Genomic DNA, 72,089 nt, shown 5'->3' with positions numbered 1-72,089 from the left:
TTTAGCCAATCTGTCCCATAGGTAAGAAAACTCATCTAATATAGAATCAGGCCTCAAGAAGCTTCCTTAGGTATCAAACCTCTCCATTTGATCAAATATTCAATGATAGAATGAGAACAAAGCTTCTTCTCACACTGAACTATGATAGCCTCTAGGATGTGCTAAATAAGACCTTCTTTATCAATAGGTGGCACCTCATCAACTGTATCAACAAGATCACCATAGAAAATCCTGAGCTGACTAACATGGAATACATTATGAATCTTAATGGAAGAGCATAGCTCCAATCTATATTCCAAGTCTCCAATGCACTTCAAGATCCTATAGGATCCATAAAATCTGAGAACAAGCTTGTTATTGGATCCATTCTTCAAGGTAGAATACCGAGACTTGGGCACCTTCAACAAAACTAATTCTCCTTCTTGGAACTCTAAGGGTCACCTCTTCTCATCTACATACATCTTCATTTGGTCTTGGGATTTCCTAAGATTCATCTTACATTGCTGAAGAAGGGTTTGCATTATTTTTTATTCTTCTTTCCCATGAGGATTGATTCTTTTATTGAAGATGACTATGGGTAAGGGCACCTTATAACCATACATAGCCTCAAAGAGTGAAACTCCAATGCTAGCATGAGTAGAGTTATTGTAGGAAAATTCAGCCAAGTGTAACCAAGTATCCCATGATTTTGGACATCATAACAGAAATGGTGAAGATAAGTCTCCAACCACTCATTTACCCTTTTTTTATATCCATCAATTTATGGATGATAGGTTGTAAAGGGAGCCAATTTAGTGCCCATGGATGTGAATACCGCCTATGAAAAGTTACTTCATGAACTTTGAATCTCTATCATGAACAATCACATGTGGTAATCCATGTAATCTAAAGATCTGCTCCATAGACTGACTGGCCACTTAAGCAGTAAATTGGGTCTTGGTTGGAATGAAATGGGCTACCTTGGTGAGTCTATCCACCACTACATATATACTATTCCACTCCTTTTTGGTAGTAGGCAAGCCAGTAATGAAGTCCATGGTAATGTGTGTCCATTTTCCTGTAGGAATAGGTAATGGCGACAACAAACCACCTAGCTTATGGGTGTTGTCCTTATTTTGCTGACAAGGCATGGATTTCATGACAAAATCTTTGACATTTTTCCACAGTCCCTTCCAATAAAAGCTTTTCTTGATCCTATCATAGGTTTTGAAAACTCCAAGGTGTCTAGCTAAGGCAAAGAATGCAACTCCTCCATAATTTTTTGTATAAAAGAAGAAACGGAAGGAATGACAATCTTTCAATTTAACTAGATTATGCCATTTTTAAGTTGATAATATATGAGTTATCTTCCATGAGACCTTACTTTAATTTTTGAAAAATAAGGCTGAGCTCTTCATCCAAAAGGTAGGCTTCCTATAATTCTTCAATCCAGACACTATGTAGCTCAATCATAGCTAAAACTTTACAAGCCCACATATGAGTTCGAGAATTATCCAGTACATTTTCTTTGGTCCTCATATCAGGTCGTTTTTGTTGTTTTTTACAATTTTTTATCATTTTGAACTCTAAACCATCTACCATACAAATAATGGTGCCATTTCTTTGTTGCATGTAAGATAGCCAATATCTCTTTGTCATAGACATTCATAGTCATTTTCTTATCTATAAGTCCACATTGGTCATAATTTGACAGCCCGTTTGTTCCCATTGGAGACGAAAGTTGTACCATTTATGTAGAAAAGAAGAGTCAGAGGTAGCTAGTTTTTTTAGCTCTTCTAGCTTCTGGCTTGTTGCAAAGACTTTGTTCCCTGCTATAGGATGTGATTAGCCATTGTTTGTGAGCTTGATCTCAAGAGATCTTAGTGGCAATTGATTCCTCAACTACCATGGGAATCTTAACAAACATGACTTCAAATTCCCAGATGCATGGCAAGGAGCGTACATCTGCTGTTAACTGTTTGTTTAAGATCCCTAAGTCTAGCCATTCATAGCTCCTAGCTAACATGGTGAAGGTGGCATCCAATCATCTAATGCATGTGACTAAGTCATCTCCTGTATTAGTGGATAGGTTCAAGGCCAAGGTAAGGATAGATCTATGCTTGTAGGAGGGTCTAAGTCCTGTGGGAGGTTGGGGTTTGGTTGGAATGGATAACTTAGGAACGGATGCTAGCTTTGTGGATTGGTCAATCGAGCATTTAGTGGCCACTTGTGCAATGGGTTGGTCTTTGGGCTTAGGTGATGTGCTGTTTTCCGCTCGTGGAGCCATTGGGACATTGGGAGTGTTAGGTTGAGTTGGTCTAGGGATAGTTGGTTGTGGTTTTGGTTGATAGACTCATTGAGGTTCTATGGGTTTGATGCTTTTAGAATCAACTGGTTTCTCAGTCCTCGCTGGCTTACTATTTTGTGAAGATGGACTAGAGGGTCTGGATGGAGGAACATGCATGTGCTACTCATAGTCTTGGGCAACCAAATCCAATTGTTGCCATTGTAGTAGCCTTGGGTGCACAACAAGTCTTTGGACACCCATCTTGCGACTTGATTGTTTGTCTATTTCTATAACACCAACTTTGTCTCCTAAGCCTAGGGCATGAGGTTTTGGGGCTACAAATTTGTGCAGTTTAGCTCCTAGGGGGTTGCAATTGTTGTTTTGGCAACCATTTAAGCTATTGCTCATTGGTTGTGGGTGTGGCTCCTTTGGATTGCAACTAGTTCACCTTGGAAAGGTTGGACAAGTCATGATTCCCCTCCTTAGACCTTGTACTTGGTTCCTCTACAGATGGTAGTACAAGATATAATGGAGTTGCGCTACTACCTTGCTGAAAGCTGTCACTATTTGAACATTATCAATGGTAAGGTGAATGCACTATGATTCATAGTCGACATGGCAGTGTGCTTGTTTTTTGAATGCTAGCAATGATTCCTTACTGGTGGCCTTGGTGTTAGGCATCACATAGAAGATCATAGGTAGGCTTTCAGTCTTGATAGAGACTACTATTTTGCACTTTTCCAATAGTGAGTAGTCCCTCAAATGGCTTGAGTTTAGCATTAGTAGGCTATAGTTGGGGCTAGTACGGTGATGATTTTTTATGGATGATCAAGAATATGGACAATAAATGGGCAATCACTTCATTAATAAAGTGTGCACCTTGATCACTAACTAGATCGATTAGACAATCAAATCACAATATCACCTACTCCCAAAGGAACTTAGCTGTGGTTCTTCTTAGAGGCCCAAGCTTTGGCCCATTTTGTGAGATAATCCATCGCTACAATGATGTAGTTTGCTTTGTGAGTATTGCATTGCGAGGCTAATTGCCTAATAAAGTCTATCCCCCACTTTTCAAAGGGCCGTCGTGTGATTACCGAGGTAAACTCCATCTTGTCCTTAAGGGATGGGTGCTTTGGTCCTTTGACATTCGTCGCAATGCTTCATGAACTTAGTAGTATCGGAATAAGGTGAGCCACCATAGCTAAGATTGTAGCACCTTGCATGCTGTAGTGTCTTTGCTAAAGTGTCCTCCAAAAATTCCACCATGTGCCTTAGCAAGCGTAGGATGCACCATCCTATCCTAGTCTATAGAGCTAGCTAGTAATTAATTGATAGGGTTGAATCTTAAGGATAAGGTGCTTTAGCCTAGCCTTCTCTATAGGTCTCTTGGGCTATCCATGCTCTAGGACTTGGACTATGTCATCTTCCCAATACTACATTAGATCCGCCCTGAAAAGGTCACTCTCAACATTGGATATGCTAAGCATGTATACATTAGGCAAGTCGTCTATGATGCCTTGTCTAACATCCTCTCCCATGGGTGTGTGGGACATGTGTTCTACCATGTAATGTTGCTTACCCTTGCGTACAACCATAGAAAAGTTGAAATCTAGAAGCAGAAGTAACCATCTAGCTATGTGTCCTATAGCACAAGCTTTGTTCACTTGATAGTCAATGAAGAAGGAAAAGGGCATAGCCAAAAGATAATGATGAATCTTCTTTATAGCGAATACCATGGCGAGGCCTTCCCTCTCCATTGTGGAGTAATTCATCTTCATATCCATGAGTTTTTTGCTAGCAAAGATCATAAGATAATCAATATTATATTCACCAGGTTAGCACAAAATAGCTCCCATAACGAACTTTGAGGCATCAATGTGCACGTGGAATATTATGTTCTAATTTGGGGCTCCAAAATCAGTGTGGTCATGAGAGCCTTTTTTAGATCCTCATAGGTGTGTTGGCATTCCTCGATCCACTTGAATATGATTAGGAATTTGTAAAGGGGTCTAGTGATCAATGCATAGTTCAAAATGAATCGTTGATAGTACCCTGTGTGTCCTAGGAAGCACTAAACTCCCTTATAGTTTGTGAAAGGTAAATTGACAATGACTCCATTTTTGGAGAAGTTGTTGGCAATGCCATTCTTAAACACCATGTGCCCCAAGATACATCTGTGTTTCACCTAGAACTAGTACTTCAAGGGGTTCAAGGAGATATTATACAACCTACACTACTCAAACACCGCATGAATTTTATCTAGGTGTTCCCTCCAATTGGAGTGAACACATAGATCATCAACAAACACCTCCAATTCTTGCCTGAGCATGTCTCTGAAGTTGGTGCACATGAGACACTAAAAGGTAATTAGTGCATTCGATATCCCAAATGGCATGACTATGTAGGCAAACACACCCCATTCCATTGCAAACACTATCTTATACCTATCTTCAAGATGTACTTGTCTTGGCCTCTTCCTCACTTTCCTCATGTGTAGAGTAGCAGTCTTCATAATCTTCATCCAAATTTCTACCTTTTGACTACTCATGGTCTCCTAGGTTTCTATTCTCAACCCTCTTCTCATCCTCCGTGATCAATGCCCAATTATACATTAGGTTCAAGTCATGCACTTCGGTCCACTGCCACTTCGGCTTATCCATGAGATCCTTGAGGGGTTTGAGATTGGCAGCTCAGTTACTTGTTAGCCCTCCTGTCAAGTATTCAAGGATCTCTTGAAGCTTGAGTTTGTTAGGCGGAATGTGGAAAGGGATAGGTGTCAATTGTCTATAGAGCTCCTAGTCATCGTGCAAAGTGGTATTAATGGAAAGGTCTTACCCTTTGGAAAAGCTGAGAGATTGTGGCTTCATGGGACTCGGTGGGGTTGTCCTTGCAACTTACTTATAATAATGTTCATCATCCGAGAAAGGCATGTCAATGGTCTTTCTACCCACTGCTTGAGCACTTGCCATAAGGTTGGATTTTGCCTAAGTAGTTTCCTCAAAGGCAAAGTCACAGGGGATGATATCAATGTTGTGAGCAAGTTGCCAATTGCTTGCTTTTCATTTGGCTCTACACTCTTTTTCCAATGATCTTGGCTAATCTACCTACCCTGAGGCATCTAGACTCTGTTTATGCGGTGCTACGTGGGGGTGCAAATGCATCTCTTGATTTGAATTGAGTAGGTGAGACCAGTGTGCTCACAGTAGAGAGCTCATCAATCTCATATTCAATAATTGGTTATGTATCCTTTAGTTGTTCTTGGGCTTCTCTCACCCACTCCTTGACCTTATCAACCACTTTTAATTGGTGCCTCGGATTGGGATATTCTCCAATCTTGGCACTTCCCTTTTCTGCTATCTTAGAAGTAGATGTCTCTACTTCTATGTCTATAACTTGCTTCCCCTCTGGTAATGTGGTGGCACTATCCATCTTAAGCATAATCTTTGTCTCATCCCCCTTTTTCCTTCTTCTATGACTTTTCTTCCCTATTGAAGCTGCGTTAAGGTTGCTAGGTCTGGGTAATGAAATATCAAACTGCTTTGCTTGTGCTCAGGTCATGGCATTCAACGGAATTGGTGTAGCTTTTCCATCAAGTTTTTCAACTCTGAATAGTCCCAATGGTACTGATGGCATGATAGCTGCATTAATGGAAGGTTTTCACTTAGGACACTCGGCATACAAGTGTGTGATCCCACACTCAGGGCATCTCAGGCTAGGCCTTGTATTGATTGGCTAGCTCCCTTTTGGGGTGATCCCAAGTCCATCATGCGATGGGTTCTTGGTTCTACCCTCCTAGACCTCTATCTCTTTCCCATCCCGATGCCATCACCAAAACTAGTTTGAAATTCATTAAGATGAGGTTACCATATTTGTCGTATGAGATGTAAGGGTTCATGTATACTTCGTCCTCATTTTTCTCCTCTATGTAATGTAACCAAGCATCTCTTGATAGATGGGCCATGATGGGTCCAGGAGGTCTAGGTATCCATGTGGGGTTGATGTCCATCTTAAGGATAGCTGGCTTTGAATCATTGGGTGCTGGGAGAGCTAGTGGAGCCCCCCCTTCTAGAAGGTTGTGATCTATTCCCTAGGTAGTAAGACTAATTGTATGACTGTGAATATGGAAATTGCCTTGGTAATCTGCAATGCAATACATCTATTGAGATTTAGGCAATCACACCTAGTATAGCCTCTTTGAGAAGCAGTCTAGGTAAAGGATATGCAAGCTATCCAGAATCCCATATGCACAAATTAGGAAAATACCACCTATCCTCAAGTTATAAAGCATTGTACTTGTCTCTCATTTTCAATGCAATTTTAATAAAGCATAATTCATCTTAGTCTAGAGTAGGCTAGGGTTAAGTATAAAAGGTGGAGATGTAATATGTGAGGGATCTTTTTGCCATTTTCAACAATACATGTTTTGAGGCTCCTTCCTCCCACCAACTAAGAGGGTGCATGCTCTTAGATATGGGGTGCATACCATGTCCCACCTTGACATGAGATGAAAATTCATGTTGCAGCTTACATATTTGATTCTCAACCTTCCAAGGCAATATTACTTCAAGCTTAGCTACCTTGGCTATGGCTATTTTACAAACATGGTGTATTTCTTTTATTTCTTTGTAAGAATGGTATATTTCATGAATATCCAATTAATTGATTTGCTGTGAGAACTGGTTTATTACAATGGTATCAAAGCCTTGCTTTGATCCAAGGCAGGCTTTAATTCCATCATTTTCATGATTATGATCTGGCTAAGGAGGTCATTTTCATGGAAGATCTGATTACAAGCATCAATTCTGTGTAACTGGAGTTGAAGACACAATTATGTGGTTTGGTTTCTTCTTGATGGTAACTAGACAGGTTGTACTACTTCAAACTGTGTTAAAGATGGTGGATCTTGGCAATATCTAGTGGGCAATGGCGGGCTCCCAGCCAATTTTAGCACATCGTGGCTCAATTTTGGCCCAAAAGTAAAGAGAGATGGACAAAATGTAGGCAATTTGGGTTGAGATTGAGTTTGGTGAGGGTTGCTTTTGAGAGGGAAGGGTTTACTTTTTAGACACAGTATTTCTCTCTCCTATTTCAACTCCCTTCATACTCCATAGCCAATATCTTGCTCAAATCTTCCAACCATGACTCTTCCACCCACAATGGACACCGTAACTTGATTCTTTGAGTTGTAAGCTTTGTATGGAGTAGTCGTATGACTTGCTTGGGGCATTTTTTATTTCAAAGCATTTGTGTTGTGTGTGCTGCTAAAACATACTCCATTACTACGTTTTTTTAAAAAATTCAAGGTCATATGCTCATGGCAAGAGTAGCAAGCTTCACATAGAGCAAGTCAGGTCACTGAGGCTCTTACCGCTCTAATCAATCTATGGCAATCGACCTACAGCAAGCCTTCTACACTGTTGCTAGGCCAAAGGCGGATGAGATGGAAGTTAGTCAAGAGTTACACGCTGACTAAGATTTGAAGCTCAAACAGGCAACAACACCCTCCCACAATGGAACGGAGGCATTCAAGGACTTCTTTTCGATTGAATGCTTACGAAGAGCATAAGGATTAAGGATGGAGCTCAAACAGGCAATGGATCCCTCCTAGGATGGAATGGAAGCATGAGCGAATGCTTAGAGTAAAGGAAGAGCAAAACTGCTTCATCGCATCTACTTGCTAAAGGTGTCTAATGAATATGGTTCTATTGAAGTCTCCTTAATGCAGTCCAAAATCTTTAGAAGGATTGGAGACTCCAAAAATGCTTCATCGCATCTTCTCGTTGAAGGTGTTCCAATGAATATGGTTCTATTGAAGGATCCTTAATGCACTCCAGATTCTTTAGAAGGATCAAAGACTCCAACTTGTTAGGCATTTTTTTGAAGGTAATCTCTGGCAACTTCAGCATTAAGAGTAGAAACCATTAGAGAGGACACTTTGAAGTCCAATGTTGATTGAGCCTACTCACCAACAAGGTCCTTCCATTCTCTAGTTGACAAAGTTGATGCACAAAATAGACTGCTTGCATTCGTGTTTCTTTTGAGCATTTTGGATCAGCAAACTTCATGAAAATTGCCTCAGATTCTTTTGGTTTCAAAAGGCCAATCAATCTAGTAATTTCCATAAATTGGGTCCTCCATTAGACGAAATCAATACCATCTTCATGTTTGCATTTTTACCTCCTCAGGAAGCTTCTCTTATTTCCCTATTCGCGAAGGTCTTGCTAAGCTTTATGTGCATGAAGAACAGTGGTAAAAAACATCATAGATGTTGAGTGGAATTGATATGTAATCTGACATAAAGATGATGCATGATACATACAAGCTCTCCAAATATGTGAAGATTGGCTTCATTCCTAGTAAACAACAACGAAGATGAGGGCCTGATTCTTCAATACAAGGTGGATGAAAAAGAATTGCAACAGGCACTTACAGCAGTAGTAACCTGCATCGTTCTTGCTGTGAGCTGCACCGTTCTTGAGCAACGGTGACAGAATTCAAGAGGAAATACAAAAAAAGGACATTACAGCACCAACAGAGCTGAATCAGGGATTGAAGTCCTTGAAACATGATTGGAATATTGCTATGCATCTTGCATTTCCTCCTGTTTCTCTTTGATCAGCAAAGCTTTGGTTGAGATCGAGTAGCTGCCTTATTGTACTGTTGTGGTGCCATTGGCAAAGATAGGGCAAAGGTTAGGGTTGTTGAAGAAGTTGCTGCGCAGATTCATCTACAACAGTCAAAGAAATAGAGAAGAAGTTGCTGAAGATGAGACAAGGGGTTACAAATTTCAGGTTCTTCCTTTGAGCCAGGCTCACTCCTAGGATCTACTACAGCAGTTCTCGCAAGAGAAGGACACACATGAAGGGTAGAAGCCTCATTATTTCCTTGCTAGTGAGGTAGTGGATGATGCTTCTGTTGAGCAGGGGAATACATGGTTTTCTGTCTACCCACAACTTGTTCTCTAACTTGGGCTACTAAGGTTGTATCAAGATCAGCTCCATAAAAAAATTACACAGCACAGTCGTGCAAGTAAGAGATAGAGTAGTGATTTGAATCCTCCTTTGACCATCCATGGTTGTATACAACAAAGCACACTGAAAGCAACATTCAAAATTATCCTAAAATTTATCTCATGTTTGAAAGTAAGCATGATTGCCTTATCAAAGTCAACGGTAGGTAGATCCACATCTATTGGAGTCAGTTTACAGAAATTTCTAGAATACTCTTGTGCTTAAAGGCCTGCAGTTAACCAGTTTACTAGATGAAAAATCAGTATTCCATGTTGCACAGTCCTACCTCATAACTGAATTTGAGACATCGTTTTCTTGCTCATGGCTCTCACCGTATGGATCTACCACACCTTCATAAAAGACATCACCCAAACCTTCATATTCACATCCTGAAGTTTGACTATTATCATCAGCTTTACTATCGCTATTTAACTCCTCTACCTCAGCTGTTGTTTGTGGCCAGCTTAATGAAATTTTGGAGAAGATCAATAATCCGGTCTTTGCTGAGGACATCTTCTTCAGTAGACTGCAGCTTGGAATTCTGTGGAATGAAGGCACTATGTCAGTATGTTTTGATGATCTTGAGTTTTTAAAACTAGTCAAAGTATTCGAGGGTGCATTTGCAGGCTGATTGCTGGTTTGAGTACCACCATTGACCTTGATAGTATTTACACTAACTGAGGCAACACCCACTAAGCTAGGGGCAGACACAAGCCGACCCTTCATTGTACGACCTGACTGGATAGGATTGGAATGCAAAGGGATGAGAAGTACCAAAAACACTCAAACAGGGCAAAACAGGTTGTTGTCTATTGTGAACAGGCCTAGAGAATCATTTCCAGAATGGGGTGTAGGTACAAAATAATGCAAACCATGATTCCTAATTGAAGGTAGACATTGTGGGCTTTGAGTGAAGCTATCAAAAACCTCATTTTGATCAGAATTTCTCAAGTTATGGTCAAAACAATGCAACTAGGTACTTGGGACAGGGTGCTGTCTACTTTGGACAATTTTGGAAATTCTTAAACAGAGAGAGGAATTGCTATTCCTAAATTCAAACCAAGATTTCTACTTGATGTTAGACATCCTAAGATCTAGGTCAAGCTATCATACACCTTATTTAAACTCATATTTTTCAAGATAGAGTTGATTTTGTACCAAGAGGTCACTATGGACAACATGTACCATAGGAGTGACAAACATGAAAATTTTGATGGTTGCATGGAAAATCATACATGTCTTGGGTCTTATGGACAACATGGTGCTTGTACCTTATGTAGCAATGTTGGGCACCATTAAAATCATGAATGTGCAGACTTTAATGCAAGCAGAAGTAATGTCTATGGACAACATATGTTTGGATCAGTTGCTTCTCCAATGAATGGTTATGGATTCGATTATGGTGGCATGGTTAGACATGAATATGCAGCACAAGATGGAATGTATGGCATAGTTCTTATAAGCAGCATTCTTTTTATGGTTATGATCATGATGATTATGCAAATTCAGACCCTAATTCTTTTGGGTAGCAACAGCATGTTAATCATAGTCATGTTTATGATCAACCATTTGGGAAAAGCCTCCATTCAAATCAATATTGCCTTCATCCAATACGTGGGAAGCAGCTGCAATCAAATGCTCCTACCAAAATTCAGGTCCCTATGCATAGACAAGAAGTATATGAGCATGCCTATGTTATGGATACTTCTTCTTCTCAGCCACAAGTGTTTTATCATCAGCCACAAAGGATTGGAAATGCTTATGTGTAGCCTTATGCAGTAATCCATGGACAACAAGCTCATGGTTATGGTTATCATTTGATAGATGGGTAAAATGTCCGTCAATTTTCTTTCAGTGGTGTACATGGCATCTACTTGTCAAGTTGTATCTTGGACAGAATAACTTCCAAGGGCCTATGTTATAAATGCAATGAGAAGAACACTCTTGGGCATGACAACATATGCAAGGCAAAGAATATTAATGTATCAATTGTGCTTGAGTTCCATACTTCTCATGGCATTAGAAGAAAGCTTATTCCTCATCAACAGCTGATGGAAATGCAAAGGCAGTTGATATGCTCTAAGTGTAATGAGCATTGGTCACCTCATCATGAGGGTTATTGTAGGAATAAACATTTTGCTGCAGCCCTTGTCTTGGAAGACCCAATGGAAGATGTATATGTGGGGCAAGGACATGATAGTCATGGATAGCAAGAAGATGATGCCTATGCTGAAAATGAGGCTGAAGATGTGACTGTTGGGTAGTAAGGGAAAATTGCTCTAAATGCCATACATATAACACATGTAGTTGATGAGCAATCATGTATAGAAGAACAAGAAGAAGAAAATGTTTTTAGTGACCAAGATGAAGAACCAAGAGATGCAGCTGTAAATGAAGAACAAGAGCATGTATATGATCATGATCTTGGATATGAGCAACATTATGCTAGTAAACATGGACATCATGTTGATTAACCTCTATGATGATCAGCCATCCCATAGTCAATATTATAATGATGATCAATAGTTTCCTATACATCATCATTATGTTAGTAGAAATGAATGTGGTCATGACTATGGAAAACCATTTTATCATGAGAAATATGACAATCATAGTGGCCAGCATGATGTTATTCGAGGAAAGATCTTAACCAATGGTAACATTAGAGGACTACATGCACAAGGCTTATGTTTTAGATGTACTAAACTAATATCTTCTAATCATAAAGATATATGCAAAAAAAAGAATGCTAAATCATTGCTGGTTATAGAGTTTCTAGTTAATGAAGATGAAAGGGCTGAAGAAGATTCAATCGACCAAACAAGCATTGAGGATATGGAATCATTACATGATTATTTTTAGCAACCCATACCTCATGTGGATAATGAATTTCAGCAGCCTATTGATTATGATAATGATTCAACAGGTTTTCTTCATGATTATGGGGATGATACCTTGCATTATGGAGGTGTTGATGATAATGCTGATGATCTTCCATTCCCATATGATCCAGGGATTTACATGAATGCATCTATGGATTATGGATGGGATTTATCACATCCTTTTGATCTTGGAGGCGATAATAACTTTTATGAAAAATACCTCACTTATGAAAGCTTTGATGATGGTTTGTCATTTTATTCGGGTGAGGTTAGCAGTGCTTTGATGGATGACAACCATTTTTTTGGGATTCCTTATGATTCGGGCTGACTTTGGGATGATTTCATGTGTCTTGGAACAAGACACAACTTGCTATATAGAAATTCTATGATGAATTAAATTGCCCTGACGCAATCAAAATATGGGTTTGAGGGTATAGATTGATGCATTGGGTTATGTATTTTATATCTACACCTCAAACACTAAATTTGGACACTTCAGGCAAAAGTTATGGGCATTTTTACTTCAGCTACCCTATTCAACCCTGCTCTCTGTTTCATGACAGTTACTCCTATCCTATGAAGACCATTATTGAAGATCCACTTTTGGATTTTATCATGATTATGCAGCCTCTACTCTACCTTCTTACATGTTTTCATCCTTATATTCAATGTAATTTTAGCTTTGAGGACAAAGCTCTTTTAGGCTAGGATGGCTTGTAATAAAGCATAAGTCACCTTAGTCTAGAGTAGGCTAGGGTTAAGTATAAAAGGTGGAGATGTAATATGTGAGGGATCTTTTTGCCATTTTCAACAATACATGTTTTGAGGCTCCTTCCTCCCACCAACTAAGAGGGTGCATGCTCTTAGCCACCAAGATATGGGGTGCATACCATGTCCCACCTTGACATGAGGTGAATATTCATGTTGCAGCTTACATCTTTGATTCTCAGCCTTCTATGGCAATATTACTTCAAGCTTAGCTACCTTGGCTATGGCTATTTTACAAACATGGTGTATTTCTTGTATTTCTTTGTAAGAATGGTATATTTCATGAATTTCCAATTAATTTATTTGTTGTGAGAACTGGTTTATTACAGCAATATGATGGTACTTTTGTCCTTTTAGCTAAGTGCTTGATGAAGTCCAAGTCTCAATCTTGGAACCTGAGTCACTTGTGTGACATTCTACCTTCAACTCAATGTCTTCATGAGTTCACTCTATACCTTCAAGCCATCATAGCCATGCTCAGATCCATGCATTTCAGCATGGTATCAAAGCCATCGTGAGCATGGCTCAGCTCCCTTCTATGCTCTTCCAGCTCCGCTTCATCATTGCTTATAGTTGAAGGTCTCATCTTTCACCTCTATCTTCACTTTGCTTGTCATGGCAACCATAGCCTGTAGGACCCTGTCTACTTGGAGCACTCATATCTCTCTCCATAGGCCGAATCTTAGCTAGCTCTCTTCTGGACATCTCTTGTTGGATTCTCTATGCAACTTCCTATCACATCACTCCCTAAAATTAGGCCATCTAAATCTCAAAATTAGCAAAATTTGTGCTCATTGTCTTGGTTGTGCATGTGTGTTGTCGTACAGTTGGATCTATGCCTACATGTTGTGATTAGTCTTGCATTTATAGGGCATTTGAAGCCCATCACATGAGTTTCCTCCTGACAAATTTTGAGCCCAAATGCTCTCCTGTAGTTGCTATAATCTAAGAAAAACCAGTCAACCAGAAACCCTAATTCTCAATTCTCCATAGCCATTTGGGTTGAAGCTCATAAAACACTACATTTTCTCACTATTGCCACTTGAACCAAGTTCTTGCCACTTTGATCGATTGTTTTAGTAAGTTTCTAGCAAGACTTTCCCATCAAACTAGCAAGGAGGGGAAGATCTATGAAGATTTGAAGGATTCAATATTTTTTTCACTCCATGTTCTAACCCCTCCAGGTACATTGAAGGTCTCGACACTCTAATCTGACTAAGCACTAAATTTTCAGGCATCAAATCAAGGAGGGGAAGATTCGGTTTTGAAGATTTGGAAGACTCAAGGAAGAAGATACAAACACAGTGTCTATTGACACTAATCTAGTGCTCTTAGCACTTGTTTCTTTTGACACAATCAAATTTTTTGCTACTCAAATATGAGAAATCTGAGAAATTTGTGCTAATTTGCTAGTGCTCTAGACATCCAATATGGGCAAATATTCACCAACATGTTGATTTAAAGGAGTCAGGTTTCACACCTAGCAAACCCACATCAAACTCGTCTTGATGAAGAAGGGCCTATGGGCCATTAGCAATGGACAAGAAAAGAAGCCTTGGGATGCAACTCTTGTAGCTACTTGGAAGAAGAATGATGACAAAGTGTAGGCTATCATCAAATTGGAGTTGGATGATAGCTATATCCATCATGTAGATGCCTATGACAAATCCCATGACTCTTGGGGTAGATTAGATACTTTTTTGGTTCACAGTCCAAGTCCTCAATGTATATTTTATTGATTAGGGCATCTCATATGAACTACATGGTATAGTTCATATCAAGTGAAAAAAATTCAATCAATAAACTATACTTTGTTTGGTGCACAGTCCAAGTCCTCAAAGTTTATGTGTTTGGTACCCACACTTAGCTTTTCCTGCGATAACCTCTAGTGTTTACCATGTTTGTAGTGTGCCCACACTTTATAGGTGATGACTCACTAAATCCTTTACACACTTTGTGCCCTTCTGGTTGTGATTGAGGAGGGGTGTTGAGATTTAGGCAATCACATCTAATATAGCCTCTTTGAGAAGCAACCTAGGCAAAGGATATGTAGGAGGCTATCTAGAATCCCATATGCACAAAGTAGGAAAATGCATTGTACTTGCCTCTCATTTTCAATGCAATATGATGGTACTTTTGTTCTTTTAGTTAAGTGCCTAAGTCATTGCTCAACCATAAAAGACTATATTTATGAGTCCAAGTCTCAATCTTGGAACCTAATTCACTTGTGTGACATTCTACCTTCAACTCTATGTCTTCATGAGTTCATTCTATACCTTCAAGCCACCATAGCCATGCTCAACTCCATGCATTTCAACATCATGACCAAACCTACTACAATTTCCACAAGGTCTAGACCTAGAATCCATGCACTCGATCGAAAGGTGGTTTCCTCTGCAAAGCATGCATTGCACATGAGGTTCTCTTGAGCTCCTCTCCTTGAGCAGGTCATCCACTTGTATGGCTTCTTTTTGAAGGACATAGCTATTTGCTAGATGTCAACTGGGGATTCTCCCAAGTCAATCTTGTCATTTTTCGGGTTGGTGTTGGTTCCTAACATATTGTCGATTTCTTGAGCAACTAGGGTGTTGATCAAATTGATTAAGTCAAGTAGAGTTGCACCCCTAATCGTGCTTGTGGCTATTACTCCCTAATGGCTTGACGATTCAAGTTTCCTCAGTATTTGGTGATTGGGATCCTTGGCCAGCATTTGATGTCTAGGGTCTCCTCCTACTAGTGGGTTCATTGAACTTATTTGATATTGCATGAATTCCTTATTATTTAAAACAATCCTCAATGTTACGAGCACTCAAATGCTAGTAGTATGCTCCTCAAAGTAGTTTGCTCTATGAAATCATGATTTTAGCTTTTTTGGTGCAATCAAGACAAGTGTGCAAATTAAATGGAAAGAATGCAAGTGCAACACACACTTGTCTTGATCCTTTAATGTAGGTGATAGCCCCTCTAGATAGCCCCTCTAGTTGGTTCATTAAAGGATCAAGTCAAGTAGAGTTGTGCAAATTAAATGGAAATAATGCAATGCAACACACACTTGTCTTGATCCTTTAATGTAGGTGATAGCCCCTCTAGTTGGTTCATTTTGGTCCCTACAATAGTGTTCTAGATGGGTGGTCTGAGGGGTAGCAGGTTTAGTTAGTTAGTACGGGTCTCTATCAAAAAATGTGACTAAGGGTCAATGACGTAGTTGTTTCTTGACTATTAAGTCGTTACAATTCATGACTCTGGTGGCCCAGCGAATCATTCTATGCATGTAGAGGCCTATGGGGGTGTCGTTAGACTCTGCTTGCCTTGGGGTAGATTGGATGTGCCAAAATCTAGATTTTGTACATTTTTTTTGAGTGCCTAACTCAATTGTCTGATTTTGAGTAGTCCTAATGAATGGGTGCTTTGTCGAATATGTGCACATCCAAATGGACTAATTTGGGGTATCTGAATTTGGTCCTTTCTGAGGTTGAGTAATTGTCAGGCTAAATAACATTATCTAGATCATCTGAGTCTAGGACTCAGACTGATATGGTTTGCTTGAGAAAACTAGGGGCACGGATTGTATGAGCTATGGTAGGACTCAAACAACTGTGGATCTATCTGAGCATAGCACCAAAGTTCCAAAATGAAAAAAAAACTTTTCAAATCTCACATGTGCCTTGATCAATCCTTTAACTATGATTGTAGGAACAATCATCCAACATGAAGACACTCTTAGAGCTTACCTATGAGGCTCAAAGGTGTGTGGGTGAAGATCACCAAGCATAAGATGGTTTCCAACCCTGTAGCTCTCTCTTGACTAAATGCACACAAATGAGCTCTCTCTCTCTACCCTCTTAGCTTTGTAAAACCCTCCTTGCTTAGTCTTTTACCTCTCCCTTCTCTCTCTTTGCTGTCTTAATGCCTTGAAGCTCTCTTTTTCCCTATTTTGGACTTGCTATTATAGTAGAAACCCTACTATGTATTTATCTATTTTCCTTGTTTTTTCCTTAGCTAAATGCATCCAAATTGCAAGCAACCACTCACACTACTCCAACCTACTTACCTAAATTTTAAAAAATAGAAAAAAATACTTGCAAAGGAGATCGAATACCTATTCAACTCCCTTGCTTCCTACTTGTCTCTAGCACTAGTTCGAACCCTACTTCAATGCTCAATTTGGAGCATGCAAGCACTCAAGGCTTGAATCTGTTGGCCTCGAAAAATGGAACTAAAATGTGGGAGCCCTCACTCTACCACCAAGTCCCACGGACCACTTATTGTTTCAAGAATTTCAAGTCAAGTATAATAGCTATCCCTCACATAGTTGTGTGCTCTCTCACACCTACAAGTTTATTGAGCTTACCTCCATGCTCAATCAAGTTGCCTCCTCTCTCAAGCACTCCGGTAGCTCCACGATTCAAGGTGCAAGCTCATCAAGCAAGGTTGATCCTCAAGCTCCAAGCTCCATGCTCCATTGCCACGTACAAGACAAGAGAAGAGAAAAAAAAGAGAGAAGAAGATGGAGAGCTTCTCCAGCACAGTCCCTCACCCTCACACACTCACTCCCTCTCTCAAGCACAAGCTCAAGCAAGCAAGAACAAAAAAAAAAGAGAAGAAGAGAAGAGCTAGTTTTGGCCACTCACAAGAACAAGCTTCTTCATTCACTTTTTGCCTTTTATACTAGCCGCCCTAATCCCCTTTTGGCACCTATCCCTTTTTTTAACATGACTGACCATTTTAGCCTAGGTTCTCTTTCCCTATTCCCTTCCTATTTACATTGTTTCTTCATCCATGCCCATCTATATTTACAAATTGCACAGAAGGGAGCGTGGCACTCTTTTACAAAGATATAGGGTGCACTTTTATATTTAAGATGCAAATTTCCCATTTTGCACTTGTCTTGGGCTTTAAATTTGCTCCTTGCGCTTTTGGCCCTTTTTCTCCTGTTTTTCCATTGGGCTACCTTTTTCCACTTTGTCTTGCATATTTTTTATTTTCTTTTTGCTTTATTTGCACCGAGGTTAACAATTCCATTTTAATAAAACTAGGGCTTTAGACTTTGCATATATCCATAATGCTAAGCAAATACATCCTTGATCTCCACAAATAGAAAAATCATATGTTCTCAAAATTCTAAATCTAGATGAGCTTTCTTTACTTCATCTGAGAGAATTGCTATTTGAACTTTCATAGCTTTTTCCCATCATCCTCATCTAAATCCTACTCTTCCCTAATCCTATCATCCTCCAAATTTGTATCCAAATCCAAGTCGTTGCCCTAAGATTTTTGGCCTATTTCAAGGGTTTTGAAAGGTTTCTTTGAAAGTTTTTAGTAGAGCTACCCAAGAAGGTGTACTCTACCCTAAGTGCCACCTTGAGAAAATGATTAAGATCACGACTAGATAAATCTTTAGATACTAGGGATGCCCACAGAGTATGAGACAAAATGAGCTTATTATTGGCAAATTTCTAGAGAAAAATGTAGAATTGGGCAGTATAAGTTTGAATATCATGATGCCCTTGCTTCATGTTCCATAGTCTCTCCGATTTTGGAGGATCAATTGTATGACCTTGCTAAAATTGACTCAAAAAAGTCTCCTTAGCATCAAAAAAATCATTCCATCCTTGTTTCTATGCCAACCAAGTTGTGGGGTCCTTTTGCATGGTGGTTTTGGAACATAGTGCTCATTGGGCCTCGTCCAACCAACCCAAATAATTGAGCCCATAGGCCAATTCAAATTATTGGATATGAGCATCCAAATCTTTATGTATAGTGCCATAAAATTTGGGAAAGGGAACCCATGTAGCATATGGTGGGATAGGCAAAATCACTACCAAAAGAGAGGATGAAAACAATCAACTAGGATGAATTAATGGTGGAGCAAGGGCACCCAATTGTTCTGAACCAACCCCATGAACTAGAGGTTGCAAATGTGATCAAAGAGGCTCTAATTATGTAGAAGATCCATTAGAATTTGGAGTGTGATTAGTAATGCCAAGAGAACCACAATGGGCATAAGCTCTAGTGATGCCAAATGCCACTCACACCCAAGCCACTGACCACATATTATAGTAAACTATGGGGACAATGGACCTTGAGATCACATATGCATGCATACCCATGGTTGAAGGGAAGTAGACATTATTGTTTTTCCTAACTTCCTCATCTCCCTAAGTGTAATCAAGTATAGAGAGGACTAGGAAGCACCACATACTAGCTTTACCAACTATGCCATACCTGACATAGAGTAGAAAGATCAAAGTATAATAGATAACTTAACAAATTATGTATAGGAATAATGAACAAAAAGACATTAGAATACAAGAAAAGAAGAAATAGATAATGATATTATTTTCTTATCATCATGAATCATTTTGAATATATCCAAATACATATTACAATTATGGTTACATTGCCAATCGAAAGATCTAAAAAGACATGACTACTTATATATGATTATTCATAGAAACCATGCAATTTACACAATTTGCATCTAGCTTCCAAGACAATTGATGCAATTACTATGATTCCAAAGAGAGAATAATAGTGTCTAACAAGCCATAAACTCCAAATAAGGAGATGGAACAGCATCCTCTAGTAGAGCCATCTAAGAAAGATAGGCAATACTCTAAGGCAATTATTGAGGGTTGAAATGATTTTTTTGGTGGATTTTTGTTGTTTTTATGGACCGAATGATTGATTTTTGACGGATTTTGAATGATGTTTAGTTGTTTTAGAAGTGTTTAGGATTTTTTTGGATGAGATTGATTATGTTTTGAAAGCTCATGATGGTTTATAATGGAGATATGATGTTCTGACATGTTTTGTTGATGTCTTGTTAATGTTTGATTGTGCCTGTTTAAGTCTATTGACATTTTGTTTTGCTATGTTTTCCTTCTGAATGAGGGGTTGAAATAATTATTGATAAATTTTGAGAGTGATTTGAAGCTTACTGATATATTCTTGATGGTCTTGAGTGATTTAAGTGATGAGAGCGGAATTTAGGTGACGGGAAGTGCTTAAAAATAGCTAAAAATTATAAAGATCAAGGGAAAAATATTCACTGTCAAAGGCGGCGGCTCGATCTAGGACGATTTTAAGCGCCAAAGTGCTTTAAAGGCGCCCGAGCGACACTTGTTGATTTTTCATAATTTTTCAGACAGTCGTGCGGGTTGACACAAGCTACTGGCCAATGCGGGATGCTAAGCCGGATGCCCAGGATTTTTCAGAGCTCGATTCCGAGTCCGGACGGGGAAATGGCCAAGAAACCGGTCAAGATGCGAAGAGGTGGACAAAGTTTGGCCAAAATGGACAAGTGACCCTTGGGAGCCCAAAATTTTAATGTAGCATGAAAGTTTCATGCATTTCATGGGAAGGAAATCGTGGAGAAGAAGGCGCCATACTGCGCCCGATTTTTTCGCTTCATGGATGGAGGATCAATCTACAGCCTGCAAACAACCCCTGCAACTAATCACTGCCCCTCATTCCCTCCTGGATGCCAATCATTTCGCCACCCTTCACTCGCGCAATGATGCCCTCTTTGGAGAATTCTGATTTCAGTCTTTCTCTCTCCTCCCTCTCTCTCTTCTAAGAGGCAGTTCATGTGTGGGAAGGAGCAATGAAGAAAGAATGATGGAGGCTTGTCCGGCATGGACCGGATTGCTCCACGGGCTGAGAATGGTGATTTGTGATGTTGCTGGACATGAAGTGTTGCTGTTTTCCAAATCTACAGCCATGGAAAAAAAACCCGAAACACGCGTTTAAGCAGTAAACTAAAAAATTACAAAGAAAATTTAGTGTTTTATGCTTTTGATTGATGGAATGCCGTTCATATGGACTAAGATTTGATTATGTTGCTGATTCTTTTGAGTTCTTACTGTTTATAACCAGAAATGATGAAAAACATGCATTTCATGGCTCGAAATAATGACATGAAACCCGAAAACGCATGAAAAATGGGGAAAAACAAGGGTTTTGGGCATATAAATGGGGAAAACCGTCGATACACATCAACTAATCTTTCAATTTTGTTGCAAATGAACTAAGGGCCACAACCCACAAACTGGTTTTCATTTTCAGCAATTTAAAAAACACAAGAAAATGAAGAAAATGGCGGGAAAATGATTTAAAAACCATGAAAAATAGGGGAAAAATACATTTGGGGCTACGAAAAATATAGAAAAATAGGATTTATGTTTGTTGATGTATAGCAAGGCTGGGGCATGAAGTTATGCTTCAGTTCAGCCTTGTTTATATGTTTTAGTGCGTGTTTCCTTCCTTTCTCCACATAAAATGACAAGGAAACCTTGAAAGAAATGAATGCAATGATGCACTATCAATGGGAAGGGTAGAGTTGTGGAAAAAATGGTTAAATGCCGCTGAGCATGAGGAATAGTTTGCTGATTTTATATGCATCGCATCTAGGACGGAATAATAATGAAAAAAAATTAAAACCTAGTAGCACGAAGATCACTTCGGTGCTAGGTGTTGCAGCGAAGCACAAAGCGGTTAGAAAGAAAAGCATGAAAGAGATGTTTTGCACTTGCACGCTGCTGGTTTTTAAAATGTTTGAGCACTAGGCATCCACCTCTTTGCATGATCATTTAGAGGAAATTAAAAGTATCAGAGTTAGCTCCTGGATATGCATAGCAATTGTTTTCAGTAGGCCCTTGACCCACCGTTGAGAGCGTGAGGTTCCTATGCTGTAGGATAGACGAGGGTTATAGGGGAAGTCAAGTAAGGACAATGGTACATTCCTGGATACGTTTATTTGGTACCTTGAGCGACGTTTGTGCGAAATGTCTAAGTGTTGAGCGACGCATCGAGGGGCCAATCCCCAAGGTGTAGGAGAGTCGTAGAGGGTTGACGGCATTCAGCCGTAGGAGGAACCCCATGTGTATGTGATTCGAGCCTTTTGGCTATGTGAAAGGGACTCCCTCTGAGGAGCAATATTGGGTTAGGATCAGTTGGACTACAACGTATTACAAACGCAATGTTTAGGAAGGCAGAGATTTTGATAGACGCTCCTGGCCGCGAGGCCGAGGGGTTGTCTTGCGCATAGTGACGAGGTCCGGCTAGTGCATGAGCCAGTGCCGGCCCGTTTTTAGGTCCATCAGTGGTGCGTCTGCCGGGAGCCGCTCAAAAGTGGCGGTTCTCGAATCCTGGTTGTTTAGGGACCAACTAGCAGTTTATGCCAGAGGATACTGAGCTTGATCCGTTATTTAGTGATAAGCATCGTCTAGCAGAAATCCAAAAGCAAGAAAGAGACGAAAGAGCTAGGCGACGTGCTGAAATTTTTAGGAGATATTCCCCTAAGCGTAGCGGTGCTGAACCCTTACGAGGGAGTGGATCTAGTGGTCTTAGGACCACAAGCAGTAAGTTAGGAGAAGGTGGAAGCTCTAGTGCTCCCCTTTCTGCCATAAGCCAGTCCATATTAATTGTGGGAGGTGTAACCCCACCATCCCCTATTCCTAGTGCAAATCCAATCCTTGTCATGGCGTAGCCTATTGCAATTCCAGCAGGAACGACGGATTTGCCGGCTCTAGGTTACCCACTACCCATTTTTAATGGGCTAGTTGAGGAAGATGCATAACTTCACATTAGGGAGTTTCAAAAGCTGATGTTTAACTGTCGCATTCAAGAGGAAGGACATTTAATGATGTTCTTCAACATGACTCTCAAAGGAAGAGCCGCTATATGGTATCATGGTTTAGAAGCCGGAACCATATTGAACATTGATGCATTTTATGGAGCTTTTCGAAGGGAGTTTGCCCCTGAAAGGGGTGGGCAATATTGGTTGCGTGTACTCAACGTGACCCGCCAAGATCCACACGAGGATATTCGTGCTTATGCGAAGAAGATAAAAGAGGTCTTCCGTAAGTTGGACACCTCTATTCCTATCCCCACAGCTGCCCAATTGCAATATTTCCTACATGGGTTGGACTTCAATATCCAATTGCAGTTGAGTAGTGTCCCCTTGGGGGATATAGATACTGCCATTACACGAGCACAAGAGGTGGAATCCCGACTACAAGCAGCCTATGCTTCTAGAGGCAATTCGAACATGGGTTTAGTATTGGGAAACAATATGGCAATAGCCAATGGCAGTAGTGGCCAAGGGATAGCGATGGCTAACCCTAATGGAAGAGGGAACATGATACAGAATGTCCCTTTATTACCAGCTCCCCCTAGCATGTCGATGCCTACGGGCAGTCAAATGGCTCCAAGTAGTGGAGGCCAGGCGGTCAATTCTAATACCATGCCTCTAGCTCAACAGCCTGTGCCTAATCGGATTGTTAGGCCGATGGAGCGACATGGTAATGACCAAGGCTATGAGTCGAGTTCTTCCAATGTTCTTGGCGAGGTTAAGGACATGATGAAGCATTACACCGACATGATTACGGAGCAGTATCGACAAATAGCCGTTGATGTCAACTTCCTTAAAAAACAACAAAATTTGATAGGAAGTAGATACCCAGAGGAGGGTGCACCGTCGAGGTTTAGTTGCAAATGGTGTGGCGGGCAGCACTATCCAAGAAATTTCCCAAATGTTAAGTGCGACATTTGCGGAAAATCTGGCCATCTAGCAGCTACTTGCTGGAGTAAGATCAGTTCTCTCCAGCGTGGTAGTCGGCAACCAGGGCCTGTTAATCATCGTGCCCAAGGAAATGACTCCCAGCCAGAAAATGGGCCTAAACAAATACTTCAACGACCAAAGACTACAGTGGAAGAGCTACCAAGTGGTAGTGGGGTTAGTTTGATTGAGGCTGTACGCGTTAATGATGTTGAAACCTCTAATTTGCGTGCTGTTCTTACAAGGGGTCAAAAGGGTAGAGAAGCCGACAAGGATAAGCCTGTCGACGGGAACCCTAAACAAGGCGACAAAGGAACGCAAGTTTTGGATCCTGCCCTAGAAGGGGGACCTTTGAAGCCCGTAGAAAGTAAAGCCGATAAGGAAGCACCAAAGAAGAAGGTGAAAGTTAAGAAAGAGGCAATAAAGCCAGTTCAGCGACCTAAAGAGCGGATGGTTTGGCGTGAAAAGCGAGCTCTATCGAACTATCATGAATTCGATTTGGCAAGCTCTCTTTGCGAAGTCAAGCCGGATGTGAACCTCTTACAGCTTATTAAGCTTTCCCCAGGAGTACGCAAGGAATTTAGAAAGATTCTACGTACTGGGTATATTGTAGAACCTTTGGGTATTGCGCGAGTTGGTGATGACTGGTTCGAGCATGCTGAGAAGCATTGCCCAAGGGTTGCAGCCTATGTCGATGGGATATTAGTAGATTATGCTATTGTCGACACGGGATCATCTGTTAACATTATGAGTTCTGAACTGATGGAAAGGTTGGGTCTTGCGATTCAGAAAGATACTTCCACAATTCTCAGAATGGCAGATGACAGTTTGAGACAGCCGGAAGGCTGCATTACTAAGGTCCATGTCACTGTTGCAAATGTAGAATGTCTGTTGGACTTTAGGGTGATTCGTTTTGCAGGGCGGCCAAGTTACCAAGTATTAATTGGACGACCTTGGATCTTGCAAGCGGATTGCCAAGTGGATATACCCGCCGGTCGATTGATATTCGGCAGAGGTGCCCAGCGTGTGGTGGTTGATGCTTATCCTGAGTCCCCGCAGAGTGAGAGAGCTCCTCTATCTTCTACAGAATTGGAGACATTAGAAGATTTATCTGCCAGTGAGACATCATCGAGCGATGAGTCCAAAGAGGGATCCACCACGGAGGACATCTATCAGGTCACTTTGAACGAGCCGATAGAGGGCCAAGAGCGTATAAGAGATGCAGATGTTATCGAGCTAGACCTTGGTACGCTTGGTGATTCGCGGCCAATCAAATTAGGCTCTATGCTCAGCACAGCAGAAAGGGAGGACTATGTGGCCTTGATCCAGGAATTCCGTGATATTTTTGCCTGGAGTTATGATGAGTTGAGAGGCATTCCTCCTAGTCTTGCTGTTCATACAATTCCGTTGAAAGAGGGCAGTCGTCCTGTACGGCAGAAAGTAAGGCGTATGCCTTTCGAATTGAGGGACGGGCTGTTTGAAGAGTTACAGAAGCTTCGAAAAGCGGGTTTGATTTTTCCTGTGCAACACACGGAATGGTGTTCGCCAGTTGTGATTAGAAAGAAGAAGAATAATCAAATCCGTTTATGTGTAGACTTTAGGGAGCTGAATAAGCAAACAGTTAAGGACTACTACCCATTACCATTTATTGACCAGATTTTGGATCAATTAGCGGGTAGGGAGATATATTCGTTTATGGATTGCTTTGCAGGATACAACCAAATGGCAATTGCAGAAGAGGACAAGTTGAAAACAACTTTTATCACTGTATTTGGCACTTTTGCTTACCACGTGATGGCTTTTGGTTTATGCAATGCGCCTGGTTCGTGGCAACGAACAGCCGATAAGACATTCGGTGACATATCCCCTGAAGAGTTGAGGGTGTTTATTGATGACTTAGGGGCTGCCACCGTGAGAGAAAGGCAGTTGATCATTTTGAGAAAATGCTTTGAGCGCTGTAGACAATTTTGCATCGCCCTAAACCCACGGAAGTGTGCTTTTGGAGTACCTTATGGGCTATTGTTGGGTCATGTGGTCAGTTCGGTAGGAATTGCGACAGACCCCGAGAAGGTCAAAGTTATAGTTGCCATGGGTCCACCACGCACTCCGAAAGAAGTTCATAGCTTTCTGTCTTCGGTTGGTTACTACCGTAGATTCATTAACGCCTTAGCAGAAAGAACGTTGCCGCTTACAAATTTATTGTCCTTTAGCTGTTCGTTTGTATGGGGTGACCCTTGTAAGGTAGCATTCGAGGACGTGAAACAAGAGCTAGCAAGAGCGTCCATTTTAAAAGCACCTAAAAGAGGTGAGGTGTTCTATATATTTTCAGCAGCCACCATGTATAGTATCAGCTGCTGTTTAGCCCAATTTTGGGAAGAGAAGTGGTACCACCCGATTGCTTTTGCTAGTCGGAAGCTGGGGGTATCCGAAATCAATTACACCTACATGGAGAAGCTGTGTCTAGCGATGGTCTTTGGGACCAAGAAGTTCAGGCATTACATTCTCTATGAGAAAGTCGTGCTTTATACGAAGGCAGAGGGACTTCGACTATTGATGAATAAGTTACAGCCGCCTGATCGTTTAGCGAAGTGGTTGATCACTTTGCAGGAATTTGATTATGAAATCAAGAGTAAGCCACCAAGGTTGCAAGGCATCGTGGAATGTCTAGTGGACTTTGGGGAGCCGAAAGAATCTGTGGCTGAAGGTAGTGACATGGAGATGATATTTAAAATAGATACGACATCTATTCCCTCCTGGTATGCTGCAATAACGCATTATTTATCAACAGGAGAGGCGGGATCCGAATTATCTAAGGCTGAGAAAAGGAAAATTAAGCAGCAAGCGTTAAAGTTTGCCTTGATCGCAGGTACATTATATCGGCAAGGGGTTGATGATATCTATCGCCGATGTGTGACGCCTGACGAGGTGCCATTCATTTTGGAAGAGTGCCATGATTCTGCTTGTGGTGGCCATTTTGCTGGACGGCTTACAGCACAAAAGGCTTTAAGAGCAGGTTATTGGTGGCCTGCCATCTTCCAGGATGCGTTTGCATATGTTAAGCGATGCGATATTTGCCAACGACATGATAGTCGAGAGAATAGGAAACGACCACTCAACCCTATTATGGCGATACTTCCATTTGAGAAGTGGGGAATAGACTTTGTGGGTCCTATTACTCCGTCATCGACTACGCAAAAGAGGTACATCATTGTAGCAACTGACTACTTCACAAAGTGGTCAGAAGCACGTGCAACAAGGAAAGATGATGCTAAAGAAACTGCTAGTTTCCTTTTAGAGCAGATAATATGCCGGTTTGGTCCACCGAAAGAATTAGTGTCGGACCGCGGAACTCATTTCCTGAATAAGGTGATCAAAGGTTTGACAGAGTTGTGGAACATCAAGCATAACAAGACAACCCCATATAATCCGCAAGCCAATGGGCAAGTCGTAAGCACCAACAAGCAGCTTGTAGGCATCCTGTCCAAAACTGTGTCGGAAAAGAAACGGGATTGGGATAAAAAGTTATACGTGGCAGTGTGGGCCTATAATACGACCTTCAAACGAGCCACTGGCCATACCCCGTTCAAGTTAGTATATGGGGAGGAGTGTGTCTTGCCTTTAGAGATTGAGCTGCCGACTATTCGGTTTGCCATCAATCATTCTTTGAGCGATGAAGACGCACTTTTTGAGCGCTTGACGACATTGGCCCATTTAGACGAGCTTAAGTTGCAGAGCTTATTGCACCAAGAAGTGGCGAAGCGCCGAATGAAGAAGCTACACGACCTCAAAGCCAAGAAATACACCTTCAAGAAAGGACAGCTTGTTCTGTATTATGACGCACGACGAGAATTATTCCCAGGCAAGCTAGAACCCAAATGGGATGGGCCCTATAAGATCGTTAGAATAGGAAAGAATAAATCCACAGTTTTGTTAGCTGACCTTGAGGGGATAGAATTTAAAAATAAGGTTAATCTTAATAAGATTAAACCTTATTACTTCTGATTTTTCTAATGCTATGACTGCCTTGCAGGTCTAGGCAAGATTGATCAAACATCTGCAAGGAGATCGTGATAGAGGTTGATGGGTCGTCTGATCCCTTATTTAGAACACCCATATTTGGAACAGAGGTATCATCAGGGAAAGCTCATTTGGTGGAGCAAAGGATACAAGGTGATTGAGCAAGAAGGCGGGACATTCATTTGGGAAATCAAGGTCTTCTGCCATCACTGCCTACAAATTTTGACGAGCATCCCTGTTGAATTCAATGATGATGGAGGGATGGAGTCTACAGTCCACCCGTTGAATATGCTGAATTTCGATTACCATAATTACGAGTAGAGTTCAGGATGGCAGGATATGTTAACCCTTTATGGACGTACACCTTGTATTTTGATGGGGCGTCCAGGGGTGTATGCAAAAAAGGAAGTGTAGGAGTTGTCATCCGCGATCCCCGACGACGCATTGTAATGAAGTTAGCTGCTTATCTCGGGGCAAATTTTACCAATAATATGGCAGAATACAAAGTCCTGATTATGGGTTTGAATATTGCAAAGAAGGGTGGTATCCGCCAGTTGTTGGTGAAAGGGGATTCTCAGTTGGTTTTAAATCAACTCAATGGGACATACATGGTGCGGAACCCGATCCTTTGTATGTACCATCACACTGCCATAGCCCTGCTAGACGAATTTGATAGAGTGTCTTTTCAGCTGATTCCACGGAATTGGAATCAGTTTGCCGATTCATTGGCTAATCTTGCGTATGAAGAAGACCTCTTCTTTAATTGTGGCCCTTGTCCCGATATATCTATTGATGGTGAGACATGACCTGGTCGTTTGTGGGGTATGCTTTCTGAACATGCCCTCTTTGGCAGACGATGGTTGATTTGGGTGATGCAGAGGGTAAGCGAGACTCATCTACCTTTATTATCTCGGACCCACAGACTGATTCGACGACATGTGATGCGAACACCTCTTGCGATATACGCAGGAGGGATAGGTCATAATCTACTGCACCTAGTTTAGGGCTACAAGCCCTGTTCCCCTGGGAATAGTATGCTTTGATGTCTATCATGGTTGTTTCCAGGTGGATGTTCTGCATAGTATTGTTTGATTTCATTAGGCCAAGAGGGCCGATTCAGTTTTGTAGCAAAGTCATGTCTGAATTCATTGGGCCAAGAGGGCCATTTCCCTGTCTAGTGCGGGTGCGTTTAATTGGGTTTTTGTTTAGTGTTGTGCTGGACAGGTTTCGCGGGTTGTGGAATTTTGTGGAGCCTGGAGGAGCCTTTGCTGCGATGGAAGCTTCTTGTGGCCACTCCAGGTGATCTTTCTCCTTTACGAGTACCTTTCTTTCCTGTTATATGTGTATTTGTACTTGTCGAGGGGGGACATTTTTTTGGGACCGGCAACCAAGGCATGAAGTCCCAGGTTTAGGCTAAGTATGTTTGAGGGAGGTCGGAGTAGTCATTGCCTCTTGTAAAGACATTGTTAGACATTGAAAGACATGTTTTAGAAGGAAGTCCTAGTGGCCCTGTCCTGCTAACCTGCTAGGCAGCCGTTCTAGGAGTTCTTGTTAGTAGTGAGGCAGTTAGAGAAGCCTGCTAGAAGATAATAATAATGATGTCAAGAAATCCTGAATATCCTAAAAGATGAATATAAATGCGAAGGTGTGTAAAAAGGGGTTCTAACCCCTATCAATGAAAAGAAAAGAAATGAAAATATATAAGTAGTTGCTCATCGCCTTGCGAAGGCCTGGTAGGTTCCTGGGGACGAGTCCGACCCGGGGCCGATACCTTGTCTTCCTAGGGGTGGCTTCTTGCTGGAAAAAGTAATATCACAACAAGGAAGGTTGGAGCGAAAATAAAAGTGAGCGTTAGAAAAGGATTAAGTGTCGCCTTGCGAGGGCTTGGTAGGTTCTTGGGTGCCGAGACAGGTCCTGAGACCGATGCCCTGTTCTCCTTGGGTCACTACGCTCAGCTCCCTCCTTTTTACATGCCCAAGTATGGTCATCCAATAAAAACCCTAAAAGAAGACATATACTGAAAGAAAATACTTCTTGATCGGGCTATAGGAGTCCTCGCCTTGTAGGAGCTCCTAGTGGTGTTGTCTTTAGTTGGTAAGTAGTTCAGACTACCACTTAGGGCAACCTCTTTGGCAGTTCTTTTTAGTTTGGCTGTGTTGGAGCAGCTGGTTAGTGACTCACTTCGGATCTTCTATTAGATGATGCTAGGCCTACTCCTTGTGGATGTCATGCCTTGGTTCTGTCTAGGGGTAGGGGGAGCATTGTGCTGAGTTTTATTATATAATTGTTTTGTATCAGTTTGATGCTTCTTTGGTTGTTTATGTGCAGATATGTTCGTGGATTCGACGGGCTGAGTCGCCCTATCCCGTGGTCGCCAATGAGAGCGGAATTTAGGTGACGGGAAGTGCTTAAAAATAGCTAAAAATTATAAAGATCAAGGGAAAAATATTCACTGTCAAAGGCGGCGGCTCGATCTAGAACGATTTTAAGCGCCAAAGTGCTTTAAAGGCGCCCGAGCGACACTTGTTGATTTTTCATAATTTTTCAGACAGTCGTGCGGGTTGACACAAGCTACTGGCCAATGCGGGATGCTAAGCCGGACGCCCAGGATTTTTCAGAGCTCGATTCCGAGTCCGGACGGGGAAATGGCCAAGAAACCGGTCAAGATGCGAAGAGGTGGACAAAGTTTGGCCAAAATGGACAAGTGACCCTTGGGAGCCCAAAATTTTAATGTAGCATGAAAGTTTCATGCATTTCATGGGAAGGAAATCGTGGAGAAGAAGGCGCCATACTGCGCCCGATTTTTTCGCTTCATGGATGGAGGATCAATCTACAGCCTGCAAACAACCCCTGCAACTAATCACTGCCCCTCATTCCCTCCTGGATGCCAATCATTTCGCCGCCCTTCACTCGCGCAATGATGCCCTCTTTGGAGAATTCTGATTTCAGTCTTTCTCTCTCCTCCCTCTCTCTCTTCTAAGAGGCAGTTCATGTGTGGGAAGGAGCAATGAAGAAAGAATGATGGAGGCTTGTCCGGCATGGACCGGATTGCTCCACGGGCTGAGAATGGTGATTTGTGATGTTGTTGGACATGAAGTGTTGCTGTTTTCCAAATCTACAGCCATGGAAAAAAAACCCGAAACACGCGTTTAAGCGGTAAACTAAAAAATTACAAAGAAAATTTAGTGTTTTATGCTTTTGATTGATGGAATGCCGTTCATATGGACTAAGATTTGATTATGCTGCTGATTCTTCTGAGTTCTTACTGTTTATAACCAGAAATTATGAAAAACATGCATTTCATGGCTCGAAATAATGACATGAAACCCGAAAACGCATGAAAAATGGGGAAAAACAAGGGTTTTGGGCATATAAATGGGGAAAACCGTCGATACACATCAACTAATCTTTCAATTTTGTTGCAAATGAACTAAGGGCCACAGCCCACAAACTGGTTTTCATTTTCAGTAATTTAAAAAACACAAGAAAATGAAGAAAATGGCGGGAAAATGATTAAAAAACCATGAAAAATAGGGGAAAAATACATTTGGGGCTACGAAAAATATAGAAAAATAGGATTTATGTTTGTTGATGTATAGCAAGGCTGGGGCATGAAGTTATGCTTCAGTTCAGCCTTGTTTATATGTTTTAGTGCGTGTTTCCTTCCTTTCTCCACATAAAATGACAAGGAAACCCTGAAAGAAATGAATGCAATGATGCACTATCAATGGGAAGGGTAGAGTTGTGGAAAAAATGGTTAAATGCCGCTGAGCATGAGGAATAGTTTGCTGATTTTATATGCATCGCATCTAGGACGGAATAATAATGAAAAAAAATTAAAACCTAGTAGCACGAAGATCACTTCGGTGCTAGGTGTTGCAGCGAAGCACAAAGCGGTTAGAAAGAAAAGCATGAAAGAGATGTTTTGCACTTGCACGCTGCTGGTTTTTAAAATGTTTGAGCACTAGGCATCCACCTCTTTGCATGATCATTTAGAGGAAATTAAAAGTATCAGAGTTAGCTCCTGGATATGCATAGCAATTGTTTTCAGTAGGCCCTTGACCCACCGTTGAGAGCGTGAGGTTCCTATGCTGTAGGATAGACGAGGGTTATAGGGGAAGTCAAGTAAGGACAATGGTACATTCCTGGATACGTTTATTTGGTACCTTGAGCGACGTTTGTGCGAAATGTCTAAGTGTTGAGCGACGCATCGAGGGGCCAATCCCCAAGGTGTAGGAGAGTCGTAGAGGGTTGACGGCATTCAGCCGTAGGAGGAACCCCATGTGTATGTGATTCGAGCCTTTTGGCTATGTGAAAGGGACTCCCTCTGAGGAGCAATATTGGGTTAGGATCAGTTGGACTACAACGTATTACAAACGCAATGTTTAGGAAGGCAGAGATTTTGATAGACGCTCCTGGCCGCGAGGCCGAGGGGTTGTCTTGCGCATAGTGACGAGGTCCGGCTAGTGCATGAGCCAGTGCCAGCCCGTTTTTAGGTCCATCAAGTGAGCTGAAGGCTTTCTAATGCCTTTTGTAAACCCTTTGTTGAGCTTCTATATAGCCTCTGCTCTATTTTGTTCCGTTATGTATGCCTTTGTGTGTGATATGGGATGAATATGTAGCTTGGGAAAGTTTTCCAATCTTAGGAAGAGATGAATATAAGCTCAAATTAGCTCGAAGAAGTAGCTGTTGAAGACTTGAAGTAAAGATTGAAGTGACAATGACACTGATGAGCTATGAAGGGACACTGTAGTGGCTTTCTGACCTTTCATATCAGGCATACCTCTTGGGAGGGATATCCATGACCTAATAGGGATTATAAATTATTATTCTTGATTATATCATTTTATATTTGAGAGAGAGTATGTGTGTGTGAGAGTGAGAGTGAGAGATAGCTGACAGATGGCACATTAGGAGACAAAGAAGCCATCAAACAAATCTTTCCTAAAAAATAGAGACACAATCCCTAATAGTGGACATTGTAAGCTAAGTGCCCAAGTCTTTATCAATGGGTGAATACATTCTACCTGAACTTGAATTGACTTCTGACGTCACCTCTGATAGCAAGATAGAAGTGTGGATGTACTGTTCTCCCTATTACATGGCCATAGTAAAGCCAGATACAGATGTAGAGGCAGAGATAGAGACAGAAGCAAAGGCAGATACTGAAGCAAATGACATGACAGAGAGTAAGTTTTTTTTTACAGAGCTCCCATAGAGGCAAAAAAAAAGTTTGAAGAGTAGAAAGATGACAGTGAAGGAGAAGACTATGAAATCGAGCTAGAAGAGTCTATCCTACTCGCAAAAGGCACAAATGAGGAAGAAGATTCAGAAGCCACAGAAGCAAAAAACCCCATGTTGTTAGAAAAAATAATTTTGGTATCTTTTGGACTGGCTAATGAGTCACATCATGTGCAATATATCCATAAGAAATGGATTAAGAAGAATAAGCCTTCCTTCATTAGTGGTTCTTGCTGCCCTAATCCACCCTTCTCACGAGAAGATGATGACTATGCACCTTGCAAACAACCACCAGTCTGACAACTCAAACAGAACTCAAGAGGTTCCTATTATATGACATTCTTGGATGCATCCTCAAAAGAGGAGTCCTTGAGCCAAGAAGTAACTAATTCCCATACCAAACTTGAAATAGCAATGATACCCTTCGAGTATCCCAAGGAGCAAGAAGAGCCCTCATTGAAAGAGGAAGTTGGTTCCAGTGGATCAGAGAAGAGGAGACTACTCCCTTGAAGGAGTCATATTCGGAAGTAATCCATAGGACCTTCATACGTGAAGTGGAAGGTGAAAAGCAATTAACGTTTGTGGATGTAGGTGGGCATCAATCTTCCAAAATAAGAACTATTAGTCTTTCATGACCTCCTAAAAGAGAACTTGGACATATTTTCATGGTCCTACATGTTGAGATATCGAGCTCCACTCGTGATACGCCAGGGTGACCGTTGTATATTTATGTCACCGACTTGTCAGTTGCAGACGCGGTTGGTACACCGCCCATGAATAATAGCTACATGATAGCTATCCTTATCTACTCTAGTTCGTGGCTCAGTTAGTATGCCACCTTAGTTAGTTGAGTTTGGTTTGAGACCCATATATAGGGTTCTTCTATTTCTTTGTACTTGAGTTCTTTTTGGCTTACACAACTAAGAAGAGGAAAACTGTTTTCAGCCTCCACCCTTGTGTGTCTTCCCCCATTGTGCAAGCAAGAAAGCTTCAAGCGAGACTCCTTCCTTCTCTCCCACAATCTTGACATGGTATCAGAGCCTTGTTCGTGGTAAGGAGCTCAAGAAAGCAAGCCAAGCTCGCGGTGGTCTGGTAAGAGGAGCAGTGTTGCTTTCATTTTCTGTTTTGGGAGCAGATCTCTGCAGGTAGCACAACCGGAAATTGCAGGAGTGCATTGTCTCAGGTTGAGACGCCCTTCGCGGTGAAGCAAGAGGGCAGTATATGTTGCGGGAGAGGGCTTTAGCCCTTGGCGACCTTCTTTTTTTTATTTGAGGCCATTTCGGGGCCTGTTTTGCAGACGGAAGTTTTCTGCACGCACTCAGGAAAAGGCTCAGTTTTATGCTGTGCGACCACTGTTCTACAGGTCGGTGAAAAGTTACTGTAGAAATTGCATCGTATGCTTGTGCGCAGAGACATTGGGAGTTTCAGAATCATCCTTGGTTCCTGTTTATGCAAAATCGTCACTAGGAAGTGACTGTGTGGTCAAATACCACTTTCGCCAGTTTTGCAGATTTGCCCTTGTGAGGGTGAAGCTGTGTTTTTTGCAGTGACAGAATTTCTTGCAGTATTCTGTAATGGCGTCTGATTCTCTTTCACAGATTGTCACTGAAAAGCTTGACAAGAACAACTTCCAAGCATGGAAGTTTAGAATGACGAATTTCCTTATGGGAAAAGGATATTGGGAATTTGTTGCAGGAAATGAAGAAGAACCAGTTCTTCCTGATGTTCCCAATCAACAACAAATGCAGGCATTTAAAACATGGCATGAGAGAGCCAGGAAAGTTATGTATTGGCTGTCTATCAGTATTTCAGACTCTATGATTGTGCATATTCAGGATGCAAGTACGCCAAAGGAGGCATGGGATACTTTGTCAAAAATGTATAGCACAAATACGCAAGCCAAGAAAATGCAGCTCAAGCAAGAGTTGCATAATGTGCAAAGAGAAAGTATGAGCATCAACGACTACCACATGAAGGTGAAGAAGATTGCAGATGCACTTGCTTCCATTGGGTCGCCAGTGGAAGATGATGATTTAGTTTCTGTGACCTTGAATGGTCTAGGAAAGGATTATGCACAGTTTCGGACATCCATTTCAGTTCGTGAAAGATTTCCTGATTTTGAGGAGTTGATTGCTCTTCTAATTTCTGAGGAACAGAGAAATGGTGGTGCATCTTCTTCAGGAGGAACTTCAAAAGAAGTTGTCTTCTACTCAAATGCTGGAAGAGGTAGAGGCAGAGGTAGAGGAGGCCGATTTGGAGGCCGTGGCAGAAATCAGAATATGCAGCAAACTCAAGAAAACCAGTCCTATGGAGGAGGACGTGGTAACTCTAGAGGCAGGGGGAGCCAAAGAGGTCGTGGTGGATGGCAAAGAGGCCAAAATGCAAACAGTAATGTTGAATGCTACTACTGTGGTAAAATGGGTCATATGGCTAAAGACTGCTATAAAAAGCAGAATGACATCATGAATGGAAAACTGCAACAAGGGAATTATGCATCTTCTAGTAGACAGGGTGATGACAGAAATGAGCATTTGTTCATGGTGCAGCACATGAACAATTCTATGACAAGTGCAGAAGAAAGCAATGATGTATGGTATGTTGACTCAGGTGCATCAAACCACATGACAGGTCATGCAGAATGGATGGAGGATGCAAGGAAAATGGAAAAACCAGGATTTGTGGAGACTGGTGATGATACTGCACATCCTATTGTGCAGATTGGAAAAATTCCCTTGTCTATGCAGGGTGGGAAAAAGAAATACCTGTCCGATGTATTTCATGTCCCGAATATCACCAAGAATCTGGTTTCAATTGGTCAAATGGTTGAACAGGGCTTGCAGGTCAGATTTAATCCTCATGGATGCTTTGTTGAGGATATGAAAAATAAAGGTCGCTTGATAGCAAAAGGAAAGAAGAAGGGCAGAATGTTTACATTGGATGCAGACATGTCTGAATTGAGTGCAGCAATGTTTGCACATGGGACCGGTGTAGTTGCAGATATTGATATCTGGCATAAACGCATTGGTCATGTTAATGTACAGCGACTTAAATCAATGCAGGCCCAAAATATTGTTGCAGGATTGCCCAAATTCAAGGTTGCAGAAATGCATAAGGTATGTGAAGCCTGTCAGTTTGGAAAACAGGCAAGGAAACCATTTCCTAGACATGTTCAAGAGAGTGAGAAGCCATTGGAATTAATTCACTCTGATGTGTGGACAACTAAAGCTGCATCTCTTGGAGGCTGTCATTATTTTGTCAGTTTTATTGATGACTATAGCAGAAAAGTTTGGGTGTATTTTATGAAAAAGAAAAGTGAAGTTTTTGGGCATTTCAAAACTCTTAAAGCTATGGTTGAAAAAGAAACAGGCTTGCAGATAAAATGCCTAAGGTCAGATGGAGGGGGAGAGTACCTCTCAAATGAGTTTGCAAAGTTCTTGCAGGAGCATGGCATAAAGCAGCAATATTCATGCAGTTATACCCCACAACAAAATGGAATTGCAGAAAGGAAAAACAGGCATATTGGAGAGGTATCTCGTGCCATGCTAAATGAAAAAGACTTGCCAGATTTTTATTGGGCTGAAGCAGTTGCTACAGCAGTCTACATAATGAACAGGACTCCCACTGCAGCAATACATGGAATGACTCCAGAGGAGAGGTATACTGGTAGGAAACCAGATATTTCTCATTTGAAAATTTTTGGTTGCATTGCCTATGTACATGTGCCAGATGAGCTGAGATCCAAGTTGGATCCAAAAGCTGAGAAGTGCATCTTTATTGGTTACTCTCTACAGCAAAAAGGGTATAGATGCTATAACCCTTCTACTCGTAAGTTTACAGTGAGCAGAGATGTTGTTTTTGATGAGATGAGTAGCTGTTATAAACCAGTAAATGTGATTGATGATGAAGATGCACAAAATGGTAATGCTACACAGAATTCACAGCAGCAGTCACAAAATATTAGTGGACCTGGAGCGTCCCCTAGCAGTGGTTCACATTCTTCGCCATGGACAGGCAGATTGAGATCAGGAGAATCTTCTCAAAGCAATGCAGATAGTGGTATGCAGGTATCACGAAAAGGAAAAGAGAAGGTTGATCAGCCCATGTTTGATGTGAATGCAGGTCACTCTTATGTGGATGGTGAATCCAGTGGCTCAGAACAGAGCATTGATGATGAGTTGGGTATTCCTTCTATTGTTACACCTGGAGTAAGGAAGACCAGGGATGTTTTGAGAGCACCTGGGAGTGAACCTACTTTGCGCAGGTCTACAAGAGCTAGGTATCCTGTGGATAGGCTGAAATATGATGGATTTACAGCCATTCACTATGCATATATGGTCAAAGTGATACAGGAACCAGAACCCACATCTTTTGAGCAAGCCATGGGAAAAGAAAAATGGGAGAAAGCCATGGATGAAGAAATGGATGCCTTGGAAGCAAATGCTACATGGGAGTTAGTACCTTTGCCTAAAGGAAAGAATGCAATTGGCTGTAAGTGGGTTTATAAGGTGAAGCACAATGCTGATGGTTCTGTGAACAGATACAAGGCAAGATTAGTAGTCAAGGGGTATGCACAAACATATGGCATTGACTATGAAGAAACATTTAGTCCGGTTGCAAGGATGGCAACCGTAAGAGCAGTCATTGCTATGGCTGCATCAAAGGGATGGTCTTTACATCAGATGGATGTAAAGAATGCCTTCTTGCATGGTGATTTGCAAGAAGAGGTCTATATGGAGCAGCCACCAGGTTATGTGCATGCTGTTCATCCTGAGTTTGTTTGCAGGTTGAAGAAAGCCTTGTATGGCTTGAAGCAAGCACCTAGAGCATGGTCTGACAAGATAGGACAGTATCTTGTCACTATTGGCTTTCAGATTTCCAAGGCAGATTTCTCACTTTATGTGAGAAAAACAGAGAAAGGTATTATGCTGCTTGTCATTTATGTTGATGATTTGATTATGACAGGTGATAGTGATGAAGATATCCTTCATGTGAAAATGCTATTGAAGCAGAAGTTTGAGATGAAGGATTTGGGAGAGCTGCGTTATTTCTTGGGCATTGAGGTGATTAGATCACCAAGTGGGATACAGCTCTTGCAGAGGCAGTATGGATTGGACATGCTGTCCAAATATGGGATGACAGGTTGTAAGCCTATTTCAGTTCCTTTGGAGCAAAATGTGAAGCTGAGCACAGATGCAGGTGAGCTTCTAGAAGACCCTACTATGTACAGACGCATAGTAGGAAGTTTGATTTATATGACTATTACCAGGCCAGATTTGAGCTATGCTGTTGGATTGGTAAGTCAGTTTATGCAGGCTCCAAGGAAACCACATTTGGATGCGGCTAGACGCATACTTAGGTATGTGAAGTCCACATTGCAGTATGGACTATTTTATGAGACTGGGGTTCAGATACAGTTGCATGGATACACTGATGCTGATTGGGCTGGTAGTATTTCTGATAGACGATCTACCAGTGGATATGTATTCTCTTTTGGGAGTGCTGCAGTCACTTGGAGCAGCAAGAAACAGCCTACAGTTGCCTTGTCGAGCACAGAGGCTGAGTACAGGGGTGCAGCAATGGCTGCATGTGAGGTAGCTTGGTTGCATAAGCTACTTTATGATATGCATCAGTCTACAGATAGGCCAGTTGTCATTTATTGTGACAACATGAGTAGTATACACTTGGCAAATAACCCAGTCTATCATGCTAGAACAAAGCACATTGAGGTGCATTATCACTATGTGCGGGAGAGGGTTTTACTAGGTCTTATTGATCTAGTTTATGTCAGCACAGAGGATCAGGTAGCTGACATATTCACGAAGGCATTGGGCGCAGAGAAGCTGCGCAAGTTCAGAGACCTGCTTGGTGTGCAGGAATTGGGATTGAGCTCGAGGGGGAGTGTTGAGATATCGAGCTCCACTCGTGATACGCCAGGGTGACCGTTGTATATTTATGTCACCGACTTGTCAGTTGCAGACGCGGTTGGTACACCGCCCATGAATAATAGCTACATGATAGCTATCCTTATCTACTCTAGTTCGTGGCTCAGTTAGTATGCCACCTTAGTTAGTTGAGTTTGGTTTGAGACCCATATATAGGGTTCTTCTATTTCTTTGTACTTGAGTTCTTTTTGGCTTACACAACTAAGAAGAGGAAAACTGTTTTCAGCCTCCACCCTTGTGTGTCTTCCCCCATTGTGCAAGCAAGAAAGCTTCAAGCGAGACTCCTTCCTTCTCTCCCACAATCTTGACACTACAAAGATCTAAAGGAAATTGATCCTACAATATACCGACATCACATCGAACTAGAACCTAGAACCAAGCCTGTGAGGCAAAGACAAAGGCAAATGAATCCAAATTACTCTAGCCTAGTGAAGGCTAAATTATTGAAGATCCTTGAGGCCAAGTTTATCTATCTAGTGGCCAATAGTGAATGAGTTTTTCCCATCGTGGTAGTATCTAAGAAGAATGGAAAGCTACGAATATGTGTGGACTTTTGAAAGATAAATTCCAAGACTAACAATGATCATTTCCCTATCCCTTTCACAGAACAACTATTGGACATAGTGGCAGGAGGCCATGAGCTTTATTCTCTATTGGATGGATTCAGTGGATATAATCAAGTCTAGATCGCAGAAGAAGATCAAGCCAAAACAACCTTCACAAGAGAATGGAGAACTTATACTTATAGAATGATACCATTTGGGTTCTATTATGCCCCTACTACCTTCCAATGAGTGATGATAGCCACATTCCAAAACCATCTGCATGACTTCATTGAGGTATATCTAGATGACTTTTGTGTCTATAGCCTAATCCATGAGCATTGGGGACACCTAGAGTAGTGCTTTGACAAATGTCAAGAGAATGGGATCTCTCTCAACCCCAACAAGTGTGTCTTTGGAGTCTCTTCAAGAGTTCTTCTAGGTCACATTGTCTCTGCACAAGGAATAGCGGCGGACCCTACAAAGATTGAGAAGATTACAGCCTTAACCATGCCAACCAACCTCAAACAATTGAGGGGATTCCTTGGCCATGTGGGCTATTACAGAAGATTCATTGCATACTTTGCAACAATGACATTCCCATTGCATAAAATCCTTAGAAAAGATGTATTCATGTGGACTACTGATTGTGACGAGGCATTCAACACCCTGAAGTAGTGTCTGATTGGACGAAGGAGTTCCATGTGCACATTGATGCATTAATCAAAGGCCTAGGTGTAGTCTTATGCCAAAAGGGCCCCTCAAAGTTAGATCAACTCATCTATTATGCAAGCTCCAAGGTCACTGATCGAGAATGAAACTATATAGTGATGGAACTTGAGTGCTTGGCAATGGTGTTTGATTTGGAGAAGTTTCAACACTACTTATTGTCGACGCACTTCAAATTCTATGTAGATCATGAGGCCATGTCCTTCCTGATGAATAAGACTGATGTGAAGGGAAGAATGATGAGATGGCTTCTTGTGTTTTAGGAGTTTGACTTTGAAGTGGTTACGAAACCTGATCATTCCCATGTTCTAATTGATCATTTGTTGTGAATCTCTCAGAGCGATGAGGAGCAGGATAATCTAGACATTTCAGATGCTTCCTTGTTTCTCATTGAAACTATTACCCCATGGTTTGTAGACATAGCTAACCTCTTGGCAACCCAATAGTATCCCCCTGGTATCTGTAGCTATGAGAAGAAGAAGAAGCTTCTGTTGGAATTAGCCCCCTATACCCTATTAGGTGGTGCTTTGTATAAGAAAGGCAAGGATGAAGTATAGCATAAATATGTTGTAGGAGAAGCGATTAGAATCATGTTGAAAGCATGCCATGAAAAGCCCTATGGCAAACACTTTGCAAGAGAAGTGACAACCAGAAAGGCCTTGCTTGTAGGATATTGATAGCCGACCCTCTATAAGAATGCCTATGACTACTACAAACGTTGTGATGCTTGTCAATGAATGGGAAAGCCTACCAAGTCTAGTGCTATGCCACTACAACCAATCCTTCCCCTAAAGCCATTTGATAAATGGGGAATTGACTTCATTGGTCCCATTGATCTGCCAACTAGAAGGAAACAGAATAGATACATCTTGGTCTATATGGACTATGTGACAAAGTGGTGTAAAGAAAAAGCTCTCAAGTAGGATGATGGCAACAACGTGGCCCTATTCCTATATGAGAATATCATCACTCATTTTGGCAGTCCCCTAGAGCTCATAAGTGATAGAGGTACTCACTTTCTCAACACGATTATGGAAGAATTGATAGAGTTGTATAAGACAAGCCATTGTAAGTCCACACCCTATTACCCCAGAGCAAATGGAAAAGTCAAAGTTACCAATCACATCCTCTTTTCAATTCTGAAGAGAATGATTGCCACACATCGTGGTGATTGGGATGATTGACTTACAGAGGCCCTTTGGGTGTATAGAACTTCCCATAAGGCTGCTACAGAATAGACCCCTTTCCAGTTGTTGTACAGTACAGAAACCATCTTCCTTGTTAAACTTGAGCTGCCCTCTTTGTGTGTGGCTATCAAAGAGCACTTGGAAGATGACAAGTCCCTACAACGATGTCTCTTGCACCTGGAATGCCTAGATGAGACTTGTAGGATATCCCTACAATGCTTGGAAGCCACACAAGCTCGCAGAAAGGCCTATCATAATAGCTCCATCAAGCAAAAGGAGTTCAAGGAAGGTGACTTAGCCATGGCCTACGATTCTCAATTTGGTAAGTTTCCAAGCAAGCTTCAACAACCATGGATTGGTCCCTATAAGGTATTTTTTGTCAGACCTAATGGCTCTGTCCAAGTTCAAACGGTCAATGCTTTTGATGATCCTTTCTTGATTAATGGCTATCGCCTCAAGACATATTACCCCCTTTGGGGACTCAGAAAATCACCACCGATAGCTCCCTCATTCTTTGCATGTCGATCGGTATGGTTTTACCTATTACTCTTAATAGCCCTTTTGCTTATCTTGATGAGGTGGATTTGCTCTGTTAGCCTTTCTCAGTCCCACCTTCCACCCCAATAGTGGTGCACAAATCGGATGTTGCATGTGTACGTAGCAAGTGCTGAAAGGTCCCCAAGAACAAAGAACTCTACTTTAAGCTCAAAATTCAAGAGAATAGACTTGCACGATATGAGGCAAAAAGACCAATTGGGTACAATCTCCCCCCATGCCTTGTGTGAGCGCTCCACAAAGTATGTATTTATAAATTTATTCATCTCAAAGCTCAAAAATAGCCCAATTTTACAATTAGCATGCTTTAGCTTTTGTGTTTGCTTTTGTCCAAATAAAGAATAAAGCAGTTGGGTAGTCTAAGAGTCAAGCAGTGCCCAAATACAATGTCCAATAATGAATATTTAAACAGTGTGCCCATGCACATACAAAATAATAGATATATATCAAGCACTTCAATAAATAAGCGCACCTAAATAAATATTAGCACCACGCTTTAATGATAAGACGTGTGCCCATAAAAAATGATAATTTATTCTAAGTAACTTGAATACACACTATTGCCCAGTGCTTCCCAATGCCATCACCGCATGCTCTACACATCAATTGAAGCATTCACAATTGTTAAAAAATAATAAAATTAAACTGACAAAAGTGAATACCTAGCAGTCTTCAGCTACAAAATAAATAAGTAGGTTGAAACTCTGTCCTAACCTTAATTTAGTACAAGTGTGCACTTTAAACTCATAAACATCCATTAATTTAAATATGTATTTTGTGGAATCACCCACTTGTACATTAAATTAACGTGACGCCCGAAAAGGATAGGCGTCCTCGTCAACTTCTCGCACAAGGAATCCACCTTGGGTACGAGCCCCAACAAATAGATATAGTTTTACAGAATCCACTGCAAAATCTCATGGAATCCACTATGGAATAAAAACTCACGGAATCCACTGTGGTCTTATGGAATCCACTATGGAATATGCCTCCTGGCATCATATCCCCAGGGTGGGATAGCAATTGTCATCAATTGCTATTAGCTCAATGTGGAGCGAGTGGTGAGGGGTAAGCACTTAGGTCATGAGCATGCATCCATTGAGTCTCTTCAATATGATGATTTTTAAACTTTACCAAATATCTAGAATATCTACGGCCAGTTCTAGTGGTCATATAATCAGTGTCTAAAATAGTTTCGGGTTCAAGGATTTCAGTTTCTTCTTCTAATAAAGGAGGGTTTTCATAGATAGGGTGGACATGTAATTAGCCTTTGAAAGGTCATAACAAACTGATATGAAAAGTATTGTGGATTTTCCAGTGTTGGGGTAATTCTAATTTAAATGTGTTGTCATTGATTTTTTGAATGATTTTGAAATATCCATAAAATCTAGGAGCTAACTTTACAACAGGGTGTTTCTCAACACTCTGTATTCTTCTCTTTTCAATGCGTAACCAAACATAATCATCAACTGTGAAACTCATAGCTTTTCTTTTCTTGTTAGCTTGTTTTGTGTATGATTGCTAGGCCTTCGCAATCATGTCTTTGACTCTAGCAAAAATAGTAGCATGTATATTGACAATATCATCAACAGCTTTAACTTTGTTTGACAATGAGGTAACAGATGTAGGCAATCTATATCCATAAATGATTTCAAAATGTGCTTTTTGTGTAGCTATATGAAGGATGTTATTGTATGCAAATTGAAGTAAATGCAAGTGTGTATCCATGTGTGTGGTTTTAAAATTGTGTATGTACGCAAAAGATCCAAAATTGTACTGTTTGTAGCTTCTATTTGCCCATTTGTTTCAGGATGAAATGCCGATAAAAATCAATATTTGTACCCAAATTAGCAAACAAAGTAGTCCAAAAATTATTGCAGAATCTAGAATCACAATAAATAATAATAACTTTTGGCAAAACATGGTTAGTGAAAACAGTTTTCAAAACAATTGAGCAGCTTGAGATGCAATTAACGTTTTCTTGCATGGAATGAAATATGCTTGTTTGCTAAACTGGTCTACAATAGTCCAAATCATATCATGATTAGCTTGAGTGTTAGGCAAACCAGTAATAAAATCCATTAAAATATGTTCCCATGGTCGTTTTGGAATTGGTAAAGGCATTAACAAACCATATTGCTTACCATGGTGTCACTTAACTCTTTGACAAATTAAACATTCAGATACAAAGTTAGAAACATCAAGCTCCATTTGTGGCCAGTAAAAATATTCAACCAATGTACGTAAAGTGAAAATAATACCTCTATGGCCTTGATATGGGGGACAATGAATTTCGTGCAATACAAATGATCTAAATGGAATAGTTACACATAACCTTTCTCATAAAACATAAATCCATTAGCATAAGATAATGAATCTATTGGAATCCAGTTATTTATAACTATTTTATTCCAATCAACTTGAAAACTGGGGTCTTGATCATAGGTATCTTTCATAGGGATAAGGGAATCAAAAGATATCACATAGATATTATGAATAGTTGGTCTTCTACTCAAGGCATCGGCAAAAACATTTTCTTTTCTGGGTTGATATTGGATAAGTGGGTGAAAACTTTGAATAAAAGCAACCCATTTAATATGACGGTCAGAGATTTGTGGCTAACTAAGGAGACGTTTGATACTTTGTTGGTCAGTTTTGATCATGAATTCAAATCCCATTAAATAGTGTTTCCATTGTCATAAAACTTGTATTACTGCTAGCAATTCCTTATCATAGGTACAATACTTGAGTTCAGAGGGTTTAAGCTAGCAGCTAGAGTAGGCTATGGGATGTGAATCTTGCATTAAGACAGCTCCTATACTAGATCCACTAGCGTCAATGGACTACTAGGAAAAATGGTCTTTTAAAGTTAGGTAGTTGCAATACAGGAGCATGTGTTTGTCAAGATTGTGGGAGAGAAGGAAGGAGTCTCACTTATAGCTTTCTTGCTTGCACAATGGGGGAATACACACACAGGTGGAGGCTGAAAATAGTTTTCCTCTTCTTAGTTGTGTAAGCCAAAAGAACTCTAGTACAAGGAAATAGAAGAACCCTATATATGGGTCTCAAACCAAACTCAACTAACTAAGGTGGCATACTAACTGAGCCACGAACTAGAGTAGATAAGGATAGCTATCATGTAGCTATTATTCATGGGCGGTGTACCAACCGCATCTGCAACTGACAAGTCGATGACATAAATGCACAACAGTCACCCTGGCATATCACGAGTGGAGCTCGATATCTCAACACTCCCCCTCGAGCTCAATCCCAATTCTTGCACACCAAGCAGGTCTCTGAACTTGTGCAGCTTCTCTGCGTCCAATGCCTTCGTAAATATGTCAGCTACCTGATCCTCTGTGCTGACATAAACTAGATCAATAAGACCTAGTAAAACCCTCTCCCGCACATAGTGATAATGCACCTCAATGTGCTTTGTTCTTGCATGATAGACTGGGTTATTTGCCAAGTGTATACTACTCATGTTGTCACAATAAATGACAACTGGGCCATCTCTAGGCTGATGCATATCATAAAGTAGCTTATGCAACCAAGCTACCTCACATGCAGCCATTGCTGCACCCCTGTACTCAACCTCTGTGCTGGACAAGGCAATTGTAGACTGTTTCTTGCTGCTCCAAGTGACTGCAGCACTCCCAAAAGAGAACACATATCCACTAGTAGATCGTCTATGAGAAATGCTACCAGCCCAATCAGCATCAGTGTATCCATGCAATTGTATCTGAACCCTAGTCTCATAAAATAGTCCATACTGCAATGTGGACTTCACATACTTGAGTATGCGTCTAGCCGCATCCAAATGCGGTTTCCTTGGAGCCTGCATAAACTGACTTACCAATCCAACAACATAGCTCAAATCTGGCTTGGTAATAGTCATATAAATCAAGCTTCCTACTATGCATCTGTACATAGTAGGGTCTTCCAGAAGCTCACCTGCATCTGCGCTCAGCTTCACATTCTGCTCCAAAGGAACTGAAATAGGCTTACAGCCTGTCATCCCATATTTGGACAGCATGTCTAATCCATACTGCCTCTGCAAGAGCTGTATCCCACTTGGTGATCTAATCACCTCAATGCCCAAGAAATAACGCAGCTCTCCCAAATCCTTCATCTCAAACTTCTGCTTCAATAGCATTTTCACATGAAGGATATCTTCATCACTGTCACCTGTCATAATCAAATCATCAACATAAATGACAAGTAGCATAATACATTTCTCTATTTTTCTCACATAAAGTGAGAAATCTGCCTTGGAAATCTGAAAGCCAATAGTGACAAGATACTATCCTATCTTGTCAGACCATGCTCTAGGTGCTTGCTTCAAGCCATACAAGGCTTTCTTCAACTTGCAAACAAACTCAGGATGAACAGCATGCACATAACCTGATGGCTGCTCCATATAGACCTCTTCTTGCAAATCGCCATGCAAGAAGGCATTCTTTACATCCATCTGATGTAAAGGCCATCCCTTTGATGCAGCCATAGCAATGACTGCTCTTACGGTTGCCATCCTTGCAACCGGACTGAATGTTTCTTCATAGTCAATGCCATATGTTTGTGCATACCCCTTGACACTAATCTTACCTTGTATCTGTTCACAGAACCATCTGCATTGTGCTTCACCTTATAAACCCACTTACAGCCAATTGCATTCTTACCTTTAGTCAAAGGTACCAATTCCCATGTAGCATTTGCTTCCTAGGCATCCATTTCTTCATCCATGGCTTTCTCCCATTTTTCTTTTCCCATGGCTTGCTCAAAAGAAGTGGGTTCTAGTTCCTGTATCACTTTGACCATATATGCATAGTGAAAGGCTGTAAATCCATCATATTTCAGCCTATCCACGGGATACTTAGCTCTCGTAGACCTGCGCAAAATAGGTTCACTCCCAGGTGCTCTCAAAACATCCCTGGTCTTCCTTACTCTAGGTGTAACAATAGAAGGAATACCCAACTCATCATCAATGCTCTGTTCTGAGCCAGTGGATTCACCATCCACATAAGAGTGACCTGCATTCACATCAAACATGGGCTGATCAACCTTCTCTTTTCCTTTTCGTGATACCTGCATACCACTATCTGCATTTCTTTGAGAAGATTCTCCTGATCTCAATCTGCCTGTCCATGGTGAAGAATGTGAGCCACTGCTAGAGGACGCTCCAGGTCCACTAATATTTTGTGACTGCTGTTGTGAATTCTGTGTAGCATTACCATTTTGTGCATCTACATCATCAATCACATTTACTGGTTTATACCAGCTACTCATCTCATAAAAAAAAACATCTCTGCTCACTGTAAACTTACGAGTAGAAGGGTTATAGCATCTATACCCTTTTTGCTGCAGAGAGTAACCAATAAAGATGCACTTCTCAGCTTTTGGATTCTCAACTCATCTGGCACATGTACATAGGCAATGCAACCAAAAATTTTCAAATGAGAAATATCTAGTTTCCTACCAGTATACCTCTCCTCTGGAGTCATCCCATGTATTGCTGCAATAGGAGTCCTGTTCATTATATAGACTACTATAGCAACTGCTTCAGCCCAGTAAAAATCTGGCAAGTCTTTTTCGTTGAGCATGGCACGAGATACCTCTCCAATATGCCTGTTTTTCCTTTCTGCAATTCCATTTTGTTGTGGGGTATGACTGCATGAATATTGTTGCTTTATCCCATGCTCCTGCAGGAACCTTGCAAACTCATTTGAGAGGTACTCTCCCCCTCCATCTGACCTTAGGCATTTTATTTGCAGGCATGTTTCTTTTTCAACCATAGCTTTAAGAGTTTTGAAATGCCCAAAAACTTCACTTTTCTTTTTCATAAAATACACCCAAAATTTTCTGCTATAGTCATCAATAAAAGTGACAAAATAATGACAGCCTCCAAGAGATGCAGCTTTAGTAGTCCACATATCAGAGTGGATTAATTCCAATGGCTTCTCACTCTCTTGAACATGTCTAGGAAATGGTTTCCTTGCCTGTTTTCCAAATTGACAGGCTTCACATACCTTACGCATTTCTGCAACCTTGAATTTAGGCAATCCTGCAACAATATTTTGGGCCTACATTGATTTAAGTCGATGTACATTAACATGACCAATGCGTTTATGCCAGATATCAATATCTGCAACTACACCGGTCCCATGTGCAAACATTGCTGCACTCAATTCAAGCATGACTGCATCCAACGTAAACATTCTGCCCTTCTTCTTTCCTTTTGCTATCAAGCGACCTTTATTTTTCATATCCTCAACAAAGCATCCATGAGGATTAAATCTGACCTGCAAGCCCTGCTCAACCATTTGACCAACAGAAACCAGATTCTTGGTGATATTTGGGACATGAAATACATCGGACAGGTATTTCTTTTTCCCATCCTGCATAGACAAATGAATTTTTCCAATCTGCACAATAGGATGTGCAGTATCATCAACAGTCTCCACAAATCCTGGTTTTTCCATTTTCCTTGCATCCTCCATCCATTCTGCATGACCTGTCATGTGGTTTGATGCACCTGAGTCAACATACCACACATCATTGCTTTCTTTTGCACTTGTCATAGTATTGTTCATGTGCTGCACCATAAACAAATGCTCATTTCTGTCATCACCCTGTCTACTAGAAGATGCATAATTCCCTTGTTGCAATTTCCCATTCATGATATCATTCTGCTTTTTATAGCAGTCTTTAGCCATATGACCCATTTTACCACAGTAGTAGCATTCAACATTACTGTTTGCATTTTGGCCTCTTTGCCATCCACCACGACCTCTTTGGCTCCCCCTGCCTCTAGAGTTACCACGTCCTCCTCCATAGGACTGGTTTTCTTGAGTTTGCTGCATATTCTGATTTCTACCATGGCCTCCAAATCGGCCTCCTCTGCCTCTGCCTCTACCTCTTCCAGCATTTGAGTATAAGACAGCTTCTTTTGAAGTTCCTCCTGAAGAAGATGCACCACCATTTCTCTGCTCCTCAGAAATTAGAAGAGCAATCAACTCCTCAAAATCAGGAATCTTTCACGGACGGAAATGGATGTTCGGAACTGTGCATAATCCTTTCCTAGACCATTCAAGGTCACAGAAACTAAATCATCATCTTCCACTAGCGACCCAATGGAAGCAAGTGCATCTGCAATCTTCTTCACCTTCATGTGGTAGTCATTAATGCTCATATTTTCTCTTTGCACATTATGCAACTCTTGCTTGAGCTGCATTTGCCTGGCTTGCGTATTTATGCTATACATTTTTGACAAAGAATCCCATGCCTCCTTTGGCGTACTTGCATCCTGAATATGCACAATCATAGAGTCTGAAATACTGATAGACAGCCAGTACATAACTTTCCTGGCTCTCTCATGCCATGCTTTGAATGCCTGCATTTGCTGTTAATTGGGAACATCAGGAAGAACTGGTTCTTCTTCATTTCCTGCAACAAATTCCCAATATCCTTTTCCCATAAGGAAATTCGTCATTCTAAACTTCCATGCTTGGAAGTTGTTCTTGTCAAGCTTTTCAGTTACAATCTATGAAAGAGAATCAGACGCCATTACAGAATACTGCAAAAAATTCTGTCACTGCAGAGAACACAGCTTCAGCCTCACAAGGACAAATCTGCAAAACTGACGAAAGTGGTATTTAACCACACAGTCACTTTCTAGTGACGATTTTGCATCAACAAGCAACAAGGATGATTCTGTAACTCCCAATGTCTCTGCGCACAGGCATACAATGCAATTTCTACAGTAACTTTTCACCAACCTGTAGAACAGTGGTCGCACAGCATAAAACTGGGCCTTTTCCTGAGTGCGTGCAGAAAACTTCCACCTCCAAAACAGGCCCCGAAATGGCCTCAAATCAAAAAAACAGGGTCGCCAGGGGCTAAAGCCTTTTCCCGCAACATATACTGCCCTCTTGCTTCACCGCGAAGGGCGTCTCAACCTGAGACAATGCACTCTTGCAATTTCCGGCTGTGCTACCTACAGAGATCTGATCCCAAAACAGAAAATGAAAGCAACACTGCTCCTCTTACCAGAACACCGCGAGCTTGGCTTGCTTTCTTGAGCTCCTTACCACGAACAAGGCTCTGATACCATGTCAAGATTGTGGGAGAGAACGAAGGAGTCTCACTTGTAGCTTTCTTGCTTGCACAATGGGGGAATACACACACAGGTGGAGGCTGAAAACAGTTTTCCTCTTCTTAGTTGTGTAAGCCAAAAGAACTCTAGTACAAGGAAATAGAAGAACCCTATATATGGGTCTCAAACCAAACTCAGCTAACTAAGGTGGCATACTAACTAAGCCACGAACTAGAGTAGATAAGGATAGCTATCATATAGCTATTATTCATGGGCGGTGTACCAACCGCATCTGCAACTGACAAGTCGGTGACATAAATGCACAACAGTCACCCTAGCATATCACGAGTGGAGCTCGATACCTCAACAGTGTTAAGGCATATTTCAGTAAATCAAAAGACTTTTGCTAATTTTCAAACCAATGATACACAATACCTTCTTTAATAATTTTGTCAAAGGTAATGCAAGCAATGAAAAATTTCTCACAAATTTTCTGTAAAAGCTAGCAAGACCTAAGAAAGAACGTAATTCATGCACATTTTTAGATATTGGCCAATTCAAAATCACTTCTATCTTTTTAGGATCAACTTTAATACCTTCAAATGAAACAATGTGTCCTAAATATTCAATGTGGGTTTGGAACTCTTTTTAGGATTAGCATATAATTGATTCCCTTTTAATAATTTGAAAACCAAGGATAAATGTTCATAATGCTCGTTTTCATTTTTACTGAAAACCAATATGTCATCAAAGAAAACAATGACACAATACTGATGCTTCAAAAATATGTGATTCATCATACGACTGAATGTGGCTGGTGCATTAGTTAAACCAAAAGGCATAACAAGGAATTCATAATGTCCGAATTGAGTTCTAAATGCAGTTTTGAAAATATCATATGTGTCCAGTCGTACTTGATGGTATCCAAATTTAAGATCTATTTTACTAAATATTGTAGTCCTTGTAGTTTATCCATGAGGTCGTCTACCCCAGGGATCAGATATCTATTCTTGAAAGTGATATTATTTAGGGAACAATAATCAATGCACATCTAATAGATGTTATTTTTCTTCTTGACTAACAAGACAGGTGTACCAAAAGGAGAATTAATGGGCCTAATGAGTCCTCGGGTTAACAATTCTTCAACTTGGTTTGAATTTCTTTCTGTTCAATTTGATTAGTTTGATAAGGTACTTTACATGGTGGTTGAGAACTTGGTATTAAGTCTATTTTATGATCTTCAGGACATGTAGGTGGTAAACCAGGTGGTAAGTCAGCAGCAAAACAATCTTTAAATTGTGAAAGAAATTGTGTGTGCCTAGGATGCATCTGATTTTTCTTAGCTTCAATTTCATTCACCCATATTAAGTAGGATTTGCTACCTTTTCTTAATGCACATTTAGCCTGTGTATGACTAAGCAATGGAAAATTATCAAGGATGTGCATACCATGCAATGTGACTTGTTTTCCATTAGAATGAATCTTCATTGAATGCGTGGAATAATCTATATCAGGATTATATTGGTGACACCAAGGCATTCCTAAGATAATGTCACTAGATTGCAAAGGCACAACTAAGAAATTTCTACGCTAATCACCAATTTTAATCTCTAAGTCATGCACTTCTTGTTTTCTATTATATCTAGTGCCTAAGAATACAGCCTTGATGCAATAATGAGTCGAAACAGTATGTAGATTCAATTCTTTGACCAATTTTGCAGGAAAAAAATTGTGTGCGCTCCTGTCATCATGTAAAACAATCTTTTCTCTACCATGCACAACATTTCATCGTTAATAAACAAGAGGATTTGGCATACCTGGTAAAGTATCCAAAGTAGTACTAATATCGCCATCGTCTTCTCTAAAATATGGCATTTCTTCATGGTCTTCATCTTTAGTCGCTCCCAAGTAGTTGATGTGAATAGTTGGCTTTTTGGATTGACAATTCACCGCTAGATGTCCAGGTTGATGGCACTTATAGCAGACTATGAATTTAGCGTTGGAAACATTATTGGTAATAGTGGGAAGTTTAGCAATGTTTTGGGATTTGGCTGGAAAGATGGCTTAGGATTTGGATTTGTGTTTTTTGGTAAAGTAGGAGGTCGTGTCTAAGATTTACAGAATGAAGATGGAACAAAGCGGTTTTGATTGAATCTTCGGAAGTTAGAATTGAATTGCTTTGTATCGAAGTTACCGTTATTTAGGAATTGTTGTGGTCGCTTCTCTTGTCCTCAAATTTTTTCTTCAACATCATGGGCCAAGGAAATCGCATCCTTGAGAGTCGTTGGCTTGAACATGTTTACTTCTACATAAAAGTGACCAAGCAAACCAGAAATAAACTTGCGCTTATGGATCACCTCAGGTACATCTTTGAGCATTCGAAGTTGTAATAAGGCATTCCAAAAACGCTCAATATATTGTGAAATAGGTTCGCATCTCTTTGTTGGAGAAGATCGCACTATTTGATTGCTTTTTCGTGGAATTGAGGTAGAAGAAAATTCTGCAAAAAATTCTTTTGAAAAGTCTCCAAGTAGTAGGACAATCAATGCTTTTGCGGACAACAGTCCACGATAGCGATGCTCTATCCACTAAATGATTAGTGACACACTTGATTTTGTCTTTTTCGGCATACTATTCTTCATGAAAATAATCATCAAACTGACTGATAAAAGCGAGAACAATCTTTCCATCGTGTAACCCATTAAAAGTACGGAACTGGAAATTTCTTTTACTTATCTTCTTTCTGGATAGATTGTGCTTTAAGTGTTGCATCGATTGTACGTCGTATAACATCTTCGGGTTGCGGTCCATCTTGATCGGCAGTAGATTGTTGAAGAGTGGCCAATTGAGCTTGCAAAGTTTGACGTGCTCTTCGTTCCTCTTGAAGCTGCATCGTAATTGGATCCAATTTTTGCTCCATCATTGGTTCCAGTAAATTAGCTTCAGCCATAAAATCTTCCATATTTTGATCGGTCATCCTACAAAGTTTCAAACAACCTCACACACTTGAAATCTTGTTAGCAAAATGAGCGTAGCTCAAAGTCGGGTTTACAAGGCTTGCTCTTTTCTTCTTTTTTAAAGGCTTTTTGCGATCTTTCTTCTTTGCGGATGTGAAAGTTGCTGAAATCCCTCTTCAACAAATATTTTGCCGTGTAGATTGCGTATGGCAATCTGCTTGCTGGAAATTATCTCTGTCATAGCATGGGTGTGAACATAGGCTTGCAAGGAGGTTGAAAATCGGTTCGGGATTAATTGAGGGCGAACTCCCACTATGGAAGAGATTGGAGATTGAATCTTTAGCCTTAGTAAGGCTTAAAATCCTTTAAGCTTTAATTAAAAAGAATTTGACAAATCATTTTGACCTGCGACAGGACGACGGTGGCTTTTTGGCGACATCGATGCTAATCAGTTCATCCTACCGTCGCCGATTCTTGAATTTTGGAGCTTAAGTTCTTTCTTAAGCTTATACTCCCAAACTTAATCACCTGGTTCTCTATCAACAAGACTACTTTGCAAACGAGCTTGGGAGGTGGTCCTTCATCGTCAGAGACTGGTCCTTCTTAATCCAACAGCACAGTAGGGAGTTTTTCATTGCCACGAATACGTTGGTATTGATAGGTTGTCGCGAGATTGATTGTAGAGCCTGTTTGTTCCAGGAGCTTTGCCTTCACGTGAGATGGTAAGCGATTGGAAGCCCTTGATCTCAGCTTCACTCTGATACCATTGGTGTGCAAATCCGACGATATATGCGTACGTAACGAGCACCGGAAGGTCCCCAAGAATAAAGAACTCTACTTTAAGCTCAAAATTCAAGAGAATAGACTAATTGCACGACATGAGGTAAAAATGCCAATTGGGTACAATCTCCCCGCATGCCTTGTGTGAGTGCTCCACAAAGTATGTATTTATAAATTTATTAATCTCAAAGCTAAAAAATAGCACAATTTTACAATTAGCATGCTTTAGCTTTTTTCCAAATAAAGAATAAAGCAATTGGGCGGCCCAAGAGTCTGGTAGTGCCCAAATACAATGTCCAAGAATGAATATTTAAGCAGTATGCCCATGGGCATACAAAATAATAGATATATGTCAAGAACTTCAATAAATAAGCGCGTCTAAATAAATATTAACACCACGCCTTTAATGATAAGACGCACGCTCATAAAAAATGATAATTTTTTCTAAGTAACTTGAATACACGCTATCACCCAGTGCTTTCCAACGCCACTATCGCCTGCTCTACACATCAATTGAAGCATTCACAATTGTTAAAAAATAATAAAATTAAACCGACAAAAGTGAATACCTAGTAGTCTTCACCTATAAAATAAATAAATAGGTTGGAACTCTGTCCTAACCTTAATTTAATATGAGTGTACACTCTAAACTCATAAACGTCCATTAATTTAAATACGTATTTTGCAAAACCATCCACTATGGAATCACCCACTTGCACATTAAATTAACATGATGCCCGAAAAGGACAGACGTCCCTATCAACTTCTCACACAAGGAATCCACCTTATGTACGAGCCCGACAAATAAATATAGTTTTACAAAATCCACCGCAAAACCTCGTGGAATCCACCGTGGAATAAAAACTCACGGAATCCACTATGATCTCACAAAATCCACCATGGAATATGCCTCCTGACATCAAATAGTGATCCCTTTCCGTCTGATCTAGTAAAGGTGGCAAGGATGGTTCTAATACATGGTGCTCTTGCCATTCTTCTCTTTCAAGAGAAGAAAAAGAAAAAATATATAAACATTTATCAGTCATGGGAGAAAAGGACTTCCGTCCTTGTCATGGCGACCTATTCTTCGAGGAAAATGTGAAAACATCCTTGAGAATAGGAAAAAAGAAAAAAATTAAAAAAAGAAGGAAAAGAAGGAAAAAAAACATCAAAATGGTTATGGGAGAGAATGAAGAAACTCCCTATCATAACAAGCCTCGTTCCAAGAAAAGGTGGCACACACCCTTGGAAGGGAACTTGGATGTGGAAAAGGTGGCAACACCTCGTAGTTTAGGACAGTTGAATCACTAGCAGAACTCTTCCAGAAGAAGTTTCAAAGCCACCTCCCTTGGTGCACTAAATCCTACAACCCCATCAATACTTTTGACTCCTATAGCAATATATGCTATTTCCAATGTGTAATCCAAGTACCATACATGTTGGCTACCTCCCTGGGTATGCCTCTTCATCAAACGATCCAAGTTGACATCATTGACCCGACAAATCTGATCTCCATCGATAAACCTCAAGCAATGTGAGATTTCATCCTAAACCGGATGGGGATGTGAGTATGGATTGCCATCTGTATTCATCAACATAGCGTGAGACAGAGGGTGGGGTGAGTGACCAGTCCTTGCCCTTCGTATCCAACAGATAGGTGAGATGTGTGAATGGAGTGTCCCATGTACGAGATAGGTCTCTCAATGTACAAAGCACAATTTTTTTCTATGCACGGCACTATAAGGCTCCATGGCATTCCTTCTTGCACTGTATGTCGGTAGGGCGGGATGCAATATTGCATCATCAATTGTGCACAAGGCATATAACCTTCACACAATTGGTAGTGACGATTCAATCAACAGGATGTGAGGAACTTGGTTGCCCTCATGTAATCATCAATCGTACGTGAGACAAAGGGGGGGATTGAGCATGATTGATTTTCCCTTCATCAACTAAGAGGTGCGGATTGAGGGATGTTTCAACACTTGGAGATAGGTACATTCTTGTTTGCCTATGCATATACGGGACATGCCTTCTTTGCCATCAATGTACACATCATTTTTTAAGGCCCACTATATGATAAGGCTCCCTGGCCTTCCTTCTTGCACCTATGCCAAATGGGTTGAGATACACCGATGCACCATCAACCATGCACATTGGCATACTTCCTCTAAACCATCCCTCTTGTCAATCTCTAAACCGGGTGTGAGATATGGGTTTCAATCCTTCCCATCAAGTGATGTGAGTCATAGGGCAAGTGACTGATCTAACATTCCAATATGAGTGATTGATGAGATCGAGTGATGTATACCTTGTCATCGACAATTCAACCAGCTAACAAAGCTACCTCCCTGGGTGCTTTTGCATGGTCACTACCATGCTAGACAAGTGTGATGTGGCGAGTCATGGTATCTCCTGCTGATGATTACAACTCTTCACAAGTCCGTGATAGTTAACCTCGATCATCTATAAATCACACCAAGTTTTTCTAACTCTAACCCTTTTGATTGTTGCAAGAGTTTTGAGTATGGGGACATACGCATACGAGTAATGATCAAGTGGTGTTAGGCCCCTTTTGCATAGTCAATCCGATTTATTCAGGTCTTAAGTGTGGAGATGCATCCCTATACGTCTACTTTGTATAACCTCCTAGAAACCTCCCTATGATATGATTTCAGCATACCATGCCCTGCTTTTGCCTTGATAGGGACCCTTCCCCACCCACCCATCTTCTTTTCACCGTGTCTTGGGTCGTTCCTTTTTCGTGTAGTTTTTTTTTTTTGGCCGCTTTTCCATGAGAACGTATCCCACGTTCACTAAGAGTACAATTTGACCTTTTAATCATGTTTGTCCCTTTGAATTGGCCACTTTTTTTTTAACAGCCCTCACTTTCAAGCCATGGATCATGAGTTATTAATTTTAAAAGAATTTTTAGCCCATTTAATGTGTTTCCATGTGCAAATGCACATTTTTCACTTTGAAACAACAATTTGATGATACCACCTTGACCTGCACCTCTTCCTTGATATTTTCTCTTTTTACCATCCATCATTCTGATGTATGGTTTATTCAGTATTACTTTTTTTATATTTACAGGTATTTTCGTGTGCGTTTTTGACCATTTTTCCATGTGAACCTATCTTAGCCACCTCAGAAATCAAATATGATTTGATAGCCCTGTCTAGCTTATCCCCCTTGCACATTTTTTCTTTTTCCTTCATCCTGTTTCAGCCTGCTAATTTTCTTTTATGAATTTTTCGGTGCATTTTTTGTCTTGTTTTTTCAACATTTTCCATGTGAATGCCCCTTAATGCTACCAAAAATGTGTTTTGACCTAACAACCCTATCCCACAAATTTTCCTTGACATTTTTTCTCCTTGTTTCACTTTCTTTTGCTGTACGGATTTTCTCGTATTAATTTTCGACTCCACTTGTTCTATGTAAACGGGTCTTCTCCTTATTGGAATCGTGTTCAGAGGTGATAGACCCACCACATCATCTTGACTATTTTTCATTTTGCCCGCCCTTCATTTTGGTCGACAGATTTGGCAATATTAATTTTCATGTGTGTTTTTAGGCTCGATTTTCACATTTTTCCCATGTGAACGCCCTTAATTATCACAGACCTTCCATTTCATTTTTTCCCCCTCTTCCTCTCGTCCTCCGACCTATTTTTCCTTCCTGTTGTTCATCCATCCAATGCTCAGTTTAATTGTTATTAATTTTTCTGTCATTTAAGTTTTCACGTTTGGCGCATTTTTACGCGAACGCTCGTGTTTTGCGATTTTTCACATGTGGCTGTGTTTGTGCCAATGTCCTTTTCCCACATGAACACTCCGATTTCCATAATACCTCCACCATTGCAAATTTTTTACCCTCTGTTTGCGTTCATATACGAGATATGGGGGATTTTTCTTTTTTTTTTAATGCCAAAAAAACCAAAACAACACCCCAATCCGTTGTCAACAAATAAAACAACACACAAAACACACAAAAAAACCAACAACACCACACCTACCACCATTCCCCCCCTCCCCCTACCCCCTAGTGGCCCCCCTAGTGACATCCCCCCCCCTAATGAACCCCCCACCCATGGCCCTTCCCCCCTCTCGTGAACCGCCTAACCCCACCCACGTCCCCCCCTTCCCCCGTCCCCCAACCGTCCCCCACTCCCCCCAACCCTCCACTCTCCCCCTCTCTCCCTCGCCCTTCACCCTTCACGCATCTCCTGTCTCCTCCACCCTCTCCTCCTTCCCCCCTTCTCCCTCATTCCCTCTTCCTCCTCCTCCCTCGGTGGCCCCTCTCCCCCTCCATGGCCTACCTCCTTGCTACCTTGGCTGCGGCCTACCCAATTGCAGCAATGCCTCATGGCCGCATGCAATGCCATGATCACGGCCGCCTCTCCCCGCCCTATCGCCGCTGCTCTAGCCTCGGCCCTGCCTCCTATGGCTACATGTTGATGTCGCGCGACGCCACTGCCCCTAGCGTCACCCTCGCTCACCGGTTTCTGCCCCACTCCCTCCACACCTCGTCGGGCTCGTATACCACGCTGTCGTCGACCATCACTAGCTGCCCACCTACCACGGCCCCGGCACCTACTACCAGGACAGTCCGGACCATGGGCCCCTCCTTCAATCGCCTTAGCTAGCTCTAATTGGCACGCGTCACGCGGGCACCTCCTCACCCTGCCTCTCATCCAAACTTCCCGCCCAACCATAAACACAATCATCCATTCAAACCTCCCTCCCCCCTCCCCCCTCCCCGCAAAAAACCCCAAAAACAACAAAACAAAACAAAGCTCCTCTCCTCACTTCTTGATTTCAGTTTCCATTGCGTATCTTTCCTTCTTTCACGCATGACCATTCGTTTTCTCCATGTCAATCGTGTATATTGCCCTCCTAAGGTCTTGTTCGCATGCGGGGTTTTGGATCTCATTACACATGTTCGCGATTGCGGTCATTCATGCGCAAGGACGTACATGCGATTTTTTTCCTGGGGTGATGAGCTCCCTGTTGTTCACACACAACCCAGTTTCGGATGCTTTTTTTAAATTTTTTTAATCTTTCAAAATTGAAAAACACTAAAAAACACATTCAACATTACAAAAACCCATAAACAACAATACAAATTCCAAATAAATATACTTTTTATTTTTTTGAAATAATTTTACATTTTAACAAAAGTTCTAAAATTTTCACAGCTAAAACTGCCACCAAGAAAGTATAAAATAATTAAAAACCTTCAATTTCATGAAAATTTACCAAAAATACTTGAAAATTATTTAAAAATCAAGAAAAAATCCCAAAAATCATACTAACTTTCCTTTACAATTTTTGATAATTCAAATATGTTGAAATCATGAAAATTAATTGGGACCAATTAATTAAATAATAAACCCTCATTAAACATGTAAATTCTTGGAGAATTCTTTTTCAACCCCAAAAAATAGCTAGAAAAATTTTGGAAATTTTTGAAAAATCTATTGGACTTTTGTGCTTAGCTTTCACCCTACATTGTTGAATAAATAAAAAATAAAAAATATTAATCACTCTTCCATATTTAAAAATTTAAGAAAAAATATAAAAAATTCTTAGAAAAATCCTAAATTGACAAACAAATTAAAATATACATAGTACAAACAAATTCAACACATTTCATGGACATAATTGAATGAAAACAAATATAATACAATTTATTGAAATTATTTGTTATGGTGTTTGGTTTATTTTGCTTATATTGGCAAAATTTTTCAACTCGTTGGATTCTATTGTGGTTGCATCATCTCCGTTATTAATAGTGCATTCAGACACAATGCATTTAGACTGTACTTGCATACACATCCTCCTCTAGGTACTTTGTTTTTTTTTGGCATAAACATCACAACTAATTACTAAATATGAACCAATTGATCACATTTGTGCTAAATATACATTTTAGTTCATTAAAAAGAAACAATCGTTCACAAAGCACACGCTTCATGCACGAAGTACACTTATTAATTTTTGCAATAAAATAAACCCACCATCACAAGTACACTCACTAAACAAAAAGTACTACACACACATTAATTTATAAAAACAAACTTGCATTTAGAGACCCAAAGTCTTGTCGAGCACGTTAATAAGCACCGTCAACTTAATAAATTCTTAATGGATAAAATAAACCATCGTTTTCTTGTTAAGATTTATCACCTATTAAAAAAATTCACCCTTTCATAATTAAATTGTAAAATGAACCTACGATTAAATCCCCCTTTCCCCTCACATTGTACATTCCTCCTTTTAATAATTGTGTTATGTGGGGTGGGTGACATTGTAGTTAGTTGTTGATAGTCTTGGTTAGTTGAGTTTGGTCAACAGTTGATTTGGATTTTGGTTTGGTGGTTTTTATTAGTTATTTGATTAGAGTTGGGGTTATGGTGTGCCTTTCTTTTTCTTTTCTACCTAATATGGGAATATTGGGTGCTTGTATATATGTATTACATGAAGCATTCGGTCACATAAGTGTAGAGTTTATGTTGAAATTTTTCTAGGATGTAGATTGCTTGGGGAGGTCAGCCAGTTGGTCAAGTCCGTGAGAGTTTTCGTGGTCTATATCTTATCTCCTATTATTTTGGTTGTTTTGCAAGTATTCTTTGTGATTATTTATGTGTGAGTGTGGTGTTTGTGAACCATTTGAATGGTGCCTTGTACCCTAGTCCAATATGTTCCTCGGTGTCTCATGACTACTCATTATTGCTAGATTCAGATATTATTAGTAAGGTGAGCTTAGCCAAGTTTGTGACACTTTTCCTGCACTTATCCCGGAGGATACTAATGTCTGTGATCAATTTTTAGCCTCTTACAATAAGAGCTCTGGTCTTGTTAGAGGAACAATTATCCATATGATGCCAAAAAGCTTAGGCATAGCTCTATCCTTACCCTATCGAGGAGACTCTTTCCCTACTGCTTGAGAATTGTTCTCTAACAAGGATATCCTCAAGTTATTGCAAAAGCAGACCCAGGATGTGTTGATCCTAAGAGGGTTATTACTACTTTGGGCATTAGTGTCTCCATGATCTCTAATCCTATCTAGGAGCAATTATGCCAATTTCTTTAGGATAGGTTTATGCCTGTCAAAATACCTTCTAACTACCTTTCGAAGGAGTTATTCATAGCTTTTCGAATGGTGTTGAAAAGAATCACTATTGATTTGAGTTCCTATCTCTTGTTAAAGATGGATCAACATTTTGTCAGAGCAACAAGGGGTAATGTGACTAATGTCACATTTGGTTCCTATCTTTGTGTTTTCTTGGCGTATGCTACCCTCCAAAGGAAGTTCCTACCTTACCAGTTGATCCTCCAAAGGTTCCTCTTTCTCCTACTGAAATCATTGATGTTGTCATCGAGGATCTTGATCCCCTCCCACATGTGGTAATTCAAAGGAAGTGACTTAAACGAGTGGCTGAATCAGCCCCACATCCTCCTTTAGTCTCCATTCTTGTTTAGTCTAGCAATTAGTTGCCAAATTTTCTCACAATTTTGAATCTTTTCAAAGCACATTGAGATGGTACTCTGGAGATTTCCATTCACTCTATACAACGCAGGAGGCACAATTCCTTTCTTCTATAAAGATATCCAAAGTTTTATTAAACTCTCAGTTATACTGCCTGTATCCAACAGCTCTATTATTCTTGCTATGAAGAAGTTCAACAGACCAAAGAAGAGTTGAATAAAGCAAATAATGAGCTAGCTTCTGCTCAAGAAATGTTTTTTTATCTTTATACCCAGATGGAGCACCAAACTAAGATTATTGATGCCCAAAAATTGGAGATTTTTGGTTTGTAAACTCAGTTGGATGGCACTAAATCCCAAGTGGTTACTGTGACTGAGGAGAGGTATAGATTGTCACAAGAGTCTCAAGAGCTTAAAGATTTGATAACTACCCAGACAAAAGAGTTTAAACTAGCTAATACCACCCTAGAAGAGACCAAGAGTTAGATTCAACAACTTATGGAACAGTTGGCTTAGTCTCGTTCTACTTTGCAGAGTCCTACTATATAGGTAGTTCCTTCCTTATCCCCTATGGATTTTGAAATCTTTCAAAGGAATGCTACCTTATATCCCTTATTCCAAGCTAAGGTGGAAAGAATTCAGTCTCCAAAATGGATTTATTGTGGATTTCATTTGAGCAATTTCAAGAGTTTGTTCCTCCACGCCACTCTTTCTTTGTTCATTATCAGCAATATAAGCTCACCTTCTATATCAAGCTTTCAACAATGGATTTTCCTCTTCCACAGGATGGTTGAAGTGGAGCTTAGTCTGTTGATTTATTGACTGAAGTGGCTAGAATGGTTTTTGAAGACTCTGTGACTACATACACTCTGATGATGTCTTATATGTACTTGAGAGGTGATTTATTAATTCTAGATGATGAAAATCTAGCTTGGTATGTCGGGGATGTGGTATTGCAAGCTACATTATATGTTAGATATTTGGAGTTGCAGATTGATCACATGTTCCAGGCCTATTCTTCTAAAGTGGTTAATTGCTTTGAAACCTCTTGGCATACAATGATTAACTCTGTGATCCTGAATCATTGACAAAACAAGGCCTCTATTCATGTATAGAACACTAACCAATTGAGGGTGGACCTCTTAGCTCACCTTTCAAAACAACCTCCTTTCGATATGTCAATCCGTCCTAGCTTATCTTATTATCAGTAAATGGCCCATAGATATAATGCTTATCTTTCCCTTCATAAATCTAACTCACTAGTTATCTTACCTCTTCTTTTTCAACCTCAAGGTGCTCCTCAAATTCCTATTTTCACCCAGTGTTCATTTATTGAGGATCGAGTATTTCTCCTCTTCCGTCTTGTCCTTCCCCATCCATAAAATATTCCTTCCACTTTTCTAGCCTATTTATTTAACATCCTTTTTAACAGATTCTCCTAAGTTCTCAACTAATCCCTCTTTAACACATTCTTCCTTTTATGATTTTGCTTACCCATCCCTTCATCCTCTTTCAGTGGTTCCTCTTCCCTCTCCTACCACTTCTATCCCTCATCCGCCTCAGTTGGTTAGTGGGTATGCCAGCTTTGATAAGAAGATTCTTAGAAGACAAGGATGGAGTGCAGGGGATTCCCTTACCGGACCTCAGATCGATTGGCCATTGATTCTAGGAGAATGGATGATTGCTAGTCAAGCTTTCAAGAACTATCTTTATTTTGCTTAGCAGCATTCACAATCTTTAGACCCTTCAGTGAGATTGACTGCTAACTTATCTTGGTATGTGGCATATATGCATAGGCATTTTCATAATGATTAGAAGTCGATACTAAAGCTCTACATAAATGTGAATGTGAGTATTGATCCTCAATAGTTGGATATCTTGTACTTTCATGCTCTTTGTTTACCTAGTAGATACATTGTCTTGGTGGAGAGGATATGTTGTTTGCAAATTTTCCAAAATTCTCCCAAAACATTTGTAGACGAATCTTCCTCTATGGATTGCTTTCGTGATCACCAAGCCTTTAAGAGGGACCGTCTTCATTGATACCCATGAATGTAATTTTTGATGATTCATAATGATATATCTCTTTTAGAGGTGCCATTTAGATGGTTGTTTTGTGTATGCATGTGTGTGTGATGGCTATTTTGTTTTATGATGGGGTCATGGTGGTTGGAGATTCAACAATGTTCAAAACGTTGTCTTTTTGAAGATTAGTTGTGATAATGATGTTGAACGTAATAGTTCAAGATGCAAAGATGCATAAACCCTTATATCTTTTAACAGTTTGTTATGTTTTTATGTTTCAAAGTTGAGAAAATGTATAAAGGTGTTTCAAAAGGTGTTTTTGATATATAAATGGAAAATATAATAAGACACACCAACTTTGAGAATATGTTTCAAAGTTCTCTATTGCTCGTATCCGGCGTTGCATGAGCCTAGCACCGAGAAACCCTCGTGCTACTAGGTTCTTAATTTTTTGATTATCGACCAACCTAAATGGTATGCAAAAAACCAGCAAGCTTTTCATCATTTCATTCAGCATTTAAACACCTTTTATACACTCTACCCCCTCACCCGTTTAGGTTGTGCATTATTGATTGGTTTAGGGTTCATTTCCATGTTTTTATTGTATAAAAATCAATAAAAACTCACTAAAACATAAAGGTAAGGCTGAATTGAGGCTAAACCTCATACTTCAGACCCCTTATACATACACAACCATGGTTCTTATTTTTCCTTAATATTCGGCACTCAAAATCCATTTTTTCCCTATTTTTCCCCATTTTTTCTATTTTTCTTGTATTTTTCGCAATATTAAATGACTGAAAACACAAAATGGGTTGTGGAATATGGCCCTTAGGTTCATTTGCAGTAAAAACACAAATTTAGTTGGTGTGTCTTATTATATTTTCCATTTATATATTAAAAACACCCAATTTTCCCATATTTCGCATGTTTTACGGGTTTTATACTATTAATTTCAGTCATCACAACACTTATGATTTTCTGATTTTCTGAGCATAAACTGATCAAACTCATAGCAAGCAACATCATAATGCATAATCATCCCATGGGAACAAATATTCATGAAGCAAATTGCATAAAACATCAATTTCTTTTGTAAAAATGAAATTACCATTCTTTGTGGGTTGCGGGTTTTTATTTGCCATGTCTCGGGACTGATTTCCAGCAGCCATTAATGCTCATGACAGTCCGGAATCAGCAATCTTCATTTCTCTTGAACCACAGAGCAATCCGGTCTTCATTGGACAAGCATCCGTCATCCATTCTTCTTCTTCTTCTTCACCACATGAATGTGCCCTTAGAGGAGAGAGAAAGAATGATTTTCTCTCTCTCTCTCTATAGTCCACCATTCTTTGCGCGAGAGGAGGCTATGCAGAGCGGAGAAGGAGTAGATCAGCCTTGCGTTCCCATTGATATGGCTTACTTGCAGAAAATTCCATCCATGGGGGGGGGGGGCGTTTTTTTTGCGTGCGCTGATGAGCACGCCGCCCTCCTCCTTTCACTTTTTTTTTGGGGGTGGGGGGTACCAAGAGGCACCCCCTTTGGCCCCCTACTTGGACACCCCTTCATTCTTGGCCCTTTTTTGGGCACCCTCTTGGGTTTTCCCATATCTCCCGTGTCCGGCGTCCGATTCAAGCCCGAAAAAATCTTGCGTGACCGTCTTGAGACCACGAATTGACTGGCAACTTTCGTCACTTGCAGGGGCGCACGGAAAAATTACTAAAAATCCACAAGTGTTGCACTAGCGTCCTTAGAGCACTTTGATGCTTAAAATCGTCCTAGATCGAGCCGCCACCTTCGACGTTGAATATTTGTCCCTTGATATTCGTAATTTTTAGCTATTTTTAAGCACTTCTCGGCATCAAAATTCTGCTCTCATTGGTGACCACGGGATAGGGCGACTCAGCCCGTCGAATCCCACAATAGATCTGCACAAAACAACCAAAGGAAGCATCAAGCTGATACAAAATAGATACATATTAAACACAGCACAGTGCTCACCCTACCCCCTGACAAAACCAAAGTATGACATCCACAAGGAGTAGGCCTAGCATAGTCTGATAAAAGGTCCGAAGCTAGTCACTAACCAACCGCTCCAACACGGCCAACTAAAAAGAACTATCAAAGAGGTTGCCCTAAGTGGTGGTCTGAACTACCTACCTAACTAAGGACAACACGACTAGGAGCTCCTACTAGGCGAGGACTCCTATAGCCTGATCAAGAAGTATATTCCTATCAGCACATTTCTTCTCTTAGGGTTGTTATTTTATTGACATACTCGGGTATGTAAAAAGGAGGAAGCTGAGCATAGTGACCCAAGGAGAACAGGGCATTGGCCTCAGGACCTGTCTCGGTACCCAAGAACCTACCAAGCCCTCGCAAGGCGACACTTAATCCTTTTTCTGACGCTCACTTTTATTTTTGCTAAACCTTCCTTAGTTTCTTCTTTTCCAGCAAGATGCCACCCCTAGGAAGACAAGGCATCGGCCCCGAGTCTGACTCGTCCCCAGAAACCTACCAGGCCTTCGTAAGGCGATGATCAACTGCTTATAAATTTTTATTTCTTTTCTTTGCTTTGATAGGGGTTAGAACCCCTTTTTACACACCTTTGTATATTTTTATCTTCTTTAAGATATTCAGGGTTTCTTTTCCTTTATCATCATTATTTTTTCCTTCGACAGGCTTCTCTAACTGCCTCACAACTAACCAGAACTCCTAGAACGACTGCCTAGTAGGCTAGCAGAATAGGGTCACTAGGACTCCCTTCTAAAACAGGTCTTTTGATGCTTGACAATGTCTTTACAGGAGGCAATGACTACTCAGACCTCCCTCGACCATACTTAACCTAAACCTCGGGACTTTATGCCTTGGATGCCGGTCCCCAACAAGAAAAGAAAAATCCCTTATAAGTGCACAAACATATATAACATAACAACCACAGTACTCATAAAGGAAAGATATCACTTGGATATGGCCACAAGAAGCTTCCATGCTACAAAAGGCTCCTTCCAAGCTCTTCTTCAAACCTGTCTAGCACAAAACTAAAACAAACAACCATTAACCGCACCTGCACTAAATAGAAAACCGGCCCTCTTGGCCTAATGAAATAAAGCACTTCACCACAGAAAAGAATCGGCCCTCTTGGCCTAACGAGATAAAGTAATAACACCTCGCAAAACTGGCCCTCTTGGCCTAATGAGATAAAATAGAATAACACCTACACATCCTTCCTTGGAATAGCATAGATATACAATAATAGGCTCCCTCCCAAGGAGGAAAAACAGGCTTGTAGCCCTAAACTAAATGCATAAGGTTATGACCCATCCCTCCTGCATATATAGCAAGAGGCGTACGCATAACATGTCGTCTAACTAACCTATGGGTCCAGGATAATAACGGTAGATTGGTCTCGGCTACTCTTTGCATCACCCATATCAACCATCGTCTGCCATATATTGCATGCTCTGATAACATTCCCCACAAGCGACCGGGTCCTCTTTCATCATTGATCACAATATCCAAACTAGGACCACAATTAAAGAAGAGGTCTTCCTCATAATCAAGATTTGCTAATGAATCCGCAAACTGATTCCAGTAACGTGGAATCAGCTGAAAAGACACTCTCTCAAACTCCTCTAGTAGGGTCATAGCAATCCGATGATACATACAAAGAATGGGATTCCGCACTGTGTATGTCCCATCTAGCTGATTCAGGATCAACTGGGAATCCCCTTTTACTAACAACCGATGAATACCACCTTGTTTGGCAATATGCAGTCCCATAATCAAGGCTTTATACTCCGCCATATTGTTAGTGAATCCTACCTCGAGATAAGCAGCTAACTTCATCGTAACTCTTCGTCGGGGATCTCGGATTACTACTCCAACACTCCCTTTTTTATTAGGGCCCCTGGACGCTCCGTCAAAATATAATGTATACATCCATAATGGGTTTACACAGCCATCCATCACGAACTTCTCTATTCGTAATTATGGTAATCAAAGTTTAGCATGTTGAGAGGATGCACTGACGGCTCCATCCCACCTTCTTCATTGAACTCAACAGGGATATCGTCAACAGTTGTAAACAGTGATGGCAGAAGACTTTAATCTCCCACACAAAGGTTCCGTCTTCTTGCTCAATCACCTTGTATCCTTTGCTCCACCAGATGAGTTTCCCCTGATGGTATCTCTGCTCCAGATATGGGTGTTCCAAATAAGGGATTAACCGACCCATCAACCAGCTTTTAAGCTCTTATGTAGGTCTCAAATCATCCCCAGCATGGACCTGCAATGCATTTTCTTTGTATTAGCAGACTTAGAAATAATAAGGTTTAATCTTATTAAGATTAACCTTATTCTTAAACTCTACTCCCTGTAGATTAGCTAATAGGGCCGTAGACCTATTCTTCCCTAACCTAACAATCTTGTAGGGGCCATCCCATTTGGGTTCCAGCTTCCCTGGAAACAACTCCCTACGCGCATCGTAATAGAGGACTAATTGCCCTTTTTTAAAGGTATATTTCTTCGCTCTAAGGTCATGCAACCGCTTCATGCTTGGCTACCTCCTGGTGTAATAAGCTCTGCAACTTCAGCTCATCCAGGTGGGCTATGGTCATGAAACGTTCAAAAAGGGAATCCTTATCTCCCAAAGAATGATTGATTGCAAACCGTATGGTTGGCAATTCGATCTCGAGGGGTAACACACACTCTTCCCCATAAACCAATTTGAATGGAGTATGGCCGGTAGCTCGCTTGAACGTTGTATTATATATCCATATTGCCACATACAACTTCCTGTCCCAGTCTTGTTTCTTCTCAGAGACTATCTTAGACAAGATCCCACAAGCTGTTTATTAGTACTTTTCACCTACCCATTTGCTTGCGGATTATAAGGGGTCGTTTTATTGTGCTTGATTTGCCAAGCTTCAGTCAAGCTTTTAATCACTTTATTTAGAAAATGGGTTCCATGGTCCGACACTAATTCTCTCGGGGGACCAAAGCGGCACATAATATGCTCTAACAGGAAACTTGCAGTCTCTTTTGCATTGTCCTGTCTCGTCGCCCGTGCTGCTGACCATTTTGTGAAATAATCAGTGGCTACTATAATATACCTCTTTTGAGTAGTAGACGACAGGGTAATAGGACCCACAAAATCAATGCCCCACTTCTCAAATGGAAGGATAGCCATGATAGGCATAAGTGGGCGTTTTCTATTTTCTCTACTGTCATGTCTCTGACAGGTATCACATTTCTTTACATACTCAAAAGAATCTTGGAAGATGGATAGCCACCAATATCTGGCTCTTAAAGCTTTCTGCGCCGTCAACCATCCTGCAAAGTGCCCTCCACATGCAGAGTCATGACACTCCTCCAAGATAAAAGGAACCTCGTCAGGCATCACACATCGGCGGTAGATATCATCAACACCCTGCCGATAGAGTGTCCCTGCGATCAAAGAAAACTTCAAAGCTTGTTGTTTGATTTTCCTCTTTTCAGACTTTGACAAACCAGCTCCCATCTCTCCTGTTGATAAATAATGCGTAATAGTAGTATACCAAGATGGAATAGAATCTGTATCAATTTTAAACATTTCCTCAATATCGCTTCCTTTTGCCAAAGTCTCTTTCGGCTCTCCGAAATCCACAAGGCATTCCACAATATCCAGCAACCTCGGTGGCTTACTCTTGATCTCATCATCGAACTCCTGCAAAGTGATTAACCACTTTGCCAAACGATCAGGCGGCTGTAGCTTGTTCATAAGCAGTCTAAGTCCTTCCGCCTTCGTATAGAATACTACCTTTTCATAAAGGATGTAGTGCCTGAATTTCTTAGTCCCAAAGACCATTGCAAGACACAACTTCTCCATGTAGGTATAATTGATCTCCGAAATGCCCAATTTTTGACTAGCGAAAGCCATCGGATGATACCACTTTTCCTCCCAGATTTGGGCTAAACAGCAGTTAATACTTTGCATGGTGGCTGTTGAAAATATATAGAACACCTCACCTCTTTTAGGTGCTTTTAACACAAGTGCTCTTACTAGCTCCTGTTTCACATCCTCAAATGATATTTTGCAAGCATCACTCCATGCAAATAGACAGTTATAGGATAATAAGTTCGTTAATGGCAACGTTCTTTTTGCCAAGGCATTTATAAACCTCCGATAGTACCCTATCGATGACAGAAAACTATGTACCTCTTTCCGAGTACGTGGCGAACTCATAGCAACTATAACCTTGATCTTTTCAGGGTCAGTTGCTATCCCTAGTGAGCTGACCACATGGCCCAGCAATAGCCCATAAGGCACTCCAGAAACACACTTCCGTGGGTTAAGAGCGATACAAAATTGTTTGCAGCGCTCAAAGCATTTTCTTAAAATAATCAACATCCTTTCCCTCACAGTGGTGGCTGCCCCCAGGTCATCAATAAATACTTTCAACTCATCTGGGGAGATGTCACCAAAGGTCTTGTCTACTGTTCGTTGCCACGATCCAAGTGCATTGCATAAACCAAAGGCCATCACATGGTACTCAAAAGTACCAAAGACAGTAATAAAAGTTGTTTTCAACTTGTCCTCTTCTGCAATTGCCATCTGGTTATATCCCGCAAAGCAATCTATGAACGAATATATCTCCCTACCCGCTAATTGATCCAAAATCTGGTCAATAAACGGCAACGGATAGTAATCCTTAACTGTCTGCTTATTCAGCTCTCTAAAATCTACACATAATCGGATCTGGTTGTTCTTCTTATTCTTGATAACAACAGGTGAACACCATTCTGTGTGTTGTATATGGAAGATCAAACCAGCTTTCCTTAACTTCTGCAACTCTTCAAACAGCCCGTCCCTCAATTCAAAAGGCATACGCCTTACCTTTTGACGCACAGGACGACTGCCTTCTTTTACAGGAATAGTATGAACAGCTAGGCTAGGAGGGATGCCTCTTAGCTCATCATAACTCCAGGCAAAGATATCGCGGAATTCTTGAATCAGGGACACATAGTCCTCCCTTTCTGCTGAACTAAGCATAGAACCTAATTTAATTGGCCGCGAATCATTCGACGTGCCAAGGTCCAACTCAATTACATCCGCGTCTCTTATCCTATCTTGCGGCTCTATCGGCTCATTTAGAGTTATCTGATAAATATCCTCTGTAGTGGACCCCTCTTTAGATTCATCACTGGATGATGTCTCACTACCAGATGGATCATCTGCTGTCTCTAATTCAGTAGAAGATAAAGGAGCTCTCTCACTTTGAGGAGACTTAGGATAAGCATCGACTATTACTCGATTAGCACCTCCTCGACCGGCGAGTATATCGACTTGACAGTCTGTTTGTAAGATCCAAGGCCTACCTAGCAAAACTCGATAGCTAGGGCGTCCTGCAAATCTTATCACCCTAAAGTCCAAGAAACATTCTACACTCGCAACTGTAACATGGACCTTAGTAACGCAACCTTCTGGTTGTCTTAGACTATCATCAGCCATTCTCAGAAGGGTGGAGCCGTCTTTATGGATGCTTAGACCCAACCTCTCCATCAATTCTAAACTCATGATATTGACGGAGGATCCAGTGTCTACAATGGCATGTTCCACTAATATTCCATCCACATAAGCTGGAACCCTAGGGCAGTTCTTTTCAGCATGGTCGAACCAATCTTCCCCTACTCGTGCTATGCCCAAGGGTTCTACAATATACCCAATACGCAGGATCTTCTTGAATTCCTTGCATACTCCTGGAGATAATTTGATCAATTGTAAGAGATTCACATCTGGTTTAACTTCGCAAAGAGAACTTGCTAAATCAAAGTCATGATAAGTAGCCAAAGCTCTCTTTTCTGGCCAAACCATCCTCTCTTTTGGTCTTGGGACCGGTTTTGGTGCTTCTTTCTTAGCTCTTGCCTTCTTTCTTGGCATTTCATCATCCTTTTTAGGGTCGCCTTTCTTGTTAACCGGTCTTAGCGGTCCCCCTTCCATGTTAGGACTCTGGACTTGCGTCCCCTTATCCCCTTGTTTAGGGTTTGCCTCAACCGGTTTTTCTTTATCTTTGTCAACCTCTTTAGCCTTTTGGCCTCTTGTCATGGCTCTTAAGTTAGAGGTTTCAGCATCATTGACTCGTACAGCCTCAATAAGGCTAACTCCGTTGCCTTGTGGCAACTCTTCTATATTTGTTTTTCCCCTCTGCAATATTTGCCTAGGTGCATCATTCTGTTGCAAGTTATTTCCTTGCGCTCTATGATTCACTGGGCCCGGTTGTTTACTCCCTTGTTGGAGAGAACTAATCTTACTCCAACAGGTAGCAGCTAAATGACCCGACTTCCCACAAATGTCACATTTCACATTTGGACAATTCTTGGGGAAGTGCTATCCACCACACCATTTACAATTGAATCTAGAGGGTCCACCCTCTTCAGGGCGTCGACTCCTTATTAAATTTGTTGCTTCTTCAAGAAATTAACATCAACGGCTATTTGTCTATATTGTTCGGAAATCATATCGGTATAATGCTTCATCATATCCTTGACTTCACCAAGGACATTAGATGCATTCGACTTGTAGCCTCGATCATCAACCCGTCGTTCCATTGGCCTAACAATCTGATTTGGCATTGGCTGTTGATCCACAGGAACAACATTCGAATTTGAAACTTGGCCTCCAACACTAGATGGAGCCAACTGACTTGCCATAGGCATAGTCACACTGGGAGGAGCCGGTAATAATGGTACATTCGAGACCACACTCCCTCTCCCATTAGGGTTAGTCATGGGCATCCCTTGACTTCCATTCGTCAATGATGGATTGCCACTAGGTACTAAACCCCCATTAACATTCATTCGAGAGGAGTAGGCCGTTTGTAATCGTGCTTCTACTCCCTCTGCCCGTGTAATAGCGGTGTCTATGTCTCCCAAGGCCACACTGCTCAATTGTACTTAGATATTAAAGTCCAACCCATGCAAAAAGTATTGCAGTTGGGCAGTTGGTGGAATGGGAATGTAAGTTTGCAACTTACGGAATACTTCCTTCAACTTCTTAGC

The sequence above is a fragment of the Lygodium microphyllum genome, chromosome 15 (assembly GCF_053477565.2).
Source record: "Lygodium microphyllum isolate KBCC chromosome 15, Lygodium_microphyllum_v1.1.10, whole genome shotgun sequence".
Lineage (NCBI taxonomy): Eukaryota > Viridiplantae > Streptophyta > Polypodiopsida > Schizaeales > Lygodiaceae > Lygodium > Lygodium microphyllum.
The sequence above is the reverse complement of the archived record's forward strand: the minus strand, read 5'-3'. Positions refer to the sequence as shown.